Source organism: Lynx canadensis, chromosome B2 (genome assembly GCF_007474595.2).
Source record: "Lynx canadensis isolate LIC74 chromosome B2, mLynCan4.pri.v2, whole genome shotgun sequence".
NCBI lineage: Eukaryota > Metazoa > Chordata > Mammalia > Carnivora > Felidae > Lynx > Lynx canadensis.
In genome coordinates this window covers 31,326,837-31,398,745 of record NC_044307.1, presented here as the reverse complement: position 1 = coordinate 31,398,745, position 71,909 = coordinate 31,326,837, and the positions used below count along the sequence as shown (strand labels likewise).

General features: G+C 45.1%; 2 protein-coding genes across 3 annotated transcripts; both read right to left on the bottom strand.

Moving 5' to 3' along the window:
* Positions 1–29,372: 29,372 nt before the first annotated feature.
* LOC115513780 (ral guanine nucleotide dissociation stimulator-like) lies at positions 29,373–37,070 on the bottom strand. Its single transcript, XM_032593306.1, has 6 exons — positions 35,819–37,070; positions 34,010–34,131; positions 31,848–32,065; positions 31,182–31,242; positions 30,138–30,271; positions 29,373–29,820 (listed from the first exon to the last, which is right to left on the bottom strand). The coding sequence occupies exons 4-6, from the start codon at positions 31,238–31,240 to the stop codon at positions 29,417–29,419; spliced, it is 597 nt and encodes a 198-aa protein (XP_032449197.1). The 5' UTR covers positions 31,241–31,242; positions 31,848–32,065; positions 34,010–34,131; positions 35,819–37,070; the 3' UTR covers positions 29,373–29,416.
* Positions 37,071–44,288: 7,218 nt separating this feature from the next.
* On the bottom strand, positions 44,289–58,110 carry LOC115513775 (butyrophilin-like protein 1). Of its 2 annotated transcripts, XM_032593142.1 has the most exons (9): positions 58,019–58,110; positions 55,290–55,637; positions 50,668–50,949; positions 50,352–50,552; positions 50,090–50,110; positions 49,973–49,999; positions 48,939–48,965; positions 46,196–46,222; positions 44,289–45,774 (listed from the first exon to the last, which is right to left on the bottom strand). In XM_032593142.1, exons 1-9 carry the CDS (start codon positions 58,101–58,103, stop codon positions 45,110–45,112), a joined length of 1,683 nt encoding a protein of 560 aa, XP_032449033.1. In that variant the 5' UTR covers positions 58,104–58,110; the 3' UTR covers positions 44,289–45,109. The 2 variants fall into 2 exon arrangements, with proteins under 2 accessions (XP_032449033.1, XP_030171023.1); XM_030315163.1 differs by lacking the exons at positions 48,939–48,965; positions 55,290–55,637; positions 58,019–58,110 and adding an exon at positions 48,854–48,901 and having other exon boundaries at positions 50,668–51,209.
* Positions 58,111–71,909: the final 13,799 nt, after the last annotated feature.

The following is a 71,909-nucleotide window of genomic DNA, read 5'->3' as shown; positions in this document are numbered from 1 at the left end:
GCTTTGTTGAAACTTAGGGAAAAAAGCTCTGTCTCTCTCTCTCTCTCTTTCTCTCTCTCTCTCTCTCTCAAAAATAAACATTAAAAAAATTTTTTTAATGTAGTACCTGTGAAGTGCTACAAAGTGAAGTGAAATAAAATGAGGTCTACTTATACTAACATTGAACTATTTCTTAGGCAGTTACTGCCATCTCATTTGCTGTCAATTTGCTCCTATTTGTTATCCATCATGCTCTTAAAATATCTCCAAGGGCTTACTTGCAATTGTTTTAGACCTCCTTCAAGTTTTTATTCTTTTTGTTTTTACCTGCTATGTATTTCTCAGAATCTTTGTTTGTTCTATTTTTGAGAAAGAGAGAGACAGAGCATGAGTGGGGGAGGGGCAGAGAGAGAGAGAAGACACAGAATCCAAAACAGGCTCCAGCCTCTGAGCTGTCAGCACAGAGCCTGATGTGGGGCTCAAAACCATGAACCATGAGATCATGACCTGAGCCAAAGTCAGACGCTTAACCGATTGAGACACCCAGGTACCCCAAGAAAGTGATTTCTTGAGATAGACTCTATTCCTGGTGAAGATGCTATTGTTGCATTGACAAAGGCTTGACAATATTACATAAATTTAGTTGATAAAGCAGCAGCAGGGTTTGAGAGGATTGACTCCAATTCTGAAAGAAATTCTTTTATGAGTAAAATGCTATCGAACAGCATTACATGCTACAGACAAATTACTCATGAAAGAGTGAATTGATACAGTCAAACTTATTGTTGTCTTATTTTAAGAAATTGCTAGGGGGATTCTGGGAAGATGGCGGCGTAGGAGGACGCTGGGCTCACCGCGCGTCCTGCTGATCACATAGATTCCACCTACACCTGCCTAAATAACCCAGAAAACCGCCAGAGGATTAGCAGAATGGAGTCACCAGACCCAAGTGCAGACGAGAGGCCCACGGAAGAGGGTAGGAAGGGCGGCGAGGCGGTGCGCACTCCACGGACTGGCGGGAGGGAGCCGGAGCGGAGGGGCGGCTCGCCGGCCAAGCAGAGCCCCCGAGTCCGGCTTGCAAAAGCGGAGGGGCCTGACGGACTGTGTTCCGACAGCAAGCGCGACTTAGCGTCTGGGAGGTCATAAGTTAACAGCTCTGCTCAGAAAGCGGGAAGGCCGGAGGACAAAGGGAGGGTGAGCTGCGGAGCCCCCGGACGACAGAGCTCAGTTTGGCGGGGAACAAAGGCGCTCGCCAGCGCCATCTCCCCCGCCCATCCCCCAGCCAAAATCCCAAAGGGAACCGGTTCCTGCCAGGGAAATTGCTCGCTCCGCGCAAACACCCAACTCTGTGCTTCTGCGGAGCCAAACCTCCGGCAGCGGATCTGACTCCCTCTAGCTGCCACAGGGCCCCTCCTGAAGTGGATCACCTAAGGAGAAGCGAGCTAAGCCCGCCCCCCCTGCCGCCGTGCACCTTGCCTTCCCACCCCAGCTAATACGCCAGATCCCCAGCATCACAAGCCTGGCAGTGTGAAAGTAGCCCAGACGGGCCACGCCACCCCACAGTGAATCCCGCCCCTAGGAGAGGGGAAGAGAAGGCACACACCAGTCTAACTGTGGCCCCAGCGGTGGGCTGGGGGCAGACATCAGGTCGGACTGCGGCCCCGCCCACCAACTCCAGTTATACACCACAGCACAGGGGAAGTGCCCTGCAGGCCCTCACCACACCAGGGACTATCCAAAATGACCAAGCGGAAGAATTCCCCTCAGAAGAATCTCCAGGAAATAACAACAGCTAATGAGCTGATCAAAAAGGATTTAAATAATATAACAGAAAGTGAATTTAGAATAATAGTCATAAAATTAATCGCTGGGCTGGAAAACAGCATACAGGACAGCAGAGAATCTCTTGCTACAGAGATCAAGGGACTAAGGAACAGTCACGAGGAGCTGAAAAACGCTTTAAAGGAAATGCAAAACAAAATGCAAACCACCACGGCTCGGATGGAAGAGGCAGAGGAGAGAATAGGTGAACTAGAAGATAAAGTTATGGAAAAAGAGGAAGCTGAGAAAAAGAGAGATAAAAAAATCCAGGAGTATGAGGGGAAAATTAGAGAACTAAGTGATACACTAAAAAGAAATAATATACGCATAATTGGTATCCCAGAGGAGGAAGAGAGAGGGAAAGGTGCTGAAGGGGTACTTGAAGAAATAATAGCTGAGAACTTCCCTGAACTGGGGAAGGAAAAAGGCATTGAAATCCAAGAGGCACAGAGAACTCCCTTCAGACGTAACTTGAATCGATCTTCTGCACGACATATCATAGTGAAACTGGCAAAATACAAGGATAAAGAGAAAATTCTGAAAGCAGCAAGGGGTAAACGTGCCCTCACATATAAAGGGAGACCTATAAGACTCGTGACTGATCTCTCTTTTGAAACTTGGCAGGCCAGAAAGAATTGGCACGAGATTTTCAGTGTGCTAGACAGCAAAAATATGCAGCCGAGAATCCTTTATCCAGCAAGTCTGTCATTTAGAATAGAAGGAGAGATAAAGGTCTTCCCAAACAAACAAAAACTGAAGGAATTTGTCACCACTAAACCAGCCCTACAAGAGATCCTAAGGGGGACCCTGTGAGACAAAGTACCAGAGACATCACTACAAGCATAAAACATACAGACATCACAATGACTCTAAACCCGTATCTTTCTATAATAACACTGAATGTAAATGGATTAAATGCGCCAACCAAAAGACATAAGGTATCAGAATGGATAAAAAAACAAGACCCATCTATTTGCTGTCTACAAGAGACTCATTTTAGACCTGAGGACACCTTTAGATTCAGAGTGAGGGGATGGAGAACTATTTATCATGCTACTGGAAGCCAAAAGAAAGCTGGAGTAGCCATACTTATATCAGACAAACTAGACTTTAAATTAAAGGCTGTAACAAGAGATGAAGAAGGACATTATATAATAATTACAGGGTCTATCCATCAGGAAGAGCTAACAATTATAAATGTCTATGCGCCGAATACCGGAGCCCCCAAATATATAAAACAATTACTCATAAACAGAAGCAACCTTATTGATAAGAATGTGGTAATTGCAGGGGACTTTAACACCCCACTTACAGAAATGGATAGATCATCTAGACACACGGTCAATAAAGAAACAAGGGCCCTGAATGAGACACTGGATCAGATGGACTTGACAGATATATTTAGAACTCTGCATCCCAAAGCAACAGAATATACTTTCTTCTCGAGTGCACATGGAACATTCTCCAAGATAGATCATATACTGGGTCACAAAACAGCCCTTCATAAGTTTACAAGAATTGAAATTATACCATGCATACTTTCAGACCACAATGCTATGAAGCTTGAAATCAACCACAGGAAAAAGTCTGGAAAACCTCCAAAAGCATGGAGGTTAAAGAACACCCTACTAAAGAATGAGTGGGTCAACCAGGCAATTAGAGAAGAAATCAAAAAATATATGGAAACAAACGAAAATGAAAATACAACAATCCAAACGCTTTGGGACGCAGCGAAGGCAGTCCTGAGAGGAAAATACATTGCAATCCAGGCCTATCTCAAGAAACAAGAAAAATCCCAAATACAAAATCTAACAGCACACCTAAAGGAAATAGAAGCAGAACAGCAAAGGCAGCCTAAACCCAGCAGAAGAAGAGAAATAATAAAGATCAGAGCAGAAATAAACAATATAGAATCTAAAAAAACTGTAGAGCAGATCAACGAAACCAAGAGTTGGTTTTTTGAAAAAATAAACAAAATTGACAAACCGCTAGCCAGGCTTCTCAAAAAGAAAAGGGAGATGACCCAAATAGATAAAATCATGAATGAAAATGGAATTATTACAACCAATCCCTTAGAGATACAAACAATTATCAGGGAATACTATGAAAAATTATATGCCAACAAATTGGACAACCTGGAAGAAATGGACACATTCCTGAACACCCACACTCTTCCAAAACTCAATCAGGAGGAAATAGAAAGCTTGAACAGACCCATAACCAGCGAAGAAATTGAATCGGTTATCAAAAATCTCCCAACAAATAAGAGTCCAGGACCAGATGGCTTCCCAGGGGAGTTCTACCAGACATTTAAAGCAGAGATAATACCTATCCTTCTCAAGCTATTCCAAGAAATAGAAAGGGAAGGAAAACTTCCAGACTCATTCTATGAAGCCAGTATTACTTTGATTCCTAAACCAGACAGAGACCCAGTAAAAAAAGAGAACTACAGGCCAATATCCCTGATGAATATGGATGCAAAAATTCTCAATAAGATACTAGCAAATCGAATTCAACAGCATATAAAAAGAATTATTCACCAAGATCAAGTGGGATTCATTCCTGGGATGCAGGGCTGGTTCAACATTCGCAAATCAATCAACGTGATACATCACATTAACAAAAAAAAAGAGAAGAACCATATGATCCTGTCAATGGATGCAGAAAAGGCCTTTGACAAAATCCAGCACCCTTTCTTAATAAAAACCCTTGAGAAAGTCGGGATAGAAGGAACATACTTAAAGATCATAAAAGCCATTTATGAAAAGCCCACAGCTAACATCATCCTCAATGGGGAAAAACTGAGAGCTTTTTCCCTGAGATCAGGAACACGACAGGGATGCCCACTCTCACCGTTGTTGTTTAACATAGTGCTGGAAGTTCTAGCATCAGCAATCAGACAACAAAAGGAAATCAAAGGCATCAAAATTGGCAAAGATGAAGTCAAGCTTTCGCTTTTTGCAGATGACATGATATTATACATGGAAAATCCGATAGACTCCACCAAAAGTCTGCTAGAACTGATCCATGAATTCAGCAAAGTTGCAGGATACAAAATCAATGTACAGAAATCAGTTGCATTCTTATACACTAACAACGAAGCAACAGAAAGACAAATAAAGAAACTGATCCCATTCACAATTGCACCAAGAAGCATAAAATACCTAGGAATAAATCTAACCAAAGATGTAAAGGATCTGTATGCTGAAAACTATAGAAAGCTTATGAAAGGAATTGAAGAAGATTTAAAGAAATGGAAAGACATTCCCTGCTCATGGATTGGAAAAATAAATATTGTCAAAATGTCAATACTACCCAAAGCTATCTACACATTCAATGCAATCCCAATCAAAATTGCACCAGCATTCTTCTCGAAACTAGAACAAGCAATCCTAAAATTCATATGGAACCACAAAAGGCCCCGAATAGCCAAAGGAATTTTGAAGAAGAAGACCAAAGCAGGAGGCATCACAATCCCAGACTTTAGCCTCTACTACAAAGCTGTCATCATCAAGACAGCATGGTATTGGCACAAAAACAGACACACAGACCAATGGAATAGAATAGAAACCCCAGAACTAGACCCACAAACGTATGGCCAACTCATCTTTGACAAAGCAGGAAAGAACATCCAATGGAAAAAAGACAGCCTCTTTAACAAATGGTGCTGGGAGAACTGGACAGCAACATGCAGAAGGTTGAAACTAGACCACTTTCTCACACCATTTACAAAAATAAACTCAAAATGGATAAAGGACCTAAATGTGAGACAGGAAACCATCAAAACCTTAGAGGAGAAAGCAGGAAAAGACCTCTCTGACCTCAGCCGTAGCAATCTCTTCCTCGACACATCCCCAAAGGCAAGGGAATTAAAAGCAAAAGTGAATTACTGGGACCTTATGAAGATAAAAAGCTTCTGCACAGCAAAGGAAACAACCAACAAAACTAAAAGGCAACCAACGGAATGGGAAAAGATATTTGCAAATGACATATCGGACAAAGGGCTAGTATCTAAAATCTATAAAGAGCTCACCAAACTCCACACCCGAAAAACAAATAACCCAGTGAAGAAATGGGCAGAAAACATGAATAGACACTTCTCTAAAGAAGACATCCAGATGGCCAACAGGCACATGAAAAGATGTTCAGCGTCGCTCCTTATCAGGGAAATACAAATTAAAACCACACTCAGGTATCACCTCACGCCAGTCAGAGTGGCCAAAATGAACAAATCAGGAGACTATAGATGCTGGAGGGGATGTGGAGAAACGGGAACCCTCTTGCACTGTTGGTGGGAATGCAAATTGGTGCAGCCGCTCTGGAAAGCAGTGTGGAGGTTCCTCAGAAAATTAAAAATAGACCTACCCTATGACCCAGCAATAGCACTGCTAGGAATTTACCCAAGGGATACAGGAGTACTGATGCATAGGGGCACTTGTACCCCAATGTTCATAGCAGCACTGTCAACAATAGCCAAATTATGGAAAGAGCCTAAATGTCCATCAACTGATGAATGGATAAAGAAATTGTGGTTTATATACACAATGGAATACTACGTGGCAATGAGAAAAAATGAAATATGGCCTTTTGTAGCAACGTGGATGGAACTGGAGAGTGTGATGCTAAGTGAAATAAGCCATACAGAGAAAGACAGATACCATATGGTTTCACTCTTATGTGGATCCTGAGAAACTTAACAGGAACCCATGGGGGAGGGGAAGGAAAAAAAAAAAAAAAAAGGACGTTAGAGTGGGAGAGAGCCAAAGCATAAGAGACTGTTAAAAACTGAGAACAAACTGAGGGTTGATGGGGGGTGGGAGGGAGGGGAGGGTGGGTGATGGGTATTGAGTAGGGCACCGTTTGGGATGAGCACTGGGTGTTAAATGGAAACCAATTTGTCAATAAATTTCATATATAAAAAAAAATAAAATAAAATAAAATGGTGGTTAAGCTCCCAAAAAAAAAAAAAAAAAAGAAATTGCTAAACCCATTCCAAACTTTAACAACCACCACCCTGATCAATCAGTGGCCATCAATATTGAGGTAACCTTCTCCACCAGCAAAAAGATTGTGACTCGCTGATAGCTTAGATGATGGTTAAAAAGTATTTTTAAAATATTACATTGGTTTTTTAGGTATGATACTTCTGTATATTTAATAAACTATGGAATAGTATAAACAGCTTTTATGTGCACTTGGAAACCAAAAAATTCTTTTGACTAGCTTTATTGTAATATTTGTTTTATTGTGGTGGCATTGAACCAAAGCCACAAGATCTCTTAGAGATGCCTGTACCTCCCAAGTTGAGAGCCACTGATAAAGAACAACAACAACAAAAATGATTTCTATTAAATGTTAACAGCTATCTTCTTTACAATGAGATAACTGGCAGTTTTTAACTATTTTTTTTTGTTGCACTTACCATATTTTTCAAAATAAAATTATTTAACCTAAATAAGTATGTTTTAGTCTTGAAATAGTGCTTCTTTTACAGGTTCATTAAAAGATACTGTTGGCATGTAATAAATATCTTCACACTATCACAATAATTATGATACTATATTATCACTTCTTAACCTTTTGACTAAGATCCAGTGTATGATACTATATTTATTTGATTGACTTTTACAGTAGCCATGATAATATAATGCCAATGGAGAGTTCTTTTTTTTATTTAATTCTGTGAGATCCAAGACTATATTTTGAACTGCGCATTTTACCCCTGTAATTGGATTGATTCATTGACCAAACACTATTACATGCCAGGCACTGCCCTTGGGTGCAATGGTGGGCATTAAACACAGCCCGCATGGAACTAATTCTAGTGAGAAAGTCATTAATTCAATAATAAACACATAAAATTGCAATCATAACAGGTATTTTTTTTTTAAGGATAAGGAAGTTAGGGGTAAGATAGTGGTAAGGGATGAGGGATGGAAGGGAAGGTGAGGACAAATCAGGGACAGGAGATGGTGTTACTGAACCAGAGTAGATCTGCTTCTTAGTGAGTTATAGATGAAGACAACACAAGGTCATTTTGCCTCTCAAGGTCATTTTTAATTTTATGAATAAGAGATCACTGGGAATAATTTCCAAAGCCTTGTCTCTGGGAACAGGAGAAAGCAGGTTCCTTTTATGAGGGCTTGAGATGAATAGACAGAGGAGGGTTTTAACACTATAATGAGGCTGAGGTAACTGGCACTTCTAGCACTTTTTGATTCAGATCTATGCAGGTGTCATCCTCAAATGTTTCTTTTTCTGTTCCAACAGTTCATTAGTTAGTTTCTAAAATGTAAGATTGCCTGGCAGAAGCTTCTAGGAGTTTAGTTTCTAAAAGGTAAGATTGACAGGGAGAATCTTCTAGAAGTTTAGCTTCTAAAAGGTAAGATCGACAGGCAGAAGCTTCTACTAGAAGTTTCCTGAGTTCAGGGGGTCAGACCAGAGACATTGTGGGGGGGGGAGGGGAGAATAGCAGAGGAAGGGGAGGGGGAAGTGAGGCTGGTGAAAGACTGGGCCAGGAACTGGGATCACACTAGAGGGCAATGGGAAAGCCAAGGTAGGGTGGGGGTGGGAGGCCTTGCCAAGCCCAGCACCATCCCCCTACCCTTCTTGGTTCACCTAAAGTGTTGAGTCATCCTGCCTTATGTAAGTATCTTATTTGGGGCTGGGTTCTCAGGACAGTGAAAATGCTTAAAATAACTAAAATAATTTTAGCAACTGAAAATAACAAGCACCATTCTTAAAATGACCTATTATAGGAAGATTTTTACCTAGTGAGCCAGGTTAGGGAATGTTTAATCTTAAGTTCTGCTTTAATTGAGAGCTGAAAGATTAGTTATCTTTAGAAAAAGTGGAAGGAGAAGAGTATTCCACATTGGGAGGATAGCACAAAGGCACCTTGACATGAGCAAATAGGCTCATAACAGAGACTAAGAGAAGCCTTGCACACTGAGAGCATACAAAGTTAAAAACAAAGCTGAAGAAGCAGACCAGAAGCCACACTAGTGTCTTTTAGGGCATGTTAAATTTTTTCTCTCATCTTTGATTAATTAAGAAACCACAGCAAGGTTTTTGATGAGACATGGCTAGATCTGCATTTTGAACAAAAAACAAAAATTATTCTTGCTTGCAAGAGGATGACAGTTTGAAGAAGGGTCAAGGTGGTGTAAGAAGGCCCAAATCAGATATTACTGCAATCATGTATGTAAGAGATGACGGTATCCTGGTAGTGGTAGTGAAGATAGGAATGACTAGATTTGAGAGATACTACCATTCTGTACATATTGAGTTTGATGTGCCTTTGCAGTATGCAAGAGGAAATATCAAGTTGACAAAGCTGATAAAGAGGTAAGACTCTCAGAGAAGTCTGAGCTGAAGATATTAATTTAAGTCATCTGTAGACCTGGCAATTGAAGCCATCTGTGAAGATCATCCAGGGAAAGGAATGGAATGAGGAGGTGTCCTAAGTCAAACTTGATATGCAGCCACTGAATGAACAGTCAGTAAAGAATAAAGATGCTTTTGGTGCAAAAAAAGTGCTTTTATTATAGCACGGGGACAAGACCTGGGGCAGAAAGAGCTGCAACCGTGATTGTGAAGTGTGATAGATTTTTTTTTTTTTACATTACAGGGGTAGGGATAGGGAAGTCTGTATAGGGATTTCTGTATGTTAAAGAAAACTTACAGGACCCTAGGGGTCTGGCTATTGTCAAACTAAAGTTGCTTTTAGCTCTAGCAAACATCAACATTAAGGAAGCCATGAGTTCCTTGAAGAATGTCACATTCTGCTTGTGTCAGGTATTTATAAACGGGCTGCAAGTTATAAGAAAATTTAATTTTATCTATATTTCTCTTGCTTTTGTTCTCCATATCATTTTCCCCCTGAATAGTTTAGACCCTTAAATTTTTAAGGTTGTTGAAGGTGGAAGGTCTTATCTTCTATGACTTCTTCCTGCTGAATACGGGCATAGAGATGTCCCTACCTATGGGTCAACATGGGTCAGTTGGGGAATTTAGGAGTTATGGAAGTCAGAGGCAATTGAATTCAAGGTAGACAACATATATGAACCTCCTTGATTGGAAAGGATCATCTATCAGCTTGAAGTTATGGCAGTGAAGAAGTCTTAGCACTAGGCAGAGACACTGGAAAAGACAACAAAATAAGGTTAATATTATTATGAGGAAAAAGAAGCCCAATAAAAACCCCTTTGAAAGTTGACCAAAATCTTCCTCCAGTCCATGAGTTTAACCAATCATTAAAGGAGAGGGAGGGATCATATTAAGCACCAATTTCAGTATTCTTATCTTTTAGCAATCCTGTTACATTTTTGTGATAATCTGGAATATATACACAACATTCCATTTTAATAATAGCACATGTACCATGTACTTTTTATAACAAAAATGTAATGTCATGTTGAGAATCATTTAAGGTCTTAATTGTGTAGCAGGTGGTATTCGCCATCATATAGATTGTTTTGTTTAGCAAGCAATCAGGTAATTAATATGGAAACAAAAGGAAAATATAGGATAATGGTTGGAGCAAATTACAAACCTATTGTCTGAGTCTCAAGAGCTCCCAGTGAGTAGATTTTTAGATGTCAGGCTTGACGTATCCTTAGATGGAGTAGGAAAAGTCAACAGAAATCAGATGGGTTTTCCTGGTTTGCAATTCAAATCTCTCTGGTGATCCTTTTGAATAGCCCATAGAGCAACAGGCACAGAAACTGTCTATACATGAGTTTTGTGGCAATTTTTCTGAAGCTGACCTCAAGTTGTCCAGCATCAGCTTTCAGGGCTTTAGGAAAAAGGGCAGTTTTCATTTTTAATGACTTTAAGTTAAGACAATGGAAGGAGATTGGAAACCTTAGTTTGAAGACATAGCCAGATATTTGAGGAAACCAGGAGAAATTAGGACCTAGTATAGTTTATAATAAATAATATTAAAATCTAATATCTACAAAGATGTGTTATTGAAATATATTTTCTCTATATAATCACCCTTACTTTTATCAAAAATAGTCAAATCAAACTAATTCATTTGAAAAACAAGTCAAATTTTAACAAACTTCGTCTAATTATTTACATAAGCTCAGCAAGAATAGTGATTGACCATATACGTCTTTTAAAATCTGCTTTTCTGGGGGCGCCTGGGTGGCGCAGTCGGTTAAGCATCCGACTTCAGCCAGGTCACGATCTCGCGGTCCGTGAGTTCGAGCCCCGCGTCGGGCTCTGGGCTGATGGCTCAGAGCCTGGAGCCTGCTTCCGATTCTGTGTCTCCCTCTCTCTCTGCCCCTCCCCCATTCATGCTCTGTCTCTCTCTGTCCCAAAAATAAATAAACGTTGAAAAAAAAGAAAAAAATTTAAAATCTGCTTTTCTGGAACTTTTTATAAAGAATCTCTAGGTTAACTTTTAGTAGCCTCTTGAGGCCAGAAGCCGCGCCAAATATTTGCATCAGACTTGTCTGCAAAACTTGTAGGTTTGGGTGAATTCCTCTTATTGAGATCCCCAACATATCCTGAGGTTCCTGCACCTGCCTAAGTGACATCTTTAATTCACCTGGTAAGGCTGCTGGGAACTCTGGAAGCAAGGTATCAGGCCAACACTTCCAAGGGATTTAATGGGCCTCATGAAATCCACCTTGATTAGTTCTTTAAAGCTGTCTAGTCATATCCAAGTCTATACATATCTCTCTCAAAGTGACATTCCAGTGAAAGCTTTGGTAAAATAACTAACGTTGGGTGTCTGGGTGGCTCAGTTGGTTGAGCACCCAACTCTTGATTTCAGCTCAGGTCATGATCTCATGGTTCTGGCAGCACAGACCCTGCTTGGGATTCTCTCTCTCTCTCTCTCTCTCTCTCTTCCACCCCTGCTCACATAATCTCTCTCAAGGTAAATTAAAAAAAACATTTAGGGGAGGCGCAGGAAGATGGCGGCGTAGGAGGACGCTGGGCTCACCGCGCGTCCTGCTGATCACTTAGATTCTACCTACACCTGCCTAAATAACCCAGAAAACCGCCAGAGGATTAGCAGAACGGAGTCACCGGACCCAAGTGCAGACGAGAGGCCCACGGAAGAGGGTAGGAAGGGCGGCGAGGCGGTGCGCGCTCCACGGACTAGCGGGAGGGAGCCGGGGCGGAGGGGCGGCTCGCCAGCCAAGCAGAGCCCTCGAGTCCGGCCTGCAAAAGCGGAGGGGCCTGACGGACTGTGTTCCGACAGCAAGCGCGACTTAGCGTCTGGGAGGTCATAAGTTAACAGCTCTGCTCGGAAAGCGGGAAGGCTGGAGGACAAAGGGAGGGTGAGCTGCGGAGCCCCCGGACGACAGAGCTCAGTTTGGCGGGGAACAAAGGCGCTCGCCAGCGCCATCTCCCCCGCCCATCCCCCAGCCAAAATCCCAAAGGGAACCGGTTCCTGCCAGGGAAATTGCTCGCTCCGCGCAAACACCCAACTCTGTGCTTCTGCGGAGCCAAACCTCCGGCAGCGGATCTGACTCCCTCCGGCTGCCACAGGGCCCCTCCTGAAGTGGATCACCTAAGGAGAAGCGAGCTAAGCCTGCCCCCCCTGCCACCGTGCACCTTGCCTTCCCACCCCAGCTAATACGCCAGATCCCCAGCATCACAAGCCTGGCAGTGTGAAAGTAGCCCAGACGGGCCACGCCACCCCACAGGGAATCCCGCCCCTAGGAGAGGGGAAGAGAAGGCACACACCAGTCTGACTGTGGCCCCAGCGGTGGGCTGGGGGCAGACATCAGGACTGACTGTGGCCCCGCCCACCAACTCCAGTTATACACCACAGCACAGGGGAAGTGCCCTGCAGGTCCTCACCACACCAGGGACTATCCAAAATGACCAAGCGGAAGAATTCCCCTCAGAAGAATCTCCAGGAAATAACAACAGCTAATGAGCTGATCAAAAAGGATTTAAATAATATAACAGAAAGTGAATTTAGAATAATAGTCATAAAATTAATCGCTGGGCTGGAAAACAGTATACAGGACAGCAGAGAATCTCTTGCTACAGAGATCAAGGGACTAAGGAACAGTCACGAGGAGCTGAAAAACGCTTTAAAGGAAATGCAAAACAAAATGCAAACCACCACAGCTCGGATGGAAGAGGCAGAGGAGAGAATAGGTGAACTAGAAGATAAAGTTATGGAAAAAGAGGAAGCTGAGAAAAAGAGAGATAAAAAAATCCAGGAGTATGAGGGGAAAATTAGAGAACTAAGTGATACACTAAAAAGAAATAATATACGCATAATTGGTATCCCAGAGGAGGAAGAGAGAGGGAAAGGTGCTGAAGGGGTACTTGAAGAAATAATAGCTGAGAACTTCCCTGAACTGGGGAAGGAAAAAGGCATTGAAATCCAAGAGGCACAGAGAACTCCCTTCAGACGTAACTTGAATCGATCTTCTGCACGACATATCATAGTGAAACTGGCAAAATACAAGGATAAAGAGAAAATTCTGAAAGCAGCAAGGGGTAAACGTGCCCTCACATATAAAGGGAGACCTATAAGACTCGTGACTGATCTCTCTTTTGAAACTTGGCAGGCCAGAAAGAATTGGCACGAGATTTTCAGGGTGCTAGACAGCAAAAATATGCAGCCGAGAATCCTTTATCCAGCAAGTCTGTCATTTAGAATAGAAGGAGAGATAAAGGTCTTCCCAAACAAACAAAAACTGAAGGAATTTGTCACCACTAAACCAGCCCTACAAGAGATCCTAAGGGGGACCCTGTGAGACAAAGTACCAGAGACATCACTACAAGCATAAAACATACAGACATCACAATGACTCTAAACCCGTATCTTTCTATAATAACACTGAATGTAAATGGATTAAATGCGCCAACCAAAAGACATAGGGTATCAGAATGGATAAAAAAACAAGACCCATCTATTTGCTGTCTACAAGAGACTCATTTTAGACCTGAGGACACCTTTAGATTCAGAGTGAGGGGATGGAGAACTATTTATCATGCTACTGGAAGCCAAAAGAAAGCTGGAGTAGCCATACTTATATCAGACAAACTAGACTTTAAATTAAAGGCTGTAACAAGAGATGAAGAAGGACATTATATAATAGTTACAGGGTCTATCCATCAGGAAGAGCTAACAATTATAAATGTCTATGCGCCGAATACCGGAGCCCCCAAGTATATAAAACAATTACTCATAAACATAAGCAACCTTATTGATAAGAATGTGGTAATTGCAGGGGACTTTAACACCCCACTTACAGAAATGGATAGATCATCTAGACACACAGTCAATAAAGAAACAAGGGCCCTGAATGAGACATTGGATCAGATGGACTTGACAGATATATTTAGAACTCTGCATCCCAAAGCAACAGAATAAAAAAACATTTAAAAAATAACCAATGTTTCCAATGGTGTCCTGTTACAAGGAGAATAGATTCTTATTGAACTTATGCAAATAGCTGTAATTGCCATGAAATAAAGAACATTCACTGAGAATTTCTGACTTCTGGAGGGTTCAGGTAGAGAGAAAAGTTAAATGCTTCAATTTTTTCACAAAGGAATATTTTGTAATATATCTGTATAATCATGGATACCTTAAGAATCCTGGCTGCATGCCAGAGATAAAACACAGGAGAGTGTGGCATCTGGCATGTTAATGGCCCAGGCATAGACAAGTTGAGGACAGGAATCTGATAGAATCCAGGGACACAGGAGGGGAGATTATTTGCTTGCTAATGAGTGAGGATTTCCTGAACAGTGGTGGGTGTGAGCTCCCCTCTCCAGGTATTAGAGAGTGGGGCAACACCATCTTCTCCCATAGCTGGGTTAGACTTCAGTGAGCAACACAGTGCCTCTAGTGAAGGCTGGAACTGCTTACACCAAACCCCACTCCCCTGCACCCTGCAGGGGTGTCTGTATAAAAGCAGGTCTGACTTTAAGTCAGCACAGGGGGCCTCTCCCCAGAGGACCAAAACAGACACCCCACATGCACCAAGTCTGATCATAGAGTGCTCCAAAACATCACCTTCAGTTCTGGTGGAAACAGGACTAAGATTTCTTTTCTTTTCTTTTTCTTTTTTTTTTTTTTTTTTTTTTTTTTTTTGAATCACTCATATATTTTTTGTTGTTGCCCATTTTGTTTGTTTGTTTGTTTTGTTTTATTTCCTTTTCCATTTTTGGATCAGGTTTCTTCTTTTTTTTTTCTTTCTCTCTCTCTCTCTTTTTTTCTTTCCATTAGGAATCAGGCTTATAGTTGTTTGTCTGTTTGTTTGTCTTGTTACTTTTCCTTTTATATTTTATTTAGATCAGGCTTTTTTTAAATCAGGCTTATTTTAACAAACAAGTCAAAGCACACCTACTTAAAAGTCCGCACACTCCCCAATGTAAGCAAGGAGGAGCTCTGCAGAGAACTTCCTGGGAGAAAGAGCAGTCAAATCACAACAGCAGAGTGCACACAGCATACACCAGAAATACTTCCTGCAGTGCCAGGCCCTGGACAGTGTATGACCCCTTCTTATTATAGCATTACTCCCAGGAGCAGGAAACATAACAAGCTTTCATAACACACAAAAGACATGAACCTAGACAAAATGAAAAGATAGAGGACTTCTCCCCAAAAGAAAGATTGAGAAGAAACCACAGTCAGGGATTTGCTCAAAAAGGATATAAGTAATATACCTGAACAAGAATTAAGAACAACAGTCATAAGAATACTATCTGGGCCTGAAAAAAAGCATAGAAGACACCAGAGAAACCCTTGCTGCCAAGATAAAGACCTAAAAATTAGCTAGACTGAAATAAAAAATGCTATAACTGAGATGCAAAACCAACTGGATGTAATCGTAATGGGGGTGGAAGAAGATGAATGAATAGGTGATTAACAGACAAAATTATAGAAAACAATGAAGCTAAAAGAAGAAGGAAAGAAAACTATTAGATCATGAATATACACTTAGGAGAGTCAGCAAATCCATGAAGTGCAATAATATCCCTATCTTCGGAGTCCCAGAAGAAGAGTGGGAAAAAGAGGCAGAAGCCTTATTTAAACAAATTGTAGCTAAAAACTTCCCTAATCTATGGAAGGAAACAGGCATTCAAGTCCAATAGGCACAGAGAAACCCCCTCAAAAAAAAAGTCAACACCAAGATATACCATAGTGAAACTTGCAAAATGCAAAGATAAAGAGAGAATTGCAAAAGTGACTAGGGACAAAAGGTCCTTAACCTACACGTATGTAAAGATAGATACATAAAAATATCAGCAGACCTGTCCATAGAAACATGACAGGCAAGAAGGGAGTAGCATGATATATTCAATGTGCTAAATGTGAAAAATATACAGCCAAGAATACTTTACCCAGGAAGGCTGACATTCAGAACAGAAGGAGAGATAAAGAGCTTCCAATACAAGCAAAAACTATAGGAGTTCATGCCCACTAAAACAGCTCTGCAAGAATTATTATAGGGGACACTTTTAGCAGGAAAAAGAAACCAAAAGCAACAAAGAACTACAAAGGAGCAGAGACAATCTACAGAAACAGTGACTGTACAGGTATTACAATGACACTAAATTCATATCTATTGATAATCACTCTGAATGAAAATGGACTAAATGCTCCAGTCAAAAGACAACAGGGTATCAGATGGAGTAAAAAAACAACAAGACCCATCCATATGCTGCTTACAAGAGATTCATTTCATATCCAAAGAAACTTCCAGATTGAAAGTGAGGGGGTGGAGAATCATCTATAATGCTAATGGATATTAAAAGAAAGCTGGATTAGCCATATTTATATTAGACAAACTAGATTTTAAATCAAAGACTGTAATAAGAAAGGAAGAAGGGCACTATATCATAATAAGGAGGTCTGTCCAACAAGAAGATCTAACAATTGTAAATATTTATGCCTGTGCAATACCCAAATATATGTCAATGAATAGCTAGCTTAACGCAACTCATTGATGATAATACAATAATAGTAGGAGACCTTAACACACTTCTTACAACAATGGACAGATTATTTAAGCAAAAGATCAACAAGGAAACTGGCTTTGAATGACTCATTGGACCAGATGGACTTAACGGATATATTCAAAACAAAACATTTGGAAAGATCAGAAATACAGAGGTTGAAGAACATCCTACTAAAGAATGAATGGGTTAACCAAGTTATTAAAGACAAAATTTAAAAAATGCATGGAAGCCAATGAAAATGAAAACATGACACCCCAAAACCTTTGGAATGCAGCAAACATGGTCATAAGAAGGTAGCATATAGAAATACAGGCCTTCTTCAAGAACCAAGAAGCTCTCAAATACATCACCTAATCTTACAGCTAAAGGACCTGGAAAGGAACAACAAATAAAGCCCCAAAACAGCAGAAGAAGGGAAATAATAAATATTAGAGCAGAAACAAATTATATAGGAGGAAAAAAACCAGTAGAACAGATCAACGAAACTAAGAGCTGGTTCTTTGAAAGAATTAGAAATAAACCCCTAGTCAGACTTATCAAAAAGAAAAGAAAGGACCCAAGTAAATAAAATCATGAATGAAAGAGGAAAAATCACAACCAACACCACAGAAATACAAACAATTATATGATAATATTATGAAAAATTATATGCCAACAAATTGGGCAATCTGGAAGAAATGGATAAATTCCTAGAAACATATAAACTACCAAAACTGATACAGGAAGAAATATAAAAATTTGAACAGACCCATAGCCAGCAAAGAAATTGAACCAGTAATTAAAAATCTCCTGAGAGGAGCCAGGATGGCAGAATAGCATGGAAGTTTTTGTGTGTCTCAAGTCCATGAAATGCAGCCAGACCAACACTAAACCATCCTGCACACCTAGAAAACTGATTGGAGGATTAACAGAACAATCTGCACAATCTGAACCACAGAATTCAGCAGGTACGCAGTGCGGAGAGGTGAACTTGGAGAGCAAGAAGGGAGGTGCTTTTGCAGGCAGAGAGGACAAAGATGGGGCAGGAGTGGGGGGAGAATACATGAAAAGCACCCCTCCCCAAAAGCAGCTGGAGAGAAAATGGAAAATTGGAAACAAACACAGGGACTAAACTAAAAAGGGAGAAAGGAGAGGGTTTAAATTCCAATAAGCCTGTAAACAAAGGGAGCACAAAGTCTGCAACTCCGCAGCTCAATACCTGGAGGTGCTCTGGTGAGAAGGGCGAATCCCCAGGAACAGGGTCCGGGAGGGTCTCAGGCCACACGGGGAAAAGCAGTTCCACTGCTGGAAGGACATTTGGTAGAGACTGTTGAAGCCACCTGGTCCCAGCAGACCCCAGAAAACGGCCACACTCGCTGGTGCTGGAACAAGGTCATTAAGGGTGAAGCCTGGTGCCAGATGTGTGTTGTGATTTTCCATAATCCCTGAAACGCTGCTGCTACACTATCTCATGAACTCTTTCTGGGTTGGGCTGGCATCTGGCTGTAGTCTCGGGGCACTGGCAGTAGCAGGGTCCAGCAAGCATTCCTGGGTGCAGCCAATATTCGGCCATTGCTTATTCGGCCATTGCTTGGTGAGACTGTCCCACAGAGGTGCCGAACGGGTCAAAGCCGCAGTCCTTCGGAAGTAAGGGGCCGGGGAAAACAGCCACATCTGAGACAAAACTTGGGAGAGAGGGCTGGGGCCTGGGGCCTGGTCACAGAGGGTGAAAAAGTGGGGAGTGGACAAAAACTGAAGACGGAGGACGGGTGTGCGATTGCTGATTCGGGAGAACAGACTGGGTAGCTGAGTGGCACCATTGTCACTGCTCCCGCACATGCGCATAGCACCTACAAGCTTGGCAACAATCCACCTCAGTAGGCTAGCAGCGCCATCTAGTGGAGAAGGGAGGCATTACACTGAGACCCACCCAACTGAGACAACCTCCCTCTTCAAGAACACAAGTCTCACTGCCTACTTAGTTTATGGACTATAAAGCGCTTCAGAGTCTGACTTCTAGGGGAAACTGAAGTAATTTCAGTCCTATTTCAATCTATTAGCAGGTCTGTCTATTCAATTATATTTTTTTTTCTCTTTTTCACTTCTTTTCTTTTTCTTGAATACAGAAAGAGAAAAAATTCAATTTTACTTTCAATTTCTATTAAAATATTTGTCTTTAATTTTTTTACTGTATTTTTTACTTTTGTGTAAATTTTTTCAAATTCTATTTTACTTCCATCATTTTATTTTAGTCTACTACAATGTATTCACTTTTTCAAATTTTCAAAATATTTCCCTTTTTTTCCTTTTTTCTCTTCATTTCTTTTCTTTCTCTTGAATACAGGAAGAGAAAAGGTTCATTTTTATTTTTAATTTTTATTAAAAACATTTTTCTTTAATTTTTTTCTACTATATTCTTTACTTTTGTGTAAATTTTTTCAAATTCTATTTTACTCCCATCATGTCATTTTTTTTTTTCAATGTTTATTTATTTTTTTTTTGGGACAGAGAGAGACAGAGCATGAACGGGGGAGGGAAAGAGAGAGAGGGAGACACAGAATCGGAAACAGGCTCCAGACTCTGAGCCATCAGCCCAGAGCCCGACGCGGGGCTCGAACTCCCGGACCGCGAGATCGTGACCTGGCTGAAGTCGGACGCTTAACCGACTGCGCCACCCAGGCGCCCCTCCCATCATGTCATTTTAGTCTACTTCAGTGTATTCACTGAATTTTCTGAATTCACTGAATTTTTTCAAATTCTCAAACGATTTCTTTTTCCCCCCCATTTTTCTCTAATCTGTCAAACCACTTTCAACACCCAGACCAAAACACACCTAACCTAGCATCATTTATTCGATTTGTGTGTGTGTGTCTTTAATTTTTCAGTTTTAATTTTTTTAATATTAATTTTTCTACCTCATTAATTCCTTTCCTCCCTTCAAAATGACAAAATGAAGGAATTCACCCCAAAAGAAAGAACACGAAGAAATGACAGCCAGGGATTTAACCAACACAGATACAAGCAAGATGTCTGAACCAGAATTTAGAATCATGATAATAAGAATACTAGTGGGAGTCAAAAATAGATTAAAATCCCTTTCTGCAGAGATAAAAGAAGTAAAAAATAGCCAGAATGAAATTTAAAATGCTATAACTGAGCTGCAATCACGGATGGATGCCGCGGCGGCAAGGATGGATGAGACAGAACAGAGAATCAGCGATATAGAGGACAACTTTATAGAGAATAATGAGGCAGAAAAAAAGAGGGAGGTGAAGGCAAAAGAGCACAATTTAAGATTTAGAGAAATCAGTGACTCATTAAAAAGGAACATCAGAATCATAGGGGTCCCAGAAGAGGAAGAGAGAGAAATAGGGGTAGAAGTGTTATGTGAGCAAATCATAGTGGAAAACTTTCCTAACTTGGGGAAAGACGCAGACATCAAAATTCAGAAAGCACAGATGACCCCCATTAAATTCAATAAAAACCGACCATCAACAAGGCATATCGTAGTCAAATTCACAAAATACTCAGGCAAGGAGAGAATCATGAAAGCGGCAAGGGAAAAAAAGTCCCAAGCCTACAAGGGAAGACAGATCAGGTTTGCAGTGGATCTATCCACAGAAACTTGGCAGGCCAGAAAGGAGTGGCAGGACATATTCAGTGTGCTGAATCAGAAAAATGTGCAGCCAAGAATTCTTTATCCAGCAAGGCTGTCATTCAAAATAGAAGGAGAGATAAAAAGTTTCTCAGACAAACAAATATTAGAGGAGTTTGTGACCACTCAACCAGCCCTGCAAGAAATTTTGAGGGGAGAAAACTTGAAAAGAAAAAAAAAAAAAAAAATATATATATATATATATATATCTATATCCATACACATATATGTGTGTGTGTGTGTGTGTGTATACAAATACCAAAAGCAACAAAGATTAGAAAGGACCAGAGAACACCACCAGAAACTCCAACTCTACAAGCATCATAATGGCAATAAATTCATGTCTTTCAGTACTCACTCTGAATGTCAATGGACTCAATGCTCCAAACAAAAGATATAGGGTAACAGAATGGATAAGAAAACAAGATCCATTGATATGCTGTTTACAAGAGACCCACTTTAGACATAAAGACACCTTCAGATTGAAAATAAGGGGATGGAGAACTATCTATCATGCTAATGGTCAACAAAAGAAAGCTGGAGTAGCCATATTTAATCAGACAATCTAGACTTTAAAATAATGTCTGTATCAAGAGATGGAGAAGGGCATTATATCATAATCAAGGGGTCTATCCACCGAGAAGACCTAACAATTGTAAACATTTATGCCCCAAACTATAGAAAGCTTATGAAAGAAATTGAAGAAGACACAAAAAAAATGGAAAAAAATTCCATGCTCCTGGATAGGAAGAACAAATATTGTTAAAATATCGATACCACCCAAAGCAATCTACATATTCAATGCAATCCTTATCAAAGTAACACCAGCATTCTTCACAGAGCTAGAACAAATAATCCTAAAATTTGTATGGAACCAGAAAAGACCCCAAATAGCCAAAGCAATCTTGAAAAAGAACACAAAGCAGGCGGCATCACAATCCCAGACTTCAAGCTATACTACAAAGCTGTAATCATTAAGACAGTATGGTACTGGCACAAGAACAGACACCCATATCAATGGAACAGAATAGAGAACCCAGAAATGCATCCACAAACGTATGGCCAACTAATCTTTGACAAAGCAGGAAAGAATATCCAATGGAATAAAGACAGTCTCTTCAGCGAGTGGTGCTGGGAAAACTGGACAGCGACATGCAGAAGAATGAACCTGGACCACTTTCTTACACCATACACAAAAATAAACTCAAAATGGATGAAAGACCTCAATGTAAGACAGGAAGCCATCAAAATCCTCGAGGAGAAAGCAGGCAAAAACCTCTGTGATCTTGGCCACAGCCAATTCTTACCCAATACGTCTCCGGAGGCAAGGGAAACAAAAGCAAAAATGAACTACTGGGACCTCTTCAAAATAAAAGCTTCTGCACAGCAAAGGAAACAATCAGCAAAACTAAAAGGCAACTGACAGAATGGGAAAAGATATTTGCAACTGACATATCAGATAAAGGGTTAGCATTTAAAATCTACAAAGAACTTATCAAACTCAACACCCAAAAAACAAATAATCCAGTGAAGAAATGGGCAAAAGACATGAATAAACACTTCTCCAAAGAAGACATCCAGATGGCCAACCGATGCATGAAAAAATGCTCAACATCACTCATCATCAGGGAAATACAAATCAAAACCACCATAAGATACCACCTGACATCTGTCAGAATGGCTCACATTAACAACTCAGGCAACAACAGATGTTGGCGAGGATGCAGAGAAAGAGGATCTCTTTTGCATTGTTGGTGGCAATGCAAGCTGGTGCAGCCACTCACCAGCTTGGAGGTTCCTCAAAAAACTAAAAATAGAACTATGCTATGACCCGGCAATTGCACAACTAGGCATTTATCCAAGGGACACAGGTGTGCTGTTTTGAAGGGGCACATGCACGCCAATGTTTATAGCAGCTCTATGAACAATAGTCAAAATATGGAAGAGCCCAAATTTCCATCAATGGAAGAATGGGTAAAGAAGATGTGGCATATATATACAATGGTGTATTACTTGGCAATCAAAAACGAATGAAATCTTGCCATTTGCAACTCTGTGGATGGAACTGGAGGGTATTATGCTAAGTGAAATTAGTCAGAGAGGGACAAAAATCATATGACTTCACTCATATGAGGACTTTAAGAGAAAAAACAGATGAACATAAGGGAAGAGAAGCAAAAAATAATAGAAAAACAGGGAGAGGGACAAAACGTAAGAGACAAATATAGAGATCACACAGAGGGTTGCTGGAGGGGTTGTGGGAGGGGGGATGGGCTAAATGGGTAAGAGACATTAAGGAATCTACTTCTGAAATCATTGTTGCATCATATGCTGACTAATTTGGATGTAAATTTAAAACAATAAAAATATTATTATTATTAGTTTATATCTTTTGACCCCTTTTACCTACTTTGCCTACTCCTTGCCCCTCACCTTGGCAATCATCTATATCTTCTCTGTATTTATGAGTTTGGGTTATTATGTTGGGGGGTGGTATTTTGCTTTCTTGTTTTTTGTTTCAGATTCCACATATATGTGAGATAATTTGGTATATGTCTTTCTCTTTCTGATTTATTTCCCTTAGCATAATGCCCTCCTGGCTATTATAAATAATGCGGCAATAATACAGGTGTGCAGGTATCTTTACGAGTTTAGTAATTTCATTTTCTTTGATTAATACCTAGGCGGGGAATTGCTGGGTGATAATGGTTGCTCTATTTGAATTTTTTGAGAAACCTTTATATTGTTTTCCATAGTCACTGCACCAATTTACAATCACACCAACAGAGCACATTGTTGCCCTTTCCTCCCCATTTTGCCAACCCTTGTTATTTCTTGTCTTTTTTACTACAGCCATTCTGACAGGTGATAGGTGATATCTTTTTGGGTTTTGATTTGCATTTCTCTAACGATGAGTGATCTTGAACATCTCTTCATGTAATTCTTGGCCATCTGTATATCTCCTTTGGAAAAATATCTATTCAGAACTCTGCCCGTTTTGTAATTGCTATTTGCTTTTGTGTTATTGAGTTGTATGAGTTCTTTATATATTTTGGATATTAACCCCTCACCAGATATGTAGCTTGCAGATGTTTTCTCCCATTCAGTATATTGCCTTTTCATTCTGTTGATGATTTCCTTTGTTGTGCAGAAGCTTTTTGGTTCGATGTAGTCCCACTTGTTTGTTTTTGCTTTGTAGCTTTTACTTCTGGTGTCAAATCCAAAAACTCAGTGTCAAGACTGAGATCAAAAACGTTCTGCCCCCAGTTTCATCCAGGAGTTTTATAGTTTTAGCTCTTATGTTTAAGTCTGGAATACATCTTGACTTAGTTTTTGTGTATGGTGTTAGATAGGTGTCCGGTTGCATTCCTTTGCTTGTGGCTGCCCAGTGTTTCCAACACCACCTATTGAGGAGACTGCTTTTTGCCCATGTTACATCCTTGGCTCTTTTGTTGTAAATTAACTGGCTACATATGTGTGGGTTTCTTTTTGGGCTTTCTGTTTCTGTTCCATTGATCTAGGTGTCTACTTTTATACCAATGCCATACTGTTTTGATTACTATAGCTTTGTGATAGAGTTTGAAAGCAGAAAACATGATGCCTCCAGCTTTGTTCTTCCTTCTCAAGATGGCTTTGGCTATTCGGGGCCATTTGTGGTTCTATTCACATTTAAGGAATATTCTTTTCACATTCTATTTTTGGACATGTTCTTAAATTTTGATAGGGATTGCACTGAATGTGCACACTGCTTTAAGCACTGTGGGCATTTTGACAATACTAACTCTTGGGATCCATTAGCATGGAATGTCTTTCCACTTATTTCTGCTTCTTGTAATTCGTTCACCAATGAGTTATGGTTTTCGGTATACAGGTCTTTCATCTTCTTGTTTAAATTTATTCCTAAGTATTTTATTCTTTTTGAGAGACTGCAAATTATTTTCTTGATTTCTCTCTCTGATAGTTTGTTATTGATGCATACAAATTCAACACATTTTTATGTATTGAATTTCTGTTCTTAAACTTTGCTGAATTCACTTATTAGTTCTAAGAGCATTTTTGTGGGGTTATTTAGGTTTCTATATGGCATATCATGCACTCTTAATAAGTGAAAAGGAAACTGGGAATATAGGATGATGTCATCTAACTTGGATGAGAGTACACAGACATATGGAGTGATAGTTTTCAAATTTTCTAAAATGTTTTGTTGTTAATATAATCAAACGAGTCCATAAATATGGTTTGTTTTTATATACTGTTTTCTTTAAACCAGACATATAGAGCTGTGACACAGTCCGGTTCTTCCCAACACTTTCCCACCCCACACTCTGTGCGTCTTGGGAGATAGCCACCTTGTCTATTTTTTCTGTCCTGGAACCCAGTACCTGACTCAACTCTTCAATGAATACTTCTCGAAATAATGCACTTGGGAAGAGGCTTATTTTTTCATAGGTTTCCTGTAAGGCACCCCCCCCCCAAAAACACTGAATTTTACAGAAGTGTTTCTGATCTACCTGGAATCCTGTGAGGACGTCTAAGTTTGCATGTGGCTTCCTTTGCAGACAGATCGGAGAGCCCAGCAGTATTCCTGCAATGTCTCTTGTGACCACCAGAGGGCGGTGCATGGCTGCTTTTGACAAGAACACTGCTCCACTTCAACAGAAGATCCAAATTAATCTCCTTCAGGACTTAGTTCACAGTCTTCCCCAGATGCTTTAAGGATTACTTATTTGCTTTTATGCTCTAGTTTCCTTGGGATCTATTGAAAATGCTATGCAAGTAACAACTGAAAGTAATACGCTGACTAGAAGATGTCCCTTCTTACACATACAGACACATAAAATTATGAATGACTGAATGAAGGTGGACGTTCACCTAACATAATATAGAAAATGAACCCACAGTGATCAAAGACCTAAATTTAAGAGATAAAACTAAAACTCTGAGAAGAAAGCATAAGAACAAGTCTTCCTGACCTTATTTTGGCATCTGTTTCTTAAGGATGATGCCAAAATCAACAAGAGGAAAAACAGATATGTGGATAAATGGTCACCAACATGATTGCCTTTCCACTTGGCTCTTCATGTGCTCCAGGCACCAGGCAAGAATCGTACAAATCATTTCTCAAGTGATTCGTCTGACAACCCACTTAGCAACATCAGTTCTTTCTCCATTTCAGAGATGGGGTCATGAGGCTCATAGGAACCCCTGGGGTCACTCAACTACAAAGAGGCTGAGCAGGGGCTAGAACTGCTGTCTCTCTGCCTTTGGAACTTGTGCTCCATCCACACTGCTCCACCCAGGAACCCAGAGGTCTGCAAATCTTCCATATCGAATCTCTAGGCCTGAAGACCTCACTGAACTGAGGGGGCAGTGTTGCCTGCCCTTATGACTAGGGCTTGGCTTGTTGGCCAGGAATGGCAGCCAGCCTTTATCTGAGAAAGAGGAGGTTTCTCCCTGGGCACCAGGAACAAAGGTTCATGTAGCTTCAGGGCTGAGATGTCTCTTCTGCAGCATCTGATTGCAGCCTTCTTGTCAGGTAGGCCCCACAGCGGTGACAAGCACCGAATTTGAATCCTGCCTCCGCCTCTCTGTGGGGCATAGAAGGGGAGAGTTCCCTCATTAGTCAAACAGGGACAGCATTTCTACCTTCCTCATGGAATTGTTATGGTGATTTAGTGACATGATTCATGTCCCAAAAAGACACTCAATAATCCTTAGCTGTACCTGTACATGTTACTCCACTGTGAGCCCACTGCTGCCATGGACTCAGCCTCTGCATTCTCTGTCCCCTCTGCCTGGCACACCCTGCTCCCTTTGACTCAACTGTCCCTCCAGAAAGCCTTTTATCACCTCCAGTGTGGGTGGAGTGTCCCTCAATTGGGCTCCCACAGCACTGTTGTTCACCCATCACACCCAGGCCAGCCCTAGGACTGGACATCACCCACAGCTTGGGTCTCTGGACATAGTCCCAAGTGTTGAGATCTGTGCTCTAGAGTTCCCTGAACTGTCAGCTCCTCCTTGGACCAAATGTTGTAGTGCTCACTGAAGGAGCTCTTTCCCTCCTAAGCAGCCAAAGTGAGCTGCCCTCAGCCCCATGGCACCTGCCTTCCCCACCCCTTCTGTACAATCAGTGGTGCACAGCATCTTGGGCCTCATTGGATGCCAGGATCCCAGTGCCTTTTGGTGCTTAGTATTGAAAATATTTTCTGGAGGTGAATTTGGGTTTTGATGGAAACATCAGTAGGATGAAGCCTGGCCACTTCCAATAAACCAACACAGAGCCTGTGCCCCTGACCAATATGGCAGTAACCCAGCTCATGGCAGCCTTTCCCCCTTAGTCCTCACGACTCTCCTCTCTTACCTGCTCCCCATTCAATGGTGTTTCTCTCTCTTTCTACAGGGAGAGCCCCAAGTTTCCTCCTTCTGAGGATCTATCTTCTCTGTCTGGGGAGCCCCATCTTGTGGCAGAGAAGACATAGGTTGCTGCCCATGGCCTCTCTTACTGCTTCAGATCAAGTGGACTCTCCCTGAGTTGACTTTATGGGAGGAGAGGAACCCCCCCTTCTCCTCACATGGTATTTTGAACAGGAAGCACAGCCCCCTCTCTCACAAAAATTGAACTTGAGGGATACCAAGGTTGGGGCTAGCAGGTGCAGGGGGTCACTGCCGGAGGAGCCTGAGGGGTGTTGAGGGGTATACCCAGTGCCAAAACCCCTGGCTGAGGCTCTATCTATCCTGCAGCTTCCATGAGCACTTAATGTGATTTGTAAAGATCTCCCTTGCTCACAGAAGTTCAAGTGGTTCTTGCTGTTGCCAATAAAACTACATCTGGATGAATACATTCAACTACATTTCCTACTGATGGTCTGTAACTCATTGACCTGACCTGCACTTACAGGTTCTTTCCTGAGAGGAACAGGCCCAGCCAGGGTGGAGGGCCAGCAAACAGACAGCAGTGGCCCAGGCTACATCTTCCACTAGCCTGAAAGCAGGGCCCAGCTGCTCTACTTAGAAGCTGAGTTATGGAACAGGAGGGACGAAGTGGCTGGGGTGCATCACAGGACGGGGCCTGGATGAGGTGTGCTCCAGGACATAGGATAGGGATGCTGTCAGGGTGGTCATATGAGGGGGATTTGGGCTCTTCCCTGCTCTATGGGTCACTCCTAGGTACTCTCATGGGCTCAATCCTGGCTTGTCCTCCTAATTCTTCAGGTATCCACTCAGTCTCTGGGGTCCCTCCTTTCCCAAATAAGGCCCCAACTTAATAAAGAGACTGTACAATGGAATACTACGTGGCAATGAGAAAGAATGAAATATGGCCCTTTGAAGCAACATGGATGGAACTGGAGAGTGTTATGCGAAGTGAAATAAGCCATACAGAGAAAGACAGATACCATATGGTTTCACTCTTATGTGGATCCTGAGAAACTTAACAGAAACCCATGGGGGAGGGGAAGGAAAAAAAAAGAGGTTAGAGTGGAAGAGAGCCAAAGCATAAGAGACTCTTAAAAACTGAGAACAAACTGAGGGTTGATGGGGGGTGGGAGGGAGGGGAGGGTGGGTGATGGGTATTGAGGAGGGCACCTTTTGGGATGAGCACTGGGTGTTGTATGGAAACCAATTTGACAATAAATTTCATATATTGAAAAAAAAAGAGACTGTAACTATTGAAAACTGTAACCAATACCTCAAGAAAGTATATAAATTATATTCCAGGAATTGTGCTTATAGGGATCAGTCCTAAAGAAAAAGAGATTTATGGCACAGATATACCGTTCACTACAATTATGCGAGTCAAAAAATTGGAATTGGCCCAATTATTCAACAGCTGGAGACACTGAATAAATGACGATGTGTGGCCACTGAGAATGCACAAGGGGACAGGAGTGACTGTGCCAGTCCACTGCGGAGACATTAGGTAGTATAAGAGCATAGTCCTGGAACCCTCCACGCCCCAACCCAACACACACTCACAGACACACAGACACACAGACACACACACACACACACACACACACACATGCTACAAAGAGAAAGGACTGGAAACAGGGAAACCATTTGCTATGGGCAATTATTTGTTGTTAGGAGTGTATCTTTTTTCTTCATATTCAGTTATTTGTTATTTTTTAATGTTTATTTTGAGAGAGAGAAAGAGAGAAAGAAAAAGAGTAAACACCGGTGGGGAAAGGGCAGAAAGAGGGAGAGAGAATCCTGTGCAGGGCTCCAAACTGTCAGCACAGACCCTGACTGGGGGCTCAGTCCCACAAACTGTGAGATCATGACCTGAGCCGAAATCGAGAATTGGATGCTCAACTGAGTCACCCTGCACCTATCTGCATTACTTAAACTATTATTTTACTAAATAAACAACTCATCTAAAACCTTCAATAATATACTTTATTACCTAAAATATTGGTAATAAATGGGAAGATTTAATATTTTATTGTGGTATTTTTATACTATGCCTATTAGCCTAATTTAAACATGGCCTGTCCGGGAAAATAAAAGATTTTACAGGTATTTTACTGGTCCAGACATTTCTCTTGTAGTTTATGGCCCTCGAGTCAAACTTACTTCACATAATGAAGATAGTTCATTTTGGAGCTTCACATAATCTATGTTCTTTGGGGGATATTCCTTTGTAATAAAAATGTTATTTTCATTAAAAATTTCAAGAATTATTAACCACCATCATGTTATGTAGCCAGACACAAAAGGCCATGTTGAATGATTCCATGCACATGAAAATCCCAGAAGAGGTAAAGCAACAGAAACAGACCAGTGGTTCCAGGGATTGGGGTGAGGGAATGAGCAGTGACCGATCAGTAGCACAGGTGTCTCTGTGATGGAAGTGTTCTAGCAGTACCTAGTGGTCATGATTGTATAACATTGTCAAACTACCTAATGACACGTCAACATCCAATTTAAAAGGATCAGAGTCAAACTTTACTTGAAGTCAATTTATACGTTACTTATAAAACAAAATACACTAAGCCATTCCATATCTGAATAAAAAACACAAAAATTTCAAAAAAAAAAAAAAGCAACGACAGGGGAGGGGAAGCCATCCTTTGGGGCTGCAGCCGACATGAGCCACTGCTTGGGAGCTGAGGCTGGTTGTTCAGCTGTAGCAAGTGGTTGTTCTAGTCCTTCCGGAACCCCAGTAGCTGGGGCTGGAGCCTGCTCATGCTCCACGGCTGCCAAAGGTGCAGGTGGTTCTTCCAGCTCCTGACAGTGAATCAGAGCTATAACTACCACTTGCACGGGCTCTGACACTGCAGGGAGGGTCACTGCTTTTCCTAATTGCTGAGCTCCAGCAGGAGTGATGGCTTCAGCCACCTCGGGCTCTGAAGCTGCAGCAGGCACCACAGCGGGAGCTGGGGCTAGCTCTTGAGTTGGTTCTGGATCCTGCTCCGGAACGGGTGCTATAGCTTCAAGAAGAGAAAGTATCATCACCATGATTGCCTTTCCATGTCTCTTCCAAATAAAGGAAACCTCTCCCACCAGTCAATGTCTTCTGAGTCCAAGCACCCACCCCCAGGAAGTCTCCCCAGATGGCAGACCATGGAGACAGTTATCTGAGACTACTCACGGCTCCTGAGCCAAACACAGCTTAAGGATACTTGTTCTGTGTGGCCTACCCTGTCCCCTCCACATGCTCACATCGCCCACCCTGAGTTCTCCTCACCCTCAACCTCTGGCTCATTGGGCTCCATGTGTCCCAGCTATGAGAGGAAAACAGACGTACGGTGCTCCAGACGTGAGCCCAGCATGTTAAGCCCCACATATGCCAGCAGCATCTTCAGGCAGGGAAATTCTGCAGGTTGGAAAAAATCCTGAGAGGAGTTGTCCATCCAGGTGCCCAGAATGGAGAAGATGGCCCTGGAGATACAGAAGTGGGCAGAAGAATCAAGACTGATGTCTCAGGGCACCCAGTGGGAACCTGGACTCCTATGCCTCCAGCTGTCCAGAGGCTGGTCCTACTCCTCGTCCACCTCTGATTTGGCACTCCTGCTAAGATAGTCCTGGTCACTGAGGAGAGGCTGGCAAAAAGCCATTTTGAATGGGAGCCCTTAACCAATGATGGGGCCATCTCTGTCCTTCTTGGAGAAGGACTCTTTGCTCTGTCTGCCTGCCTACTTCCTGCTGGAATTCAACTCCATGTGGGCAAGGAGGGGTGGCATCTGTTTGGTTCATTGTCCTCACTGCATACACCAGTGCTCCATGAATATCGGAACAAATAGGAAACAAAGGAACCCGTCTCTCAGAAGGGCTTCTCAGGACCCTCCTAATACCTCAAACTTTACCTCCTCCGCCTACATGTTGCTTTATTCACTTCGCATCCATGTGGGTGTCCCCCACTGACCCTAATCTCCCACAAGGTGGGGGACAGCTGGTCCCTGAGCCCTCACTGGGTCTCCGAAGCACTTGCTGAGCACCCACCGTTGAAGTGCCACCAGATTGGTGAGTGTGATGCTCCCCACACCCTTTGTTCTGGGTCCCAGGATGGGGGTGGAGGCAGGACTGGGAGTGGGAAAGGATGGGGTTGGACTCTCTTAGGAGGTGACTCTGTCCTCTGGCCCCCTCTGCTGTCCCACTGTGCCCACACCTCATCTATGGCTCTCTAGAACCCCTTTCTCCTCGTCCAGGAGAAGCACTCAGACCTTTGCCCGCTCAAAGGAATCACAGATGTGTGGGATGCAGGGTCCAGAGCCCTTCCAACTCACCGCCCCACCCCCCGCTGCCCTCTTGGAGGGGGAAGACCCTCCTGCATTGTCTAAAGCCCACTCACATTTTCTTCTGCTCCAGGGGCCTGCCATCTTCATCCCATTTCAGGAAGGATGCATCCATACCTACAGGAGGCCAGGAGGGCATCATATCACCTGTCCTGTGCATGCTACCTCTTGTCATACCTAGTGTCACTGACCCCTGTGTAGAATGGAGCCCTAGAGGGCAGGGTGTTGTCTGCTCTGTGCCTTGGCTGACAGTCAGCTCCTAAAGAAGTGTCTGCATCTGGTGGAGCTTCCTGTATGTTTGATGAATGAATGGGCCTCAACTAGCACCATCACAGATATCTGAGTGGGCCTGGGGCCACCTGCTCACCCCCAGGGATCCCTGCTCTGGTCTCAGCCAGGATTCAGACCCCCAGATGGAGCCTCAAATCTCCTTTTCAAATGGGAAAATGGCCCAGCTCAAGACCTGGTGACAGTGACAGATGAGGCAGAAACGTCATCATGGGGAAGAGGACAATAATAACCCAGCACAGCCACAGCCCTGCCAGCAGACCGTTCCACAATGCCAGGTGCACTTTCCCTGCAGGGCCCCACTGGGTCCCTATAATAACTCTGCCCCCATCTGAGGAACAGACTGAGACTTGGGGAGGTTTGGGGACATTCCCAAGACTCAAAGCGTGTAAGTGGCCAAATTCAGTGGGGCTGTGGAGAGGCAGGGTGCTCACCTTGGAATCAACAGATCCAGCACCTTTTCAGTAGTGGAAAAGTTCTGTACATGTCCAGGAACATGGAGACATGGGGGCGGGGGGGGGGGGGGGGGGGGGCGGTGGTCTCTGCCCAGGAAGACATGCACAGGATGCTACACTTGCTTATCCAGCAAGCCTGCCTGGATGGTCCACACCACACTGGTCTCATTCTTATTCACGGTTGAGGCATTTTTACCCTGAGGTGGAACAGAGGAGGGACACGGAGTCAGGCAGCACACTGGCCACCAGGAGGGTTAGGGGACAGAATGCAGAACAAATCCCCAAGCCTTCAGTGGCTTGTGGCAAGACTGAAACATAGGTACCCACAGTAGGAAAAAGGATTTTGGCGTTAAAACTAGAATTTGAGGTGGATAGTGACTCAACATGTGAGTATTTCAGGTCAAATTGTTAGCTGAGTATTGACAGCACCTCCCTGCATCAACAGCATCATCCGTGTGATTTCTGACAACACAGCCCATTCTAGAGAAGAGAAGGCAGAGGCATTTCCTGGGGTTAGAGGGATTAGGGTAATAGGTCATGTAGGATGTCCAGTGAGCACCGTAACATGGCAACAAAAGGGAATCATGCCAAAGTCCCACATCAGTGAAGAGCTAAATGGGTGTGGGAACCCATCTCCCTTCTGGAATGTTGTATAGCCCAGACAGGCCCCTACTCCTGACCTGGAGGAGCCTCAGGGATGTGTTCCTTGGCAACCAAACTGCAGAGCAGCAGACAAAATACCATGAGCCCCATGTCCCTTCTGGCAAAAATCTCCCTACTCATGATGATCATGTGCCAGATTTGGAGAAGGTGTGCAAGGATGGTCAGGCCAACAGGGACACCTGGGAACAGGAGTTAGGAAAATACTTACAACAGTGAAAAAATACTCTAGACCAGATGGGATGTGAAATGACTTCAGGTCTCTTTTCTGATATTCCCACAAATAAGTGGACAGTGACTTTGCATCTGGCCATGGCAGGGGCTGGGCCGTGAAGGCAAATTTGAGCAGGATTTGGGGATCCAGATTCATCTGGGAGCAGAAGTCTACAAGGGGGCTCAGGGGAGTAGCAGTGTGGCGTCTGGGCCCTGGGATCTTTTTGCTGCATCTGGGCCCTGGGTGTTGGGTCTCCCTGGTATCTGCACTCCCCCTGAGCCGGTTCGGTGCTGCATCCTGTTGGTGTTGTGGGGCATATTCCTGTCCTTCACGGAAGTTGAGCAGAGGATCTCATCACTCAACTCCTGCCCCATCTCTGGTGTGCAGTTCTGTAAAGACAGTGCAGCAGATAGGCAGGAGGCCTCAGAGTCCTGACTGGCTGCCTTTACTGGCCCTCAGACCCATGTGACTCCATTCCAGACACACTACACCACAGTGTGCACAGACTTCCACCAAGGAGGAAAAAGATACATGCGCAAGGATCTTGGATTAACCCTTGCACAGGAAAGAAGCACCTCAGGAATCCCTTTTCCACCCTACCCACCATGACATTGGTGTGGACATGATGGGGTCACCAGGTTATCCACTGCCCTCCAACCTTCTCTAGCCCCGGGCAGGACCTCCTCACATGTCCCTCTTTCCCTGAAACTGAAGAGGAGGGAATGGGGCTGCCCAGGGATGGCTCGAACAGGTGGCCTGAACTGAACTGGCCTTCCCTAGGCTGCTCTGTATTACTTTACGGGGCCTTCAGAAAAACAGCCTGAGGCATTGGGAGCGAGGGTTGAGCCAACATCCACAGCATCTGAAACATCTTCCCCACTGGGGTCTCTGGAAGCCAGAGCTCCAGAAAGAAAGAACAGCAAGAAAACATTTTTTACTATCAAGTGTCTCCAGCCAAGTGAGCCTGGTGTGGGACTATACTAGAATATGGGTGCCTGGTTATGGGGATTCCAAGTTCTCTTGGGGTCTGTTGTCAAGGCAGTAACTTCACTGCCTAGGATCACCTACCCGAGTCCCCTCCAGGGATGACACCTATGCAAATAGAGCCCTGGGCTGCTGGCTTCTCACCCCCTTTCTCCATGAAATGTCTCATCTGCACACAGTTACACCAATACACTACTGTCTACAGTCCCCTGGGAAGGTCTGGGTGCATCCGGGTCCCACCTTTGAGACACATCTAGGTTCAGACACAAGTCTTCATTCTTACCTGATTTTGACCCTGGATAAGCCATTGAGCCTCTCAGGGATGGTCTGTGTCCTTCCTGTGCAATGGAGATTATTCTAGCATGTAATTCCTCGGGATGTCCTCAGGCATATTTGGGATGATACCTATGAAATTGGAGGAGTAGTGTCACACATAGGATGTGCTTCCAACCATATTTTCATCGTCTCTTCACCACCTCTGAACCTGCAGCTCCTCAGATCCCACCCCACCGTCCTTACTGGTGTGTGTGTGTGTGTGTGTGTGTGTGTGTGTGTGTATCAGTGTTCACATTCTGGAGGCCCAGAAGATGGGAAGGATGAGCAAAAGCTTGCCAAGATCATAGGCTAATTTCCAAAGCAAACCAGACAGAATGGATTGGAGCTTTGGCCTAGAAGGTCAGAACCCACCCTTACCTCTAGGCTCTGCCATTCTCTCCCTCTCCACTGGGTGCAATGTGGACAGGGGTGCACTCAGTGGGTTGCCCTGACCTGGGGTCCTCCTCAGACAAGAATGTGTTGGAATGCCTCCTGTCACCCTCCTGTTCACCCTCACCCCCACACCATCTCCATGTCTGTACAGGTACAATAACACAACCTTTTCAGAGCCCCCTCAGAAAGCCTGGGTGCAGCCAGGACCCCAACTTTAAGGACATGGAGCTAGATTCATGCTTGGTTCTGCCTTTTGACCAGTCCCTGTGATTCTGGAAAAGGCACTGACCCTGTCAGGGTCCTCATCTTTTCCCCTCAGTGGCTCCTTGAGATCCCCACCTCCTGTATACATGTCCTTGTGGAACTCCCTCCTTTGGAATGTGGCCTAGATTTAGTGACTCACTTCTATTCTACAGAAGATGGCAACAGGACCCAAAGCCTGTTATAAAATTATAAAATCTCAGTACCCAGCCACGTGCTCACTCTGACCTGTGTTCTCTCTCAGATCCTCACACTGGGGAACAGGCCTCTATGTTAAGTCATGACACAGACACATGCATGTGGTCTAGCACTGAGAGACAACAACAGAAGAGAAGAACTCAGGCCTTTGATGTCGACTGAACCCTGCTAAGACCCCTAAGTGAGCTCAGGTTCTGAGTGAAGCAAGTCCTGCCTCGGTGCTGACAACAGCCCCAAACTCCTGAGAGACTCTGGTAGGAGCCCCCAGCTGAGTGCTGCTGGATTCCTGGTTCCCTGGGACTGTGAGACAGTAAGTGTTTGTGGGTCAAGCCACTAAGTGTGGGGAAATAAGGTCATACAGCACTAGTAGCAGAGTGCTGAAAATGTCATCATGCCCCAGGCCCTGGCCCTCCTCCTTCTCCCTCTCTGCTCTCCTCCCCAACTCTCTTCAGCCTTCCTAGCCTCCTTTCTAACCTCCACTCTGACAACACCAACTTCTGCCTCCCAGCATCTGCACTCCTGTGCCCTTTGCCAGGCTGCATATGCTCAGATTTGTGCAGGACTGACTCCTTCCTGGCCTGCTGAAGAAAATATTAATGTCAGCTCAGCACAACCTCATTGGACCCTCACCTGGTGGAGCTCGGGACCCAGTTTAATTTACAAAAAAAAAAAAAAAAGAAAGAAAGAAAGAAAAGAAAAAGAAAAAAAAGGAAAGAAATAAAGCTGAATCTCAAGGGTAGTCAACAAATAATAAAAATACTATAATTAATAGAGAAATCAAGAAACATGATCTAGATATTATTAAAGCCAACAGAGGAGAAAATGGCATAACTAAAAATAATTAAAACAAAAAGCAGAAAGGGGGAATGAAGCTGCAAAGAGCAGAATGGTGAAGTACAACGGCAAGGTTTCAACATAAGTATACCTGGTTTGTGGCTTCCAGGTGCTCACTGAGAACTAGTTGCATTGAAGGCAAAACAGCTGGCAATATGGTGGGCAGGTCAGATGAGGCTAAGCACTGAGCAGGTCGTATTGCCTGGAGACCTGTCACTCACCACCAAGCAGCCTCCACACTGAACAGCCCTTTAGCATCTTGAGCATGGGTCTCTGAGAATCCCAGGAACTTCTCCCTACTGAGGGACCTCCACTGCACGTGGGGCTTTGGGAGCCACTCCAAGGCTGTGCACTGAAACCCTGTCCCTCTCTGGCCTGGTGACGTGTACTTTGGGGACAGAGCCCACGCCTGCAAGAGAGAAGGTGGAGAGCACAGGGAGGCCTTCCAGGACCCAGGGATGCCATCAGAGTCTTCCTGTGCATAACTCCAGGGGCAGCATGCATTCTGGGGGCTCCCTAGGGAGCAAAGCAGTGGCCCTGCCATAGAGAACAGAAGGAAGGAGCATGGGGTCCTGCATTGGGCACAGACGGCAGGGCTCTTCTCTCCAACCATGAGAGTGGCATGTCCATTACCCCTAGTGACAGAAAGAGGAATTTGGTCCCAGGTTACATCCTTCTCTGCTCTTCTCACCTCACACACGCTCCGGGGCATCTGCTTCCACCATCAAAAACCCTACCTACTTCCTGAGCTATCTCCCTAATATCCACATCCCTGGGGGTTAGCTCTGCCAGAATTCCTCACAGATGTTTCAAACTCAAATCCTGAACTAATTCATATTTGGCCCCATCTGTGATAGTCTGATGATGAACATATCCCTAATCCTTCAGCCTCCTTTACATCTATCTCAGCTTCTGCCACATATTTTTAGTGCCTTCACACTCTGCCTCTGGGTTCCATCATACACCTTGACTCAGTCCCTGAGAGTTCAGGGAATGTGACTCTAGCAGAGGCTAGAAACTGCTTGTCCCTTTGCTTGGCCTCTGACACAGGAAGGACATGCTCGGTCTAGCAAAGCCTTTCCAGCTAAAACTCTCCTAGATCAATCAGCCAACAGCCAGCTGAACAACACCCATGGGAGCAAACACAACCAAAGTCCACTGTGAGGACAAAAAAAAAGGTAAGAAGTTTATTATCCCTGTTGAAAATAGAGGAAGAAAGTCCCTTCCCATCCTATTACTTACAGCATTTACTTTAGGAAATTTGTGATTTCAGAGGCTTTCTTCCCTCTTTGAAATGTATATAAGTCCTTTGTGAAAACTAGATAGGTCTTTTGCCAGCTTTGAGGTCCAAGAATGTCTTTCTTTTTTTTTTTTATTTAATTTTTTTTTTTCAACGTGTATTTATTTTTGGGACAGAGAGAGACAGAGCATGAATAGGGGAGGGGCAGAGAGAGAGGGAGTCACAGTATCAGAAACAGGCTCCAGGCTCCGAGCCATCAGCCCAGAGCCCGACGCGGGGCTGGAACCCACAGACCGCGAGATCGTGACCTAGCTGAAGTCGGACACTTAACCGACTGTGCCACCCAGGCGCCCCCAAGAATGTCTTTCTTAAGAACCAGGGAGCCCTCTCTCTGAACTGTTAACATCAACAAGGACAGCACCCCTCTGTCCCCATTCCTGAGACCCAAATCTCAGTGGGTACCATGATTCCAGTGTAACACTATCTCCTGTCATTAAGATAGGAAACTTGGCGGGGGGCGGGGGGGGTTCTGGATGAAGCCAAGAGTTGGTCACCCCAATTACCAAGCAAACTTGGAATGAACTGTGACAAATATTGCTGTCACATCCACTTACTTGAGGGTTAATACCTGTTTATCCAGAGAACATGTATGTAATGAGTTGTGTCTGCATGGCTATGTAAAAGGGTGAGATTTCTTCTGTCTTTGCAATCCCTTGGTAGATTCTCTGTGATGCACAACACAGTCTGGTTAATGCTAATGCAATGATAAAAATGTTTCCTTTCCCTACTATCTTTCTGAAAAGGATTTCCAAGTTGAGAGACTTTGTGTTTAATCATATTTCCCCTACATGACCGAAGATGTATGAGTATCCCAGTTAAGATTAGCCAAACACAGGGGCGCCAGGGTGGCTCAGTCGGTTGCGCGTCTGACCTCAGCTCAGTCATGGTCTTGCAGTTTGTGAGTTCAAGTCCCGCGGTGGGCTCTGTGCTAACAGCTCAGAGCCTGGAGCCTGCTTCAGATTCTGTATCTCTCTCTCTCCCCCTCCCCTGCTCAGGCTCTGCCTCTCTCTGTCTCTCAAAAATAAATAAATGTTAAAAAAATTTTAAAAAGAAAAAAGGATCAGCCAAACACAGCCCAGATGAGGCGAACTGCTTTAATGCACAGATTAATTAAATGGTTATTGCTATATGCCCCTGAGCTTTCTGCGTCAGCTTTCTGAGACAACACGCTCACAATAGGCAACTAACACATTGTCACAATAGGCAACTAACACATAGTTATCAATATTTCTACTGCTAAACAACAAACTGCCAAAGAGAAACCTTGGGAGTCTCTGCAGTCCCCTCTTCCCCCTCCAACTCCTGTCTCCAAAGTTCCTCACTAAGTTAAGTCTACTTTCCTAACCTCTCTGACGCTGGAAACCCCTCTTCTATCTCACTGCCCCTATGTGAATTCAGACACCTCCCCACCCCATAACTACATGTTTGTTCCAGGTTTGCTCACCTTGCATATACCTTCCCTTAGAGCAGTCAAAGCAAACTCCTACCCAAAACACCTCCTTCCACTGCTCTGTTGAAAATTTCCACTGCTCTGTTGAAAATTTCCTCAGCTCTGCATCCAAACTCCATGAGACAGAACACAAAGCCTTGGGAGATCTGCCATTGCCCTCGCAAACCGTCTTCTTTAATATTTAGTTACAACTAGCAGTTGGGGGATCACCAGACTTTTCCTACAGCCAGGGCCTCCGCCAATAACCATCTGTCCTGATGGAGACACAGCAGGGCTCCCAGAGGCTCTCGCCCACCCAAGGGAGATGCAGGAAGGGGGATGGGGACACACTTACCTGCAGACCCCCCAGCAGGCAACTGGAAGAAGAGAAGCAAGGAGGTGAGACAGGAGAGCAAAGAGCCTCTGCAGCAATCCTCCATTTCCTCAGGGCTGGGGAGACACAGGGCAGGAGGCAGGAGAACACCTACAGAGATGAGGAGGGCCAGCCCACAGCTCTGGGCCTCAGAACAGACAGAAGGGCTCAAGGCTGATAATAATCCCCAGAACAAGAAGAGTTTTTGCTACTAGTCATTATGCTGATGGGGCTGGGGGCCCCAGGACAAAGGCTGCTCAAGACAAAGGACCTGGCCTTACTCCCAACAGAGGGCTCCATCAATTCCCCATGAAAAGTTGACCCTCATCCTCTATCTCTGAGGAGTTTCTGCCTCAGGACAAAGGAATCCAGGAGGGGGCTGCCTGGGTAGCTTAGTCGGTTAAATAGCTGACCCTTAATTCCAGCTCAGGTCTTGATCTCAAGTCATGAGTTCAAGCCCCATGTTGGCATGGGGTGTGAAGCCTACTTAAAAAAAAAATAAGAGGATCCCAGCAGAGAGAGAGCACAGAAACGATAAAATGTGTCCTGGTCAGACAAAAAAGGGCTTCAAACCACCTACTGCTGGGTGGAATGGGGATCCAGCAGCAAATAGTTTTGAGAAGAACAGATTCTGGAGGTGACTGCTGACTTCTCTAGTGGCCAGATTCAGCCACTGTCTAGGCAACCACCTTAGGCTAGTTTCTTGACCTGTTCTGCCCCAGTTTCCTCAATGTCAAGTGGGGATAGTAACGGGATCTCACCCCAACATGCAGGGATGTGGTGCTACACAAATGTCAATAAATGAATGAAGTGCAGGCATCACTGTATTTGTCCTGGGTCTTCTCAGAGCCTCATTATTACCCAGCACCACCACCCTCACCACAATCTCAGCCACTTCCTCAAAGCCAGCTGCTCCCACCTTTCCTTTTATTGGCCAAAAGCATCTTCAGAAACAACTTACCTGCTTAGAAAGCTGAGACTTCTGGAATGTCTCTAACTCAGTAGTGTGAGATCTCAGCAGACCCCACATCTGCTCTCAGAGATTGCACCTGCAGTTAGCTGCTCTGAGCCCCAAACCCTGCTTCCAAGTCCAACAATGGGTGCCATAGGGTCTTTTTGCCTGAGAGGCAGGTGGTTCCCAGGTGAGTGGGGAAGCAGAACCTAAACGGGTTACAGGGGTCAGAGCCAAAACAGGGTCCTGGGCCCCCACTAAGCACTCCCAGACAGGAGAGTCCACCCTTCTCTGACTCCTGCACAGTTTGAAAGTGAAAGCTTACAAAAAACAATCCCAGCCGACTCTGCCCTATCTTCTGGATATGCAACCCCATTATCAGGAATAAAACAGAACGACCAGAACCAGAAATACAGGACAAACCCACCCTGCATGAGGACAAACAGAGGCCCAGATTCAGCAATCCTTTGTTGAAGCACTGCTACTCTCCACTTTGGCTAACTTCTAGACCAAAAGCAGGGAGTATGTGTGGCAGAGCCAAGATTAATACCTATCCCTGTGCATGGGGCTCTCTGTCCTGGCTCTTCACTACCCAGATGATTACATGTCTATTTGTGAATCACATGTGGCCAGAACCATTGAGGAGTCCCAGTGTAGTTGCTATGTGTATTTTTCACCAGGAGACCACCAAGGTGCTCCCCACAACTTGGCAGCAGAAAGGTTAAGACTGAGCAACAGGAGCTTCCAGAATCAACTCCAGGACCCTGGCTCTGACCAAATGAATGGACATTGACCTATCGCTTGTTAGTATTTTGTTCTCATACAAGGCTTCGGTACAACAATTCAGCCCTCTCCCTGCCAGGCCACAGTGTGCACAAAAAAAGGCAGATTCTATGGTCTCTAAAAGAAAACCAGGGAGTACCGGGGCTTCCTCACCAGCCCCTCCCTACCTGCAGGTTCCCATCTCAGTAAGGATAACTGGGTGAACCCAGTTATCTCTGCCAGAAACTGGAGGGACATTCCACTACACACTCCATTTTCCCACCCAGTCTAACTCCAATGTACCAGAATGTTCAAGGCTTTTCTCAAATCCGTATCCATAGCCATTACCTGGCTCCTGACCACCCTCATTCCCCCCTGGCCCAAGAAGGGTGTTCCTGCTTTCCCATGAGTGTCCCCTGCTCACCTCCAGCCTGACCTCCTCAAGTTCATTTTCCTTCCAAGGTCATGATCCTTTCAAATCAGCTTGTGTCAGATCTGCCTCATCTGTTCAAGGAATCCCCCTATCAACCTCTTGTCTGTGACCCCCAATCCCAGGCTTCCTCTCTGACCTCTTTCCATACTCTCCCAGTTGCTCCCTCACTGGCTTGGGTGACTCCCTCCAGTTCATGGAGCTTTGCCATCCTCAGGCCTTCTCGCAAGCCACTGGTTGATCCTGCTTGCTCTCTTGTCCCCCAAGCCCCTCAACATTCCAGTCTCACCTAAAGTGACCTTCCTCAGAGGGGCCCTCGCCAACCTATTCGTCCCCATACATGCCCCATACACACGCTTGTTGGAGTTTAATGACACCCTGCTTTCCACAATAGCCCTGATAAGCATTATTCTGGGGCATTTCTATGACATTCACAAAGGGAGGCACTGTGTGCCCTGCTCACGTGTCCAGCACATAGTAAACACTCAATAAACTTTGTTGAGCTCATTTGCAGAGGACTCACTGCAGAAGCCCATTGGCTACTCAGCCTTATCTAAATTGGGCAAACATTTCGGTCCATTGAGAAACACGAAGACTGTTAAAACGCTGACCTAAACAAGTCAGCCCCTTGGTGGATACAACAACTCCACCATCTTTCCCACTTTTCTTCTTACCCCAAACATAAGTTAGTTCATCAGTGAAATGTCCCCCAGATAGAATTGTCAGATTCAACACCAAACACCTTTGTTTGCTCACTTAAGCCTGTCCAGTTCTCAGGTGTTCACATGTTAAGTGATTGGTGTTAAGACAATAGCTTGGCCTAGAGCCTCCCTGGTCACACTTCTGCCATGTTGTTGTCATTACTGTCTTCATTCTGCACGTGAGGAAACCAAATCTGTCTCAGTTCCTCAACCACATACTTGGCAAAGACTCTCTCATCCTGTGCTCATTCTTGATTGTCCTGAATGATCTGCTATATTTGTTTTCATGAAACAAGGACTGCCTGATCCACTGATACACGAGAGTGATTGGCTTCTGCTCAGCGGTCTGGTCTGAGATACTAAAACTCTAAGCACACCTAGGACATCTGGAGAGATCTGAAACATCTGATTTTTTATCCCCAAATGTCCATTTCTTCCAATATCCACTTAGACTTGTGAATGTTGGCAAAATGCAACTTAATGCAAAGTAAACTAATGAGATAAGGACCTATATTAGCCTCCAAATCCATCCACCATGGCCCCCACCAATCCCTGCCCTCAAGTCTGCTTGAGGGAGACTCCTCAAGACCTAAGAGACATTAGGGGAGTTTGATGAAAAGACTGAGGGAAGGAAAACCAATTTGACTGCGCTCCTCCTAAGTGCCAGGAACTGGGCTACACAAGTTGTATTTATGACGCTTCATTTTCACACATGCACACAGAGATGAAGGAAGACATGAGCCCTGCCATCTATTAGCCTTTAATCCAGGAACTTCCTAGAGGAGGGAAGGCTGGACCTGCAAGGACACTCCCCCCACCTCCCAGTCCTCAAGCCCAGCCCAGCCCCCAGCTCTACACAACTCTAGGTGAAAAAGGAGCAGGAAGAGGACCTTGCTCTCAGCAATGGCTCAGAATGACAGGACCAGAAAGCTTATCTCCTCTGAATTCCAGTCCTTGGATCCCATGTTGGGAGGGAGAAACATGAAGGAATGACAAAGCACAGAGATGTTCCCTAAGGACCCTGGAAGGACACCTGGAGGTACTGCAGGAAGGACACCAAACAGCAAACTTCACTGCTCTCCCCCAGCTCATCAGGCTCATGTCTCAGCTGCTTTATCAGCAAACACTGCTCACTGGCTGCTCACTGGCCATTAATGATTTTTCTTGCTCAGGATATAAACTATTCTGATGTTAATGTGGTTAATATTATACTTTCTTCTTTTTTTTTAATTTTTTTAACGTTTATTTTTTTGAGACAGAGAGAGACAGAGCATGAACAGGGGAGGAGCAGAGAGAGAGGGAGACACAGAATCCGAAGCAGGCTCCAGGCTCTGAGCTGTCAGCACAGAGCCCGACGCGGGGCTCGAACCCACGGACCGTGAGATCATGACCTGAGCCGAAGTTGGACGCCTAACCGACCAAGCCACCCAGGCGCCCCTATACTTTCTTCTTTAGCAGCCATATAATATCTATCTTTCTTCATGTGTGTTTCAAACAGTTTCAGAGAAATACCTAAGCCATGAAAGAAGGGCTAAGGTAAAATGAATTGTGTTTTTATAATGTGCCAGTTGGTGCAAACGATTAAATACGCTTTTTAAAAACCCGTAATAAAGTAAAGCTTAACTTATGTTATTTTAATTTTTTATTAATTTTTTTATTTGAGTATAGTAGACACACTATGTTACATGAGTTTCAGATGTACAACCTAGTGACTCAACAAGTTTAAACATTATGCTAGTTGTGCTCTGTGTTTACAGGTCTGATTCTGCTTTTTTGCTCGCTTGTTTATTCATTTCTCTCTCTTTTTTTTTTTTTTTTAGATTCCACATAGGAATTAACTCATATGGCATTTGTCTTTCTCAGTCTGACTTATTTCACTTAGCATAATACCCTCTAGGTCCATTCATATTGTCACAAATAGCACAATCTCATCCTTTTTTATGTCTGGGTAATATTCAATTATGTATATAAACCAACTTTTCCTTATCCATTCCTCAATCAGTGAACTCTGAAGTTGCTTCCATACTTGGCTTTTGTAAATAATGCTACAACAAACATAGGGATGCATACATCACTTCAAATTAGTGTTTTCATTTTCTTTGTGTAAATACCTAATAGTGATATTAATCAATCATTCATTTATTACTATTACTATTTTGCAATACTATTTTTAATTTTTTGAGGAAACTCTATACTGTTTTCCACAGTGGCTGCACCAGGTTGCATTCCCACCAGCAGTGCAAGAAGGTTCCCCTTTCTCCACATCCTCACCAACACTTCTTATTTCTTGTCTTTTTGATTTTAGCCATTCTGACAGGGGTCAAGTAATATCTCATTGTGGTTTTGATTTGCATTTCCCTGATGATGAGTGAGGTCGAGCATCTTTTCATGTGTCTATTGGTGATGTGTATGTCTTCTTTGGAAAAATATCTATTAGGTCCTCTTCCCCTCCCCCATTTTTTTAATGTTTATTTACATTTGAGAGAGAAAGAGACAGAGCGTGAGCAGGGAGGGGCAGAGAGAGGGAGACACAGAATCCGAAGCAGGCTCCAGGCCCTGAGCTGTCAGCACATAGCCTGATGTGTGGCTTGAACCCACGAACTGTGACATCATGACCTGAGCTGAAGTTGGACGTTTAACCCACTGAGCCACTCAGGCACTCCACCTTTGGACTTGGAAGTAATGAGAGGCAGTACACAGATTCTGGAAACCGTGCTCATAGTCAAAGCTTTCTGAAATTCACCCAGCATCTGAAAATTCTCTTCCTCATTCGTATCTTTATTCTGGTAGAAGTTCTCTTCTTTCCAACTGGAGTTGACACACAGGAAGAACCAGATCCTTCTTAATTCCTGAATTAACACAGCACTGGTATTTCATGAATAACAGACATTTACTAAGGTTGGTAAGATAAGTGTGCTTCCACCATCCCAGAATAGGAGGTATACAGTAGAATATTAGACTGCTTTCCTCTTGAACATCAATCAGCCATTCATTTCTCCAGACATTTTTGGATGGCCAATGTCTCTAATCAGAGTGCACATTTCCCAAAATAGAACTGGTGACCTACCCATAGCCTCTGGGTTCATCTGCACAAATCAAGTTGGATAAAATATACACCATTTAATTCTGCAGTCATTCAGCCCTCATCTCCTTCATATCCAAGCAGAATAAAGACTGAAATAATTTTCATTACCAAAAGAAACATTACTTCCAATAGTTAAATTCAGCCTACCCCAAACAAGCTCAGTCAACTATTATCTTCTGCTGCCTGAGTATAAGGCATGAACTGACTGTTCTCATAGCCATACCCCAGGAGACTGCATCCAAAGCAAGAGTGCAAGACACCAAGTCATCCAGGACTAACCTCAGAGGCTTTTGTCTCAAGGAATGTGAAGCTCCAGAAAGAGCCACCATAAGGTCTCTGGGGTCCTATGGTCACATAGCCTCAGGGCCATAAGGGAGTAATGGAGAGCCGGCCCCTGGGAGAGCACCATCAACAGCACAGCCTGAGCTGAACTCATCCCCTGAGAGGCTTACAGGTTCCTCCAAAGAAGAAGGAGAATTGTTAAGGGGCACAGGGGTCTCTGTAGGCACACCAACCACAGAGCAGATGGTCAGGGACACATCCCCTGACTTAATCATGAAGTATGGAAACAGAGTCCCAGTGGAGGAAGTTAGAGGGAAGGAAAAAAGGTGAGATCCACGAGTCATGTTATAGAAGGAGACATCCCCTTCTTTGAGGTCTAAGAAAACGCCCACCCTGTGGGGAACTTCATCATGGATTTCCTGATGCTCAGAGAGAAGAAGGGCAAAGAATTTACCTCCGTACCACCTCAGAACCCAGAACCCGCTTTCTGGGTGCTCTCTGTACCAGTCTTTCCTCTCCACATCTCCCCTACAGACCCCCAGACCCCACTCGCTTCTGTTTCCATTCCTGATCTCCACCTCCCAGTAACAGCGCCCTGATGTGATGGCCTCCTGGCCCAAGATGCTACAGGGTCCTCCTGGGTCCTCAGTTGTGTCCTCCAAGGTCACACTAGTCTGTCCACCAGAGACAGCAAGGTGGTGATGTGCAGACGCTGGATCCAGAGTGACAGACACTGCAGAGAGAGTTGCCAATCATGTAATACCTTCCCCTGCCCCATAACAAGGGCACACAACCACCACCACCACCCTCAGACACCTAGTTGCATATGGGAAGGGCTAAGCCTCCTGAGATGAGAGTCTTGTGTCTCAAGTACACAGCTCTCCAAGCAGGAGAAGTAAGCATAAAACTGATCTGAGGGTTACATGCATCACAGGGAACTTGAGGACTAGTCTGGAGTCAAGGACTGAAAGATATCTATTTAGAATCCAACAGCAGTCACATCCACTAAGCTCAGCTATGTGACTTTCACTGCCCCATCCCACTGCACAACCATTGATGGTGCCAGCATTTGTATGACCACAGCAAGCTAAAGGAGACATCAGAGGCCATGGGGCAGCAGTAGGAGTACCCAGAAAGAATGAGAAGTAACTCACAGGCCTGGAACTTCTCCTTCCGCCAGTCTATAAGAGAACCATATTTCACAAATGTAACAACAAATCAGAGATTTGAGGAGACTGTACATATCAATGTTGATATCTTTTGGAAAAATCGTTTGGAAACATTCAACTGAAGCATTTATTTCTTTTACACACACACACACACACACACACACACACACACACACACAGAGCCATCACGCTACAGCCTTCCCATGAAAGCCAAGCTATAAAACTTAATACCACTGAGAGGCTGGATAACAACCTGAAAAGAAAGCTAGACCCAGATTTCACCATCATATTATGCTTTCTCAAGAATCCTTAGCCACACATTTATCCTGAAAGCTAGGTTTTCTTGAGAAGAATTGGGGAGATAAAAAATTCTGAGGCCTCCATTTAGTTCTAAAGAATTGATTAAACTGAACTTGGAGGTTGAATCTAAGCCATGGTAGAGACCATACAACCTGGCAGAGCTGAACTTGGAAGACAACTACAAGCCCTGGGCGAGGAGAATTCAGGACACAGCATCAGAGAAATTGTCCCTAGTCAGAAGGCAATGGAGAGGTTTCAAGGAAGGGACAGACAGAAGTTCAAGCAGAAAAGACATACATCCAGTGAAAGGACAGACACTATGAACTTGTTTCACCTTTTCGGGGGTTATTGGGAGGAAAAATATCCCTATATGTAAGGGGAAATCAAAAATATCAGGTCTAGTCATCTGCTTCCCCTCTTAACTGCTCAGAGAGATCAAAATCACCAGGAGAAACCCCACGTAGTAGGTACCCAAATATGGCCATGTCCTAGGCCCCCTTATTCATGACACTGAAAAATTATTTTTCAATTTTTGAATACGATGAGATCAGATATTACTTCACCTCACGCTATGAGCTGATCAATATGCAAATATTGATTCTACTGTAATGGTATCTGTCCTTACAAAATAAAAAGGTATACAAGGTATACATTAAAACACATGTATTTCGGGGCGCCTGGGTGGCGCAGTCGGTTAAGCGTCCGACTTCAGCCAGGTCACGATCTCGCGGTCCGGGAGTTCGAGCCCCGCGTCGGGCTCTGGGCTGATGGCTCAGAGCCTGGAGCCTGTTTCCGATTCTGTGTCTCCCTCTCTCTCTGCCCCTCCCCTGTTCATGCTCTGTCTCTCTCTGTCCCGAAAATAAATAAACGTTGAAAAAAAAAATTTAAAAAAAAAAATAAAACACATGTATTTCAATCCATCAGAGAAGGGGGAATGCTAAAAGAAGACTATTTGATCCTTATTTTTGATAAATAAATCCCAAGAATCAGTGAGACTCTCTACTAAGGGGGTTTCCTCACACATCTAGCCCCAGGTCTCCTGCATCCCTGGCTCCCCCTTCTCTGCTCTCATAGTCCATGTTCATGATCATGAACAAAACGGCTGGGACAAACACCAGCGCGTGCACACACACACACATACACACCCCACACAGGTTCAAAGGACCCAGATTCTTAACTCACACTAAATGCTAAGTGGTGTTCTGGATAACCTTTCACTGCTTTAGGATCCCCCTCACCACACTCTTGCCCCAACTGCTACTGGAAGGTTGAGATGGTCTCATGATCAGAAGCAAACTCAGTCAGAAAAGTACTTCAAAACTGCTCAAAATACTGTAAGTCTTTTCAGAAATCTCTCTTTATTACTTCTTGTGCACCCAAAAACTTTGCACACCCTCTGTGTACTTTACACTCAAACCACCATGACTATGATTTGTGGTCTCTCTTCCACCACTCTGAGCTACCCAAAATCTCTCCAAGAGGAATCACAGGATTTCTACTCCTTTCTCATCTCCTCTCTTCCTCACTGCTTCTCTTTCCCTGATTTGTTCCCAACTTTTCTCTGATAAACAATTTTCACTCCTCTAACTTTCTCCTATCGTATCTTCACACATTGCCCTGATAAATCAAACCAGGAACAAGCCCATCAGGTAAACATGAAATTCTCCTAAAGGAGAGATAATGGTTGTGAACAATTATAAGTTACAGTTCTTTCAAAAAAAACTTTTTTTTAAGTTCTTCCTCTGTTACACAAACATACACATAGGATTTTGTATATAATTGCAGGTAGCTCTCAGACCCACCACCAGGAGTCCATAAATATCCTGGAAGCTCTGGATCTCAGATTCAGAACAGGCAATTTAAAGCAATTACTTTCACAGCAAGCAGGGAAGTTTAGAGGAAGAAACCCAACTTGGACAAGGAGCATGAGGAAACAAATGATGACCACCATTCCAGGGGACCAAGACAAAAACAGGAAAATCAAAAGTAGATCTGCAAGATGTAGGAATTTCAGGGTAAAATGGATTCAGAACCAAGGATCCCCTTAGGAATATCTGAATCGTAAGCAAGCAAGAATGATATCTGAAATCTTCTAGAGACAGCAATTTCTGGTCTACAAAGCCATTGCTGTGTTACAACTGTCCTTATAAACGAGCACTCTTTTGTCACTGCTCCAGCAAAAGCATCAGTTGAAAAAGGTGTGTTCAGATGAAGTTGCTAAGCCTAATAGTGACCTACAGTAGAGGACTGGTCAGAATAGAGGCAGATCTGTGTTTCCCAGAAGAGTCCCTGAAGTCTTCACAAGGAAACGACAAACATGACAAGGAGAACAGGGACACCCACCTTGTCCTGTTATGAGGTCCACTGACAGAGAAGGGGGAAGAGCTGAGGCTGAAGGGGTAAAGGCACAGAAAACTGAGTTACTCACCTGCATACAACAGTGCCTTCCTCCAGCCTGAAAAGGGACACACTCTAGTGAAATATGAGCCAGAACAAGAATGCTTAGCATTGATCTACTGGCCTTGCCTCCTCTCTGTACTACAGGTGACACTCCCAACAGAGTAGGGAGGCTGGAGAGGAGATATCCTCCTGCGATGTGCAGACAACAGGGTATTGGGGGAAATTCCCTGGATCACAGGTCAGAAAGCCTGAATTGCAGGCTGAGTTCCACCCCAGCCTGCTGCAGCTGTGTGACCTTTTGCAAACCCATTTACTATCCTGTGCCTTAAAAACCTCAAGTATTTTTATTCTATCTCCACTCAGTTTTGCTTCTATGAAAATATTTTAGGGAATAAAATATAAATTATTCCATAATTATAAACAGAAAACATTATTACATCCAATGTTTTCCAGCAAAGAGATATTTGGGAAAGAACACAAAAGGGGACATGAATTAAGGACAGGGACGTTACGTAAGATCTGGGGTAAAAAGGGCCAACTTTCTCAGAAACACATCACTGTTCTGGAGCATTGACAGCTGACCCCACCACATTCCCACCCATGGTCTGCCCAGTCCTCTACCCATCACTTTGTGACCAGCACCTCCAGGAACTGGAGAGAAAAGACTCTCCCTGGAATGTGTTATATGGAGGGGACACACTCCTAAACTTAATGACCCCATTTATTTACATAGCTTCTTTACCAAAATCTCAGAGCATCCAGTTTGAATGAGAACTAGTTGCACTGAAGGCTAAAAAGTTAGGAAGACGGTGGGCAGATCAGCACTGGAATAAACCCAAGATGCATGACAGACTCCAGGGACCACCATCACCCCAGGTTCCCAAGCACTGTGTGGGAAACAGCACCCCAGATAGGGAAAGTCCATGGAGCAGGGTCCTGCCCCCCACCAGCTTCCACTTCTGCCCCAGGGAAGGGTCCATATGTCTGTGCCTGAAACAAGGAGAAGGGACACCTTAGCTTAGGTAGGACAGGAGACCCAAAGACAACAGGAGAGTCACTCACCACCCAGGTAAATGGATTTCCTCCTGCCTGAAAGACAACACAGGAAACTGGTGAGCTAATAACCAGTGTCTCCTACACAGGGAACTCAGAAACTTCTGGGGAAAGAACAGAATTTACCGAGATCTTCTTGGAGTTCATCTGAAAGAGAGTGAAAAATAAGTCTGAACTCCCATCCTTAAGAAAGGAAAGACTGCACGTAGAGAACCCATAAAAGGACTTCTCGGTATCCTAGAAGATCTAACTCCAGACCCGCCTCCACAGCTCCAGCTGTCCTCTCTGGACCTGTTCAGCCACCTGCTTCCAGCCAAGCCCCTTGCTGTCAGCTTGTCTTCTGCACCACCTTCCACACTTGCCTGCCTTGGCTCCTGAGCTGCCTTACCTCTGGCCTTCAACGCCTCCTCCTTTGTCCGCCGGTCCTCCTCCTTGTCCCTGTGCAGTCTCTCCCATTCCTGCATCTCCTGCCTCTTTACAGTATGTTCTGTCTTGATGTAATAGGCAGCCCCAAGGAGTGAGAGCATCAGCACCATGAGGCTCACTATGAAAGCTGGCTTCCAGGGAGAGGCCTGGGGGAAGAAGGGCTCTGTGGCCAGCCAGAGACCCCATCAGCGGCACAGACCAGGGCAGCCCAGCCCAACACTCACAGAAACCCTAGGCCACTCCCTCTGGCCCTGCTGGGAATGGGAAGTAGTGCTGACCTGGGATGAAAATGGCCATCGCCTTCTTCTGGTCCAGGACGGGGTTGAGGACTGAGCAGGTCATGTTCCCTGAAGAGCTGTCCCTCACCACCAGAGCAGACTCCACACTGAACAGCCCTTCAGTGTCTTGGACATGGGTCTCAGAGAATGTCAGGAACTTTTCCCCATTAGCAGCTCTCCACTGTATCTGGGGCTTTGGGAACCATCCCGAGGCCGTGCACACCACTCGGACCCCGTCCTCCTCTGGCCCTGTGATGTGCACTTGAGGGACAGAGCCCACACCTGTGAGAGAGAAGCTGGAGAGCACAAGGAGGCCTTCCAGAATCCAGGGATGGCAGCAGAGCCTTCCTCTGAACAACTCTGGTGTAGCATTGCATTCCAGGGCTCCCTGGGGAGTGGTCCCTGCAAGGATTAGAGCAGGGGTCCTGCCACAGGGAACAGAAGGAAGGAGCATGGGGACCTGCAGAGGGCAGGGCTCTTCTCCCATCCATAAAGCTGGGAAGTCCATCACCCAGAGTAACACAAAGGAATTTCATCCCAAGTTCTATCCTTCTCTGCTCTTCTCACCTCACACACTCTCCAGGGCATCTGCTAGCACACTCAGTACCCTGTGGTAAATCATTTCCATCCTTGACAACCCTACCTACTTCCTGAGCTCCCCCCGCTAATATCCACATGTTAGCTCTGCCAGGATTCCTCACAGATGCTTCAAACTCAAACCCTGAACTGATTCATATTTGGCTTCTCTGTGATAGGCTGATGATGAAAATATTCCCAATCCTTAAGCCTGTTTCACATCCAGCTCACCTTCTGCCACATATTTTTAATGCCTTCACACTCTGCTTCCGGGTTCCATCATGGGACTTATCTGGGCCACTGAGAGTTCAGGGAATGTGACTCTAGCAGAGATGGAAAGTGCTTGTGCCATTGCCTTGCCCTCTGCCACAGGAAGGACATGCTTGGGCTAGAGCAGTCCTTCCAGCTAAAGCTGTCCTAGATCAGCCAACAGCCCAATGAACTTCACCCATGTGAGTAAACCTAGTCAAGATCGACTGTCAGGACAAAATATATTAAAAGGCAGAGGCTTCTTGTCCCTGTTGAAAGTAAGGTCCCTTCCCATCATTTTTCTTATGCCATTTACTTGAGGAAATTTGTGATTGTGAGGGCTTTCTCTCCTCTTTGAAATGTATATACGTCCTTTGCGAAAACTACATAGGCCTTTTGTCAGGGTTGTGATCCACGAATGTGTTTCTAAAGACCATGGGAGACCTCTTTCTGAACTGTTAACACCAAGGTGGACAGCACCCCTCTCTCCCAGTTGCTGGGGGAGTGTAGGAGCCTAACCTCATTGGGGACCAGGGCCCAAGTGCAAAACCACTTCCTGTCATAAAGATGGGAGAAGTTGTAAAAACAAACTATTTTAACTTTTATTTGTCTGGAAAACTCTTCATCTTTCCTTCCATTCTGAATGACAGCCTTGCTGCAGGTTTTTTCCTTTCAGTACTCTGAATGTATCATGCCACTCCCTCCTGGCCTGACAAGTTTCTGTTGAAATCTCTACTGAGTAACAGGAGGAAGTGTTGAACCACTATATTGCACTATATTGAACCACTATATAAAACTACATGTTAACTACACTGGAATTTAAAAAGCTTTTTTTTAACTTTTAAGATTGGAGAATTTGTTTTCCTTGGGATAAAGCCAATCAGCTAACATAGATGGTCACCACAATTACCAAGTACATTTAGGGTGCGCTGCCCATGACAAATGATACTGTCAAGTCCATTTACTTGAGGGCTAGTAACTGTCTATCCAGAGAACATGTATGTAACAAGTTGAGTCTGCATGGCTATGTAAAAAGATGACATTTCTTCTGTCTTTGCAATCCCTTGGTAGATTCTCTGGGAGGCACATCACTTACTGGTTAATGCTAATGCCATAATAAAAATGTTTTCTCTCCCTACTACCTTTGTGAAGAGGATTTCTGGATTCGGAGACTTTGTCTTTAATTATATTTCCCCTACACGTAAGATGTATGAGTAAGCACCATTCAGATTTGTCAAACACAGCTCAGGTGAGCTGAACTCCCCTAATGCTCAACAGTAAATAAATGGTTGTTACTATGCGCAGCTGAGATTTCTGTCTATGTTGCACAGCATTATGACAGCAATCAACAACTAACACAAAATAGCAATACTTCTAAATACTACTACTAAACAACAAATTGCCAAAAAACAAGCAAACAAACAACAATTAAAACAAAAAAAAAAACCTTGGGAGTCTCCAGTCCCTTCTCTCCAACCCCCAAACTCTTTGTGTCCCCAAATCCACCCACTCAGGTCTGTTTTCCAAACATCTCTGACACTGGAACCCCTTCTCTTCTCCCACCCCACTGCTCTGACATCAATTCAGGGAACCATCCTCCCCACCCTGTAACTACATGTCTTTCTCCAGTCTTGCTCACCTTCTATGTACCCTCTCTTACAGCTGTCAAATCAAACCTCCTCCCAAAAACACCTCCCTTCACTGCTGTGTTTAAAATTTCCTCAGCTCTTCCTCCCAACTCCGTAATACACCACACAAAGCCTTCTATGGTCTGGCATCGCCCCTAACCTCAAAACCCCTCACTACTTCTTCCCAAGTTCTCCCACCCGGGCCACTCCAGCCCCAGGACTATTTGGTTAGCTGTTGAACTGCTCATAACCACAATCACCATGCTCTCTGTGCCCTTCATCATCCACCAGGGCTCTTTGGAACACTTTCTAGATTCACTCAAGTACCTGCTCAAGTGTGTACTCCTCATGCACTGTTCAAGATCAATCCCTTCTCTCTGCCCGTGGACCAGGATTGTCACTTCTCACCAACCTCCCATCCACCTGTCTCACCAACCATATGGCTTCCTTGTCTGCCCAGACACACCAGCCACACTCCAACCTTGGTTGTTTCACATGAGTATTCCTCTGCTTGGAACTCTCACCCCCAGATACCCACTTAGCTAAGTCTCTACTCACCACCATCTAACATCCTCTATAACCCATCTGTCTGTCTATTTACTGTCTTTAACATAAACTCTGCAGGACAGGGATCTCTATTTGGTTCACTGATGTATTCAGGTGCCCAGAAGGGGACCTGGCACTTAGTAGGGATTCTATATATCTTAAAAGGGTATAAAGAATTAAGTGGGTTGGGAATGCAAGCTGGTGCAGGCACTCTGGAAAATACTATGAAGGTTCCTCAAAAAAACTACAAATAGAACTACCCTACGACCCAGCAATTGAACTACTAGGCATTTATCCAAGGGATACAGTTGTGCTGTTTCAAAGGGACACATGCACCCCCATGGTTATAGCAGCACTATCAACATTAGCCAAAGTATGGAAAGAGCCCAACTGTCCATCGATGGATGAATGGATTAAGAAGAGGTGGTATATATATACAATAGAGTATTACTCGGCAATCAAAAAGAATTAAATCTTGCCATCTGCAAGTACGTGGATGGAACTAGAGGGTATTATGCTAAGTGAAATTAGTCAGTCAGAGAAAGACAAAAATCATATGACTTCACTCATATGAGGATTTTAAGAGACAAAACAGATGAACATAAAGGAAGGGAAACAAAAATAATATAAAAACAGGGAGGGGGACAAAACAGAAGAAACTCATAAATATGGAGAACAAACTGAGGGTTACTGGAAGGGTTGAGGGAGGAGGATGGGCTAAATGGGTAAGGGGCACTAAAGAATCTACTCCTGCAATCATTGTTGTACTATATGCTAATTTGGATGTAAATTTTTAAAAATTAAAAAAATAAATAAATAAATAAATAAAGTTCAGTGTGGGAAAAAAAAGATACTGGTATATTGTTAGCACAGACAAATTAATGCAAAAATGGGGGCAAGGGGTGTTGAGTAACAGATAATTAGCCAGTCCTTAGAGGAAAAATTTTAAAAGAATGTACTCATGAACTTGCATGCATTGATGACAGAGTTGTAAATCAAAAGAAATATTTCTGACTACTTTTCATCAATTTAACAAAAATGTGATTTTATACTCGAGTCATAAGACTTTCTTTTATGAAAGAAAACTTAAAAATAAACTGATCTTTGGGGCACCTGGGTGGCTCAGTCGGTTGACCGTCTGACTTCAGCTCACATCATGATCTCACAGCTCGTGAGTTCGAGCTCCATGTCGGGCTCTTTGCTGACAGCTCAGAGCCTGGAGCCTGCTTCAGATTCTGTGTCTCCCTCTCTCTCTGCCCCAACCCACTCGCATTCTGTCTCTGTCTCTCTCAAAAATAAATAAACATTTAAAAAAAGAAATAAACTGATGATTTTTCTAACAACAAAAAAAAGAATTAAGTGAGTGATGGGCATTGAGGAGGGCACCTGTTGGGATGAGCACTGGGTGTTGTATGGAAACCAATTAGACAATAAATTATATAATAAATAAATAAATAAAAATTAAAAAATAAAAAAAAGAATTATAAGGATTCTTATTGAACTAAGCAATAAGTGAAAATCGCTCCTTTCCTCATCTCTAAAATGAGGGGACTGATTCACTTGGCCCCTGAGGTCCCTCCCCACTCCAACACTCAGGACACTAAATATAGATCAAACACTCACCTGCCACCTTCAGCTCCAAACTGGCCTCTTCGTAGAAACTTCCCTTTCTGAAGAAGCAGGTATACAGCCCGTTGTCGGAAGCCTGGACCTTGTGGATACGCACAGTGGCCTCCCCCTGGCTGAGGAAGTCCCTCACCAGCGAGGTCCGCCCTGTGTACTGAGCCAGCTGCTCTTCTTTCTGTTCCTGCTGGTTTTCATAGATGAACACTGCTTCTGAGAACTTGGAGCGGAACCACCGCAGCTCCATGTTTTCCACATCCATGGCTGGGGACACATGACAGGGCAGCGTGACGTTCCCACCCAGCACTGCCACAATGGGGTCCGGGGGGCCAATCACCACAAACTCCTCTGTGGACACAGACACAGGAGTGAGAAAGTGGAGAGACACAGGTAGGGAGGCATGGAACACATTCTGTCAGGTGGGGGGCCCAGGCAGGCAGGGGTGAGTAGCAGGTGGGAGGATCTGACCTGACAGACTGAGCTGTGACCACTCTGAATTGGGACAAGATCATCTTACCACACCTTTGAAACCCGGAAATGATATCAAAGAGACTCCCTCAGCAGCCTGTGTTCCTGGTTTCCAGCCCTCCATGAAGGACTCTCTAACTCAGGGGTTCTAACCTTCCACAAGCATTACAATCACCAGGAAGGCTTGTAAAACACTGACAGCTGGGTTCCACCCCCAGAGCTTCTGGCTCAGTACATCTGGGGTGGATCCAACGATGCACATTTCTAAGGGGTTCCCAGGGATGCTGAGACTGATGTTCCAGGGACCATACTCTGAGATCACAGCTCCAGCTTGGCTCCTCTTAGAACAGGACTGAAAACTGGTTGAAGTTTATTATGTCTGCCCATGTGTTTCTCCTCTGCTGAATTACATGTGCATTAAAAACTAGAGCCCACAGTTATTTCCATTAAAACCTGCCCTCACTCCATCACACAAGCACCCAAATCACCACCACTTTTCACAGGCCTTGGTCTTCTGAGACGTGGTGGACACGTCACGACATGACACTTCTGCAGAAAGAACCCTGTTGGATCTCCAAAGAGTGACTTCTCATCTCCTGTGCTACTCGACTTTGGCTGAGTCACTATCTGTCTCACCTGAGGAATGACAGTGACTAGTCTCCCTGGGACTATCCTCTTCCCGGCCCCATTTGTGTGACCCTTTTAACCTGCAAGTAAAACCATGTCCCCTCTCTATCCAAGCCCTCCAATGCCTCTCTGGTTCCCGAAGTGACCTGCAAGCCCAATAAGGATGATCCCTCAGTGCTCTCTGACATCCAACTCTTGTTTCTCTTTCTTGCTCACTCTGTTCCACCCAACACGTGCCTCCTCTGCTCCTTCAACACCCAGGCACACTGCCTGCTTTGCTCTGGCTGCTCCCCACTCTGGAAACCCTCTTTCCTTGGGGATCCGGACAGGATGGTACTCCCCATCCTCATTCCCATCTCACTGCCTACACCGAACGCCTTATGGAGCACTGCTGCCCGCCCACACACCCTCCTGCACCGCTGACTGCCCACCCTGCTCTACTTCCTTCTCCCATACTGTCCACTCCTCTAACAGACGTAGATTCCATGGAGTTGAGGTAGTTAGTACTCGCTGTCTCCTGCCAGAATGTAAGCTCTGTGGAGACAGGGCCTCTGGTTTGTACATAGATCAGCACCTTACACAAACTTCATACCCTGTAAATATTTATGGAATGTAATGAATTAATAACCGAATAACTACTTAGATACCAATAGAGCCAGCAAACAAAAATAAAAGGAAATTTATTTTCACACTTTTCATAGTGAAATTCACATTTTTTTACTTTGTAAGACATAAACTCCTCATTAGACAACTGTCTTGGTCCCCTTCCCTCATTTTATGGCCTGGGACTCTTCCTTTTTTTTTTAATTTATTTTATTTACATTCAAATTAGTTAACATACAGTGTAGGATTGGTTTCAAGAGTAGGACCCAGTGATTCATCACTTGCATATGACACCCAGTGCTCATCCCGACAAGTGCCCTCCTTAATGCCCATCACACATTTAGCCCATCCCCTACCCACCTCTCCTCTAGCAGTCCTGTTTGTTCTCTGTATTTGAGTCTCTAATGGTTTGCTTCCCTCTCTGTTTTTATCTTACTTTTCCTTCCCTTCTGCTGTTTTGTTTCTTAAATTCTACATATGAGTGAAATCATATGGTATTTGTCTCTCTCAGACTCATCTCGCTTAGCATAACACCCTCAAGTTCCATCCACATTGTTGCAAATGGCAAGATTTCATTCTTTTTGCTCACCGAGTAGTATTCCATTGTACATCTATACTGTTTCTTATTTATCTATTAATCAGTCAATGGACATTTGGGCTGTTTCCAATACTTTGGCTATTGTTGATAGTGCTGTTATAAACATTGGGGTGTGTGTGCCCCTTTTAATCAGTACATTGGTTTCCTTTGGATAAATACTTAGTAGTGCAATTGCTGAGTTGTAGGGTGGTTTTATTGTTAATGTTTTGAGGGACCTCCATACTGTCTTCTAGAGTGGCTGCACCATGTTGCATTTGGTTCTGGGACTCTTCTTAAATATTTAATTATACCTAGTGGTTGGGGGACCACCAGACCTTTCCCACAGCCAGGGCCTCCACCAATAACCATCTGTCCTGATGGAGACACAGCAGGGCTCCCAGAGGCTCTCGCCCACCCAAGGGAGATGCAGGAAGGGGGATGGGGACACACTTACCTGCAGACCCCCCAGCAGGCAACTGGAAGAAGAGAAGCAGGGAGGTGAGACAGGAGAGCAAAGAGCCTCTACGGCAATCCTCCATTTCCTCAGGGCTGGGGAGACACAGGGCAGGAGGCAGGAGAACATGTACAGAGATGAGGAGGGCCAGTCCACAGCTCTGGGCCTCAGAACAGACAGAAGGGCTCAAGGCTGATAATAATCCCCAGAACAAGAAGAGGTTTTGCTACTAGTCATTATGCTGATGGGGCTGGGGGCCCCAGGACAAAGGCTGCTCAGGACAAAGGGCCTGGCCTTACTCCCAACAGAGGGCTCCATGAATTCCCCATGAAAAGTTGACCCTCATCCTCTATATCTCTGAGGACTTTCTGCCCCAAGGGAAAGGAATCCAGGAGGGGGCTTCCCGGGTAGCTTAGTCGGTTAAATATCTCACTCTTAATTCCAACTCAGGTCTTGATCTCAAGTCATGAGTTCAAGCCCCACGTTGGCACGGCATGTGAAACCTACTTAAAAAAAAAAAAATAAGATGATCCCAGGAGAGACAGAGCACAGAAATGATAAAATTTGTCCTGGTCAGACAAAAAAGGGCTTCAAACCACCTGCTGCTGGGTGGAGTGGGGGTCCGGCAGCAAATAGTACTGAGAAGAACAGATGCTGGAGGTGATTACTGACTTCTCCAGATTCAGCCACTCTCTAGGCAACCACCTTAGACTAGTTTCTTGACCTTTTCTGCCCCAGCTTCCTCAATGTCAAATGGGGATAGTAACGGGATCTCACCCCAAGATACAAGGATGTAGTGCTACACAAATGTCAATAAGCGAATGAAGTGTAGGCATCACTGTATTTGTCCTGGGTCTTCTCAGAGCCTCATTATTACCCAGCACCAACACCCTCACCACAATCTCAGCCACTTCCTCAAAGCCAGCTGCTCCCACCTTTCCTTTTATTGGCCAAAAGCATCTTCAGACCCAACTTACCTGCTTAGAAAGCTGAGACTTCTGGAATGTCTCTAACTCAGTAGTGTGAGATCTCAGCAGACCCCACATCTGCTCTCAGAGATTGCACTTGCAGTTAGCTGCTCTGAGCCCCAAACCCTGCTTCCAATTCCAACGTTGGATGACATAGGGTCTTCTTGCCTGAGAGGCAGGTGGTTCCCAGATTAGTGGGGAAGCAGAACCTGAACAGGTTACAGGAGTCTGAGCCAAAACAGGGTCCTGGGCCCCCACTAAGCACTCCCAGACAGGAGAGTCCACCCTTCTCTGACTCCTGCACCATTTGAAAGTGAAAGCTTACAAAAAACAATCCCAGCAGACTCTGCCCTGCCCTCTGGATGGTGCACCCCAGTTATCAGTAAGGAAGCAATGTGATCAGAGCCACAGAAACAGGGCAGGTCCAGGTCCACTGACCCACCCTGCAGGGAGTCACACAGAGGTACAGACTCAGCAATAGTTTGATGAACAACTGCTACTCTCCAGGTTGGCTAACTTCTAAACCATAAGCAGAGAGTGTGTATGGCACAGCCAAGACTAATACCTAGCCCTATGCATGGCTGTTCACTACGGAGACTACTCATGACAGTTGGTGAACACCATCAGGCAAGAGTCTTTGCAAAGCCCCTGGTGTAGCTGCTTTGCTTTTCTTCACCCGGAGACCACATAGGTGTGGCAACAGAGAGGTTACTACTGGGCATCAGGAGCTTCCAGGACCAGTTCCAGGACTCTGGCCCTGCCCAGGCTGAATGCACAGCACCCTGTGGCTTGTTAGTATTTTACAAGTATGCATGGCCTGGATACACCATTCAGTCCCCTCCCTGCCAGGCTGCAGTGTGCTCTAGGAAAGATGGATGTTATGGTCTCTGAAGGAAAACCCTGGAGCACTGGAGCTTCCTCAAGCCCTTCCCTACCTGTATGTTCCCATCTCAGCAGGACACCTTGGTTCACTCAGTTACATCTGCCAGAAACTGGAGGGTCATTCCACTACACAGTCCATGTTCCCACCCAGTCTACCTCCAATGCACCAGAAATGTTCAAGACTTTTCTCAAATCCATATCCGTGGCCAGTACCTAGTTCCTGGCCACCCCCATTTCTCCCCTGGCCCAAGCAGGGTGTCCCTGCTTCCCCATGAGTGTCCCCTGACCACCTCCAGCCTGACCTCAAGTTCATTTTCCTTCCAAGGTCATGATCCTCTCAAGTCAGATCTGCCTTATCTGTTCAAGGGATCCCCCTATAAACCTCTTGTCTGTGATTCCCAGGGCACAGCTTCCTCTCTGACCTCTTTCCATCACTCTGCCAGTTGTCCCTCACTGGCCTGAGTTAGTTCCTCCAGTGAGTTCCTCCGTTCCGAAAGCTCGGGCCTTATCACAAGTCATTGTATCATCTTGCTCTCTCATTCTCTCTCTCTCTTTCTCATCCCCCAAACTCCTTAACGTCTCATTCTTGCCTAATGTGACCTTCCACAGAGGAACCCTCGCCCACCTGCTCATCCCCATACGTGCCCCATACATGTACTTCTTGGAGTTTTACCGGCACCCTGTCCTCCAGCACAGCTCTGACATTGGTTCTTCTGTGGAATGTCTGTGGCATCCACAAAGGGAGGCACTGTGTGCCCTGCTCACGTGCCCAGGACACAGTAAACAATAAACTTTGCTTGAGCTCATTTGCAGAGGACTCACTGCAGCAGCCCATTGGCTACTCAGCCTTGTCCAAATTTGGAAACCATTTCATTCCACTGAGAAACACAAAGACGGTTAACTCTGACCTAAACAAGTCAGCCCAGCCCCTCGGTGGTACAACCCCACCATCTTTCCTGCTCCTTTTTTCTTCCTGCCCCAAATATATATGCTTCACCGAAACATCCCAGGCTAGAAACTCAGATTCAACCACCTTTGCTTACTCCCTCAAGCCTGCCCAGTGCTCGGGTGTTCATGAGTCAAGTGACTGGTGTTAAGACACTAGCTTGGGCTACAGCTTCCCTGGTCACATTTCTGCCAGGTTGTTGTCATTTATCTTCATTCTACAGGAGACGAAACCAAATCTCTCAGAGTTTTGCAACCACACACCCAGCAAAGCCTCACCCAGCCTGCATTCACTCTTGATTGTTCTGAATAATTCACTGGATTTGTTTTCATGAAACAAGGCCTGACTGGCTCATGGTGCATGGGCTTGATAGTTTTCTGCCTAGATGTCTGATCTGAGATATTAAAACTCTGCACAAATCCAAGACCTCTGGATATATCTGAACACATCCCAGGTTGTCATCCGCAAAGGTCTATTCTGCCAATATCCACTTAGATTTGGGACTATTGGGAAAATGTACCTTAACGGAAAAATAACAAATGAGGGGGGGCTGGGTGACTCAGTCCATTAAGTATTTGACTCTTGATTTTGGCTCAGGTCACGATCTCACAGTTTGTGGGATCAAGTCCCTTGTCGGGCTCTGTGCTGAGAGAGGAGCCTGCTTGGGATTCTTTCTCTCCCTCTCTTTTTGACCTTCGCCCACTCACGTGGGTGCACACACTCACTCTCTCTCAAAAATAAAAAAACTTTTTAAAAAGTCAATATTTTTTCAAAAAAAAAGAAAGAAAAATAACAAATGAGATAAGGACCAATATCAGCTGCCAGGTCCACCCCCCCATCCATGCCACCACCAATCCCTGCCCAACGGGGAGACTCCTCAATGCCTAAGAGACATTAGGGGAATTTGATGAAAAGACTGTGGGAAGAATTTGACTGAGTTCCTACTAAGTGCCAGGAACTGGGCTTCACAAGTTGTATTTATGATACTTCATTTTCACACATGCACACAGAGATGAAGGAAGACATGAGCCCTTCCCTCTAGTAACCTTTAATCCAGGAACTTCCTAGAGGAGGGAAGGCTGGACCTGCAAGGTGCACCCCTCCTTACTGCCCCACATGACCCAGTCCATGAGCCCAGCCCAGCCCCTAGCTCCACACAGCTCTGGGTGAAAGAGGAGCAGGAAGAGGACCTTGAACTCAGCAACGGACCAGGATGATATGGCCAGAAAGCTTATCTCCGTTGAAGGCCAGTCCTTCGATCCCAAGATGGGAGGAAGGGGAGAGGAAGGAATGAGAAAGCACAGGGAAGATGTTCCTGAAGGACACTGGAAGGACACCTGGGGACACTGCAGGAAGGACACCACACAGCAAACTTCACCGTCCTCCCCCAGCTCTCAGACTCATGTTCCAGCTGTTCGTCAACAAATACTGTCCACTGGCCATGAATGATTTTTCTTGCTCAATATAAGTGATCCCGATGCTAGTGTGTTAATATTATACTTTCTCCTTTAACAGCCATGTAATGCCTCTTATCTTTAGTTGTTTCAAGTATTTTGAAACACTTTTCAGATAAATATTAAGCCCTAAATCAATGGCTAATATAAAAAGAAGTGTAATTTTAAAATGTGACATTTGGTGGAAAGGATTAAACCTCATCTTTAAAAATCTGCAATCTGGTGAATCTTAATTTATTTTGACGCTGTGAAGGTGAAGGTTCACTGGGTTATCTCCACTGCAGGAAAAAAGTTTATACAAGTGTTTCCTGCTTGTTTGGTATCTGGAAAAACTGAAAAATAACAGGAAGCACACACACACATACACACATGCACGTACACACACATAAGGTGATAGTTTCCGTGTAGACTTCAAAATGTTCCTTCCTTTTCTAACCAGCATGACCCTGCTGGTGGGCTGAGCTCTGCCCTGGGAGTCTGCTGAGGACAAGACCAAGGGCTCAGTGGGGATGATCAGTATCCCCTGAGTTTGCACACCTGCCCCTCTGGTGAGCACAGCCCTTCCTAATGGAGGCTGTCTTCCCATATCTGAACTATCCAACCAAAGATGCCTCAGAAAATTCCTTAGACCCTTACTCATTCCCAGGAGTGGGGCCTGCCCAGGCCTCTCAGAGGTTGACGGCAAAGCCCAACTGGCCAGGGCACCTACCCCGGCACCCTCTGAATGGGGAAGTCCCTTTGCTTCCAAAGTCTGAGATTCCTGGGGACACGAAGAGGCATCACTCCCACCCCTCTGAGCTATATAAAGGCAAAGGACTGAGACCAGGGAGAAAGACATTCTTATAGAAATTTTAATAAATTTTATTACGCCATCAATTAGCAAAAGATAAATAAGAAATTGAAAGAAAGCCAAGAGAAAAATGGTGTAAGAATGGAAAGAACAGGGGAAAAAAAAGAATGGAAAGAGCAAGAAGAAAGAAGTGAAGGAGGGAGAGGAAAAGGGAGAACAGAATGACGGAGGGAGGGAAGGGCAAGCAGGGAGGAAAGGAAAGGGAAAAGAGAAGGTGCAAGCCCCACCTTGCATTCAGCCCTGATATATCTGGGGACAAGACACCTGAATGGGACACAGGTATGCCCACAGTGTCTCAGGTACATTCACTAGTCACTGAGATGTCAGTGAATGTCTTGCAGTGAGTGAATACAAGTACCGCCCACATATAGGTGACCCAGTCATAACCTGGGAAGCATTTACTCACTCTCCCAATCGCATGTAGGTCAGGCCCATCCACAGTCAAGGCTGAAACAGTTAAGTCCTTGTAGGAGGGTGAGTGCCAAGTTATGGGAAAAGGGCCTAGAGATCTGGCACTTTAGCCTCTGACCTTGAAAGAATCAGACAGAGGCCTGAGGCAGAAAAGTCAGGAGGGGCCCTGGCCAAGCTTGAGAGGCTGATTCTAACAGTCCCCAGCATGCCCAACACCCTGTTCCTCCATGTCAGGGAGACTTGCCTCCACAGCCTGAGCTGTAGGCTGAAGCCCGGAGGCCAGGCCCCACCTCACTACTGACTTTCACCAAATACTCAGGCCCACCATTTATCTAGTGCTATTTCACTCTGGTCATTATGTACTTTGTTTCAATAAATGACTTACTCTAATCCTCAGAGGAGAGTCTTTCCTCACTTTAAAGCTGAGAGACAGAAGCTGAAGAATACACGGGGACACGGGGACCTGCCCAGGGCCAAACCCTACTTGAGCAGGTCCACCCCAAAACTCAGGTGAGCCCTAAACAGAGGGCACCAGATTGGAGGCCCTGGGCCCAGAAATCCTCTCTAAAGCAGCAGGTGTCAGAGACGGAAGCAGGAGGACTATGCTGCAGCAGCTGCCTGGGAGGCAACCAGACAGAGGGTGCTGTGAGGGGAGAGCAACCCTGGAGACCCTACCAAGTCTCCCAGATTCCATCAGGCTCTGCTGCCCCCTTGTGGCCCGCACGCGCAGCACCGAAGGAGCGCTTCCCTGCGGGAGGACAGAGGGACAGATACAATCTTATAAATGTGGATGGGAGCACAGGAAACCAGGCACAAAAGACGGCAAGGAACTGGACTCCTGATAGATGACATTAGAGAACAGGCAAAACGGAAGGCAAAACGGATCCGCGGTGGCAGAAGGCCGATGAGGAGTTCCGTGGCACTGAGGGGTTGTTAGGACAGGAAAGGACACCACATAGTTATCCTGGGGTGGTGGGGCTTAACTGATACTTATTGACGTACTGAAGTTAGCTTATTCATTTTATTTATTATTTTTATTTTATGTATTTATTGTAATTAAATATTATTCATTTTTAAAGAACAAAACTGAGTTCCCACAAGAAAGTGCTGGGACAGATGTCAGCATCTCTGTCCAACCAAGTCTCCACACATTGGTTTGGCTCCCCATTCTCACTGTTCCTCTAAAGCCTGGTAGGGTGAGGATCCCCCTTCACAGACACCCCCATACATACACACACACACACACACATCACTGTATCCTGTCTTTGCAAAAGGTCCACACTGTATCCTGTCTTTGCAAGCCAGGCCTTGGCTCTGCCATTTCCCCCAAACCAAAAGCTGTCTTCTCCACCTGCCCCCTCCCCTTTCACCCCTCACTGTGCCCCTAGTGAAAGGTCATAGGACACAATCTCTACACTCACTTGTTCAGTGGGCATCTATTGACAGCTGGCTTCAAGCATCTGGGGGAGACAAAGAAAGTCTCTTGCCCAGACATTCTCACAACCTGGCCACTTAATATGACACATGGCAAAGCAGAGAAACCGCAAGGCAATGTGAGCAAGAAGCGTGGACCCTCAGATACACTAAAGATACGATACACCTAAGGGAGGCCCTGGGCAGACTTGCTGGAGAAGTGCCCTAGGTTTGCAATGTTGACTCCCCTTGAGAAACTCCAAATTCCCTGGAACAAAGCTGGAAGTGGCTAGTCCAAGTGTGACACCTCTGAGAAGACAGCTTCCTTGCTGAGGAAACACTGACTCAGAGTTGGAACCAGAGATTCAAGGTAGAGGGAGGCAGTTAAAGACTGAATCCCAAGAGGGTGAGCAATGGAAAGGAAGCTGAAGATTCTGCCTTACAGTTTGTGGTGAGAAAAAGCACAGCGCTGAGTGAGGAGAGAGTGTCTCCCACCACATGGAAACCTAGTTCTTAGCCAGCCCACCTGAGGCCAGATTGTGAGAGAAGAGAGGTGGAGGGCCCCAGAAGGAAGCAGAATTCCATTAAGATGGTTCAATTGCAAAGTTGTAAAGAAGTAATTTATCTGGGGATGGGTGGGACAAGGGAACAGCAGGGGCTTCTGAGGCACCTGAGAACCTTTATTCCCCCTCCCAGCCTTAAAGGGACAGGGAAGAGGAGCCCAGATACTGGCAGGGAGGGAGGGAGAATACCCCACCTACTCTCCCTCCACCAAAGCCTCCCTCTAGTGCCTCCCATTGGCTGTACCCGGTGAGAAGCCACCAGCAAGTCCCTAAGCCCTCGCTCCCTGTGATCAATCCAGGGAGTCAGTGTCCCCAGTTACAGAGTGAGGCAGAGAAAGGTGAGAAGAGACAAGGAAGAGGGGGCAGACAGGGAGTAACACAACAAAGGACAAAGGGACCCAGGGGAAGAGGTTAACATGAGAACCCCCACCTGATCCATCTCTGCCACAAGCACCTTCCCAAGTGATCCAACTACTGCTTCTGCCAGATGACAACCCTCCCCCCAACAAAGATAAGGACACCAGTGGCAAGCCCAGTGAGTGGGGAATCTGGGTGCATATAGAGGTGGGAGAGGGAGGGAGGCCTGCCAGGCAGCTCTGGAGTGGACAAAACACAATTCTTGATGTCTCCAGGCCCAAAGTCATAGCCCAGACTAGGAACGGTGGGGAGCCTCCCAGCAGGTGTTGAAAAAGACCTGAGGACTAGGTTCTATGTAGGTTTACCCCCAGGAGCCTTCCCCAGGGACAGCCCCCATCCACTTCTGCCACCATCACCACCACAGAGGCCAGGAAGAATCACCCCCTGCATCCTTTTAGTTCACACTCAAAAGGTAGAGATTCATTTTTAGAGAACTTTGCATAGGAAATGCAAAAGGAAACATAAGGACACAGAAAAGAAGGATTGTCAAAATACAAGGCTCTCACGGGCCTATACAATGACAGCTGGCCAGGAGGCCAAGCACAGTAGCTGAGTGGGACCAGCCTCAGGCTATTCCAGAACCACCTCCTCTCCCCAAATCTCTCACTCCATTGAGCTCTGAGGCTGTTCCCCATGCCCCAGATTTACTCTGCAGATGTCTCTCCATCCCCTCAGGACTCTCCTGTCACACCTGTCTGCTCTGGGAAGCCCAGTGCCTTAAGCCCATGATCCCAGCTCCCCCTCTCCCGCCTTGCCTTCCTGCACTCACCAGCCCTATTCTCGTGCACCACCCTCACCCACACAGACTAGCTTCTGTGGGCAACAACCATCCTCAATTTCCTTTGACCGGCCCCTCCAAGTCTTCCCTGCCACTCAGTTCTTCTCAGTCCCTCCTCAAATTACTCACTGCCATCAGGTGTCAGATAGGAGACCCAAAGGAGCCCTGGAAACTTCTAGTTCAAACCCTTGGGTTCGAGTTATCCACTGACCTTGCTCACCATTTCCCACTCTATCTTCTCTACCTCTAAAGTGATACCTTCTCCTTGGCTAAAAATACAGATGGGCAGAGGGAGTGGCTCCCAATGATTGTGGCTGGCTGCCTCTCCCTGAGGCAACCTGGCCTTCCCTGGCCCTGAGCCTTCCCCCATTGCAGGGTAAGAGTCCTGTCATGCCCTAGACCTGCACCCAGCACATGTACACTGCCCCTCTTCCAGAGTGCCAAGCCTGGCCACTGGCTTCTGAAGAGGTCTGCAGGGCACAGGACACACCAGCACCTGCTGGGAGACAGGGGTCAGCCTGCTCCTCCCCCTTTCCACAGACAAGAGTTGGACACCCTCAGTGGGCAGAAGCCCAGCACCCACACTTCAAGGAGGCCTTCTCCCCAGGGAGCATGTGACAGGTCACATGCACCAAAGGATATGCTTTGGGGGTATGGGGGTGAAAAGTCTTCCAGAAGCTTCCTAAGGGCCTCCCCTTTTCCCAAGTCCCAGAGGTCACAGAAGGGGAGAGTCTTCAGGCCTCAACTGCACCCAAGGAGCTCCTGTGCCCAGAAGGGCAGAATCCACAGTGCCTCTGCCCACATCCAGCCTAGAGCGCTCCATTTCGGGGAAGGGAATCAAGAGTTTGTGGTTAGATGTGTTTCTGTTGACTTTTTTGTTAGACATCTTGGTGGGGAGTGGAAGACACAGTTGAACATGTAGGTCTTAAGCCCAAGAAAAGTTCTGGAGCGCCTGGGTGGCTCAGTCAGTTGAGCATCCGACTTTGACTAAGGTCATGATCTTGCAGTTTGTGAGTTCAAAGCCTGCATCGGGCTCTGTGCTGACAGCTCAGAGCCTGGAACCTGCTTTGATTCTGTGTCTCCCTCTCTCTCTGCCCATCCCCTGCTCATGCTCTCTCTCTCTCTCTCTCTCTCTCTCTCTCTCTCTCTCTCTCTCTCTCTAAAAATAAATAAGCATTATTAAAAAAAGAAAAGTTCTGGGCTGGAAACATCCTTGTGTGGCTACAGGACCATTTGATGGTGGTCAGAGCTGTGGGCATGGAGAACAGCTGGCTTCTCTCTGAGCTTCCACAGGGGATGTTCATACCACCTCCCTTCACATCCACAGTTTTACTTATAACTGTCCGGGTCTCCCACACAGTTTGGGAACCTCTGGAGGGCAGTGGAGGGTCAAAGATCCTTTAGTGCAGACAGATCCTCCCAACACCTAAAGCTGGGTCAGGCCCAGAAAACCCATGAGGAAGGTACCATGCTGGGTAGCTCTTGCCCCGTGACTGTGCCAGCCTGGGGCCCAGGACCCAGGAGAGCCACTCCCAGCCTTTCCATCAACATGGGCCATGGACCAGAGACTTTACTTCTTGTTCCAAACACCCAGGGAGGGTGGGTTGTGAGTAGACCAGAGCAGCCCACGCAGGTAGCTAGCTGCCAATCTCAACACCTCTGGCTGCGTTCGCTGCACGATGACCTCCCTGCCTCCACATCATGCATCTTGGGACCCTCTGCATCCTCACTGAGTCTGCTCTCTAAACAGTTCCCTCCAGGACAAGTCCTAAAGCCCCAGCCTGCTGCCCCCACCCAGTCACACCCCACCCCCATTACCTCCCCAACTCCACCTCTCCCCACCCTAACCTCAACTCTCCCACCCCCCCCACCCCAGCCACGTCCCCTGCCCACTCCAGACCCTCCACCACCCCACTCCCAGCCACTGCCTAAGGGCTTCTTCCTCCTACCACTGAGAAAGTACTACCCTTCCACTGAAAACACATCCAACAGTCCTCTCTCTTCACCAAGAATTCAGTAAACTTTGGCAAAAGAGGTAGAAAAAAAAGGAGAAAACACACAGATTCACAAACGCTTTGGGTCCCTGGGGCTTAGGACGTAGAGACATTTACTAGAGGTCAAGTAGTAGTTTTGCTTCTCTTACTTATCCTGCCAATTGTTTTAATACTTATCAACTTGTGGACTTAAATTTCCTTAATATTTAAATAAATTTGTTCCTCATACTAGGCCCCAGTACAAGACTGTTTCTCTTCAGAAAAAGAATAAATAAGATTTGTGCTATCTTTAACTTTTGTCTGCTTATGCAATAGTTTGTAATTTTAAAATGGAGAATTTTCTGAATCAGTCTATAATCATGTGTGTCCAGTAAAAATGTTGATCTATTTTACGGGTTTAATTGCCAATCTTTCCGCCAAAGGGATAACCCGTAATGTTACACCACCCAGCAGCTCCAGTTTAGGGTCTTCTAGGACAGTATCTGACTGGTCAAGTACCCATGTACCTCCCTGTGCACCTCCCATGCTCCTAATCCAGCACCTACTGACTGACCCACACTAGCCCCAACCTCCCCGGCCAAGGTCTGAGTGCCCAGGGCCAGTAGTGTGCTGAGGAAAAGGGACAGGCACAGTTCACTGACTTAGGAAGAACACACTTTGTGCTATGTCAGGAGCCGCTTTCAGCCCCTTCTGGATCCCAGACCTAGAGAGGCAACCATTTCCCCAGCCCACCCCTCCTCCCAGGTCAGAATTTCCAGAAGGTACTACTCTGGGCTCTCACATCATGAAAGGATGTCAGCATCTTCAGGGTCAGCTTCAGAGCCACTGTCCAGAAGCCCCAAGGGCCCTATCTATACCTTCCATGAGCACAGAGCAGTCACTCGATGTAATAAATTCTCCAGAATATCCAAGAACCAAGAACCACATACTGGTCATCTGTGGGGAGAGGGCCAGGGCAGCTGAGAGATGCATGTGGGGAGAGCAGTCCCTATAAGAAAGGCAATTAGCCTGATTCACAAGATCCCAGGATCTAGGAAATGGAAAAGCTTCTCTGAACCTGGAAGGAGGTCATTTAGGAAATACTGAAAAATTTTAAGTATCCCACACTGTGCTCAACACCTCCTGTTTTTGCAAGTCACTCTTCCGCCCCACCCCCATAATTTGTCCTCTTCCCAGACTTCCAACCGCTTCTGCCCAATTTTAACAATATCCCACTTAGATTTCCAGACCCATTGTTATAACTACCTTGCACACTCAACTCCCATTTTCCGCATTCTCTCCATCATACCACCCTGGAAAAATCCAGCTTTGCCTAAATCCAACTTCCCACCTACTCCATGTCTAAATACAAGCAGCTAAGTGATTGGATAAAAATACTCAAACATGCCTATGGAATATTTATAATCACAAACTTCAAGCTCGTCGATAAAAGGACACAGAATTTTCCTGTTTACTCACTCACAAACTTTCAAGGCAATTATTTCACATTTTCTTCTTACACACCCTCCCTCCCCTCCACTTTCAACTGATAACCAACTCCTCCACTTGGTCACTGAAACCCAGCCCCTCCCACCTATTCAAGGACATTCCTCCTGCAACCCTCCCTCTTCTGCAATGCTGCCTTTCCCTCTGAAAATCACACCCACAAGAAAACAAACATGGTATACTTCCTATCCTAAAAAGCAAATGGCAGGGAGCCAAGATGGCAGAACAGCATGGAAGGTTTTTTTGTGTCTTGCGTCCATGAGATACATCCAGATCCACACTAAACCATCCTGCATACCTAGAAAACTGATCTGAGGATTAACACAACAATCTGCATAACCTGAACCACAAAATTCAGCAGGTACATGGCACGGAGAGGTGAACTGGGGGAGACAGAAGCCACGGAGGGCAAGGAGCTGTTTTTGCGTGCAGAGAAAGGATGGAGACAGGGGGGCGGGGGAGAATATGGGAAAAGCACCCCCCCAAACCAGCTGGAGAGAAAGGGGAAAAGTGGAAACAGTCACAGGGATTAAACTACAAAGGGAGAAAGGAGAAAGGAGAGGGTTTAAATTCCATTAAAACTCTATAACACAGAGGAACACAGAGTCTGAAACTCCACAGCCCGATACCTGGTGGTGCTCTGGTGGGGTGAATCCCCAGGAGCAGAGTGAAGTCCGGGGATCTTCAGGCCACACGGGAGAGGAGGTTCCCCTGCTGGGAGGACATCTGGTAGAAGCTGTGTGGTCCCCCCCTAAGGCAAAGGCCCCAGTGGATACAGGAAAACAATCATATTCACTGGTGCTGGAACAAGTTGTTGGGGGTGAAGCCTGGTGCCAGATGCATGTTGTGAGTTGCCATAATCCCTGACACAGTGCTACTACACAATCGTGTGAACTCTTTCTGGAGCAGGCTGGCACCCAGCCCTAGGCCCTTGGCATTGGCAGCAGCACAGTCCCACGAACGTTTCTGGGTGCAGCCGGCACCTGTCCTTTGCTCTGTGAGACCCTCCCACAGAGGGACAGAATGGGTCAAAGAAACAGGCCCTCAGAATTAAGGGGTCAGGAAACACAGCTGCATCTGAGATGAAACTCAGGAGGGAGGTGCTGCCTGGGCCTTGGTCATGGACAGTGTAAAACTGGGGAGTGGACAGAAGTCAAAAACAAAGGATGGGTGAGTGATTGCTGATAGGGGAAAACAGGGTTCCAATACTAGAGACTGGATAGCTGGGTGACACCACTTTCACCACACTGGCGCATGCACATACACCCCTACAAGCGCCACAACAATCCACCCCAGGAAGCGAAGCAGCGCCATCTAGTGGAGAACAAGGCCATTACGTTAAGCCCCACCCAACTGGGCCAACTTCACTCTTCAGGAACACAAGTCTCTCTGCCTGCTTAGTTTACAGACTATAAAGCACTTCATAGTTTGACTTCGAGGGGAAAACGAACTAATTTCAATCATATTTCAGTCTGTTCGCTGGTCCATCTGTTCAATTTTCTTCCTTTTTCCTTTTTATTTTTACTCTTTTCGTTTCTTTTCTTTTTCTTGAATGCACAAAGAGAAAAAATTTATTTTTATTTTCAATTTTTATTAAAAGTATTTTTAATTTTTTTCTACTATATTTTTTACTTTTGTGTAAATTTTTTCCAATTCTATTTTACTTCCATCATTTCATTTTATTCTATTTCAGTGTATTCATGTTTTCAAATTTTCTTTTTTTTAATTTA

Excerpts from the sequence above, each read along its gene's own strand:
- LOC115513780 (XM_032593306.1), bottom strand. The coding sequence starts at position 31,240 with ATGGATGCATCCTTCCTGAAATGGGATGAAGATGGCAGGCCCCTGGAG. Across the intron at positions 30,272-31,181 it reads CCCCTGGAGCAGAAGAAAAT|GGCCATCTTCTCCATTCTGG; the intron begins GTGAGTGGGCTT and ends CTGTATCTCCAG. Across the intron at positions 29,821-30,137 it reads GGGCTCACGTCTGGAGCACC|CTATAGCACCCGTTCCGGAG; the intron begins GTACGTCTGTTT and ends CTCTTCTTGAAG.
- LOC115513775 (XM_032593142.1), bottom strand. The coding sequence starts at position 58,103 with ATGGAGGATTGCCGTAGAGGCTCTTTGCTCTCCTGTCTCACCTCCCTG. Across the intron at positions 55,638-58,018 it reads GCCTGCTGGGGGGTCTGCAG|AGGAGTTTGTGGTGATTGGC; the intron begins GTAAGTGTGTCC and ends CTGTGTCCACAG. Across the intron at positions 48,966-49,972 it reads GAAATCCATTTACCTGGGTG|GCTGGAGGAAGGCACTGTTG; the intron begins GTGAGTGACTCT and ends GTCCCTTTTCAG.